The sequence below is a fragment of the Ixodes scapularis genome, unplaced genomic scaffold (assembly GCF_016920785.2).
Source record: "Ixodes scapularis isolate PalLabHiFi unplaced genomic scaffold, ASM1692078v2 PGA_scaffold5__190_contigs__length_132052651, whole genome shotgun sequence".
NCBI classification, from domain to species: Eukaryota; Metazoa; Arthropoda; class Arachnida; order Ixodida; family Ixodidae; genus Ixodes; species Ixodes scapularis.
This window is the reverse complement of record NW_024609880.1, coordinates 97,091,398-97,163,486: the sequence shown is the minus strand read 5'-3', so window position 1 is coordinate 97,163,486 and position 72,089 is coordinate 97,091,398.

Genomic DNA, 72,089 nt, shown 5'->3' with positions numbered 1-72,089 from the left:
GTTGTTGCCTTCTGGACGCAGCGCGAGACGCGACGCGTGGACGCAAAATATCTGGCTCCTCCAGATACGCCGGAATGCGCCAAAAAACGCTGCATTTCGTCCCGCCGCCGGAAGTGACGTCAAAGCGCAAGCGCAGACGCGACGCAGACGTGGAGAAAAGCGCACCATGTGGGCTAGCCTTATCACTACTGAGTGGTGCACGTTAAAGACCCCAGGCTAGCGGGTGTACCGCACCGGCTAAATTGCTCATCTACAGCTGAGACACCAGACACCCACTGAGGCGGACTAACTTCCCGCTGTAGAAACATCCACACGGCACGTTTTTCTAAGAAGCTGAACACAACGCCACCTATGGTTCGATCTCCACGGGAATACAAGCGCCGCCAAGGAGCCGCATAATGGGGTGTTCCTGAGCCAAAAATGATGACGCGTTGTCGCAAATGAGCCACGGCCCTCACGGCAGACCAATCGAAGAGCGCGCGGTACGCTCACATGGTGACAGCAACTCAGTAAGTTGGAGCCAAACCCCTAGAAAGCTTTACACAAAACGGAAGTTGTGCCGTTCTGCAATCATTCATCAACTTCACGATGTACATTCAAAAAGCCTAAAATAAGATAAAGGTGTGCTATCTAAAGGTCTTATGTACAGCTCGAACCAGTATCGCCATTCCTCAAAGGCAGGCGGACATCATGGTGTGGCTTGCCTCTGCTTTCTTCGAGCTTCTCTTCTTCAACGCGCGTTATGCGGGAAAGCACAGGCACCGGAATTATGTAGAGTGAAGAGCTCGCATAGCTCCTAGCGCAGGCTCATAGCACTAGAAGCAACAGCGTTATCCAAAGCTTTAGGCTGCGGAGGCAAGTACAGATTTCTAAGTGTCAGGAATTTGCGCAGGCGGTTCACGGTGAGATTGGGACATCCTAGACGCGCCGGTCAATACAGGGATGAAGACGCGTCGCCTGAGAGGGACTGCAATGCAGGCAACCGCCGACGTCGCAGTCTACAACTTATCGAATTTCTGGCTCCTCAAGACTCGGTTGTGTTCCGTTCGCGGGCAGCGGGTGGATGCAGTGCGGACGTCCTTCTCCTCCTAAGACTGCCTACCCGCAGTGGCTTTCCCGGCGTGAGGGGGGCGTATTTGGTCCCCGCATTCTCGGCGGCGAGCTCCGTTGGGTTATGTTCTCAGAGATGGAAATTGAATGAGGCCGAAGAGCCTTCGTGTCGTGCGGAAATTCCGGAAATTGTCGCTTGCACTGGAGATATCTCCTTTCAGCTGGCGACTAGAGCTCGGTGGTAACACGGGTAAATATAAAAAAAAGCGATGATAGGTTTTTTTTGTTTTTGTTTTTGTTTTAAGAACATTTTTCAATTACTGCGGAAACGTTGACGTCCGCAACTTGCAAACTTTTTGACGAGAGAAAGGGGAGCGAGGTTCTGGTTAGCTCGTCGCAAAATGTTTACGCGCTGCGCTACATTAAAGGGGTACTCCGCCGATTTCTTCATGCTCCCCGATTTGCTTTAAATTTTGCTAAACTCGCCAAACAACATCGCCAAAATAGTATCCCAAATATTAGGTCAAAATAATTTTTTTTTCAGGAAGTTATTGAATTTACAATTTTGGTCCTCACCGTGTTTTTCAAACCGAAAGTCTCTACTGGCAACAATGAAAAAGTGACGTCATTGGAAGTGCAGGGGTTCACTCTTTGGACTGTAGAATTTGTTCCCAACTGATTTGAAGCAGTTTCATGGTGTCAAATGAATGCCTTGGAAGCTCGCTCCAGTCCCCGCGCTCCAGCAGGGAACAAATAATTGGCATGTTCTATTTTTTAGACTGCTCGCCCAACTGGCAAGCTGAACTTCCACTGACGTCACGGCCCTGAAAAGGGCGGGTATATTTGAATGTCTGTTTTTGCATCATTTTCATTTGCCGATTTCGCAATAACTATTATGAATTTCACGATATTAAATAGCATTCCAGAAAGGGTAAAGGCCTGGGAGTCAGAAAATATAGTTAGTTGAGGTAGCTCAAAAATCGGCGGAGTACCCCTTTAAGCGTGAAAGCTCGTGCTAAACCCAGGTCATTCCGGATTCGATCCCTGCACCTTCCCCTTTCAATCTGGATGAGCATCTTACCAGCGCGTTACCATGTACGTCCCTTACAAAAAATTTATATCTGGCCAGATCTGAAGATTTCAGATATAGCCATAGAAAAAAAAAATTGCCACATATAAGCTGATATGGTAAATCTGCCAGATATAGTTTATAATGACAGCTATAGTCTGATATCCCTGGGCAGGTATGGAAATCCCAGATCTGGCTAAGCATGGAAATTCCAGATCTGGCCGGGCACATCGAAAGGACACAAGCCTGAAATCAGCACTTTATATCTTTTTATTGTCTACAATTCTAGCCCAAGTGCCCCGGTCCATACTCGAGGAATTATGGGAACGGTGATCCTTCAGCTCCCTCGTGATCGCTAATTTTGATCAATTCCATCGTTACACAGTTTTGAGTGTAATTCGTAGTCACCCTGAACTAGCGTCCCATAGAGCTCAATGACCTGTCATATTACTTTTAAAATTTCTCGTCAATGGCAGTGTTTACGATCCTGTGCATGCGATCCACGTTTCAAACTGACTGAGTCACAGAAATCTCTTACAATATTATCATTCTCGTGATTGTTGTTTTAGCTGGAATTACTTAAAAGCCGAGAAATTAAACAACCAAAACCTGGATTTAGCTTGGATTCAGCGGAGCTGTTTATAGCATTTATAGCGTTTCTAAGTTAATATCGGCGTATTTGAAGCTGTACGAAAAGGATAATAGTGTAAGAGATATGTCTGCAGCTCATCCAGGCTGACGTTTGGACAGAATGCACAGTACTAACATTGGTGGGACATTTTAAAAGTGATATGAAAGGTACTTGGGTTCTCTACACGTGTTCAGGGTGACTCCGAATTACACTTAAAACTGTGTAACCATAAATTGGTCGAAATTTTCGATTACTAGGCAGCCGAAGAACCACAATCCCAATGATTCCTCGAGTACGGGCCGAGGCGCTTGGAAGATTTAGCAAATTGTCTATTCGGGCGTAATATCAAGACTTCGAAACAATTAAGCTACATTGAAGTCCTCGTGAAAATTAGCACAAATAATCCCAAACTTAAGCTTGCGAAAGCTGAAGTTTGGGATTATTTCTGCTAATATCTGGCTCGCGAACAATGAGTCATTCCCAGTTTGCTAACGCGCGCTAAAGACCCCGGACTCTCAATGGTTGCCCGCTGGATAGATTTAGCCTCTACGGCGTGAACCAGTGTCGCCATACAAGGGCGCATTGACTTCACACTGTCTAAGCATCTAACTTCCAATTTACTTGACTCGGTCAACTTTGAAGCGATCTTCGTATACGGAGAAAACATCCAGCTGTGGCGGCTAAAACAAAACGAAACAAGAATCGGGAGCTTAACCGGATATCGGAAATAATAAATTACACTCACGAAAGCGAGCTGTGAGCCAAGATCAAAGATCGACCGCAGCAGGAACTTTTGCACGATGGCACACGCCCTAAATAAGTGTCCGCGCGTCTACTTTTTGTTGGGTCACCTCGAGACCAAACAACCCCAATCAAGGAAGGGTAGGGAGCTACAAAAACGTCGACGTGGAAAACAAGTTTAGAAATAAAAATTAATGAAGTGTGCAACGTGACACTTATACCGAGAAGAGGGGGTACGTAAAATGTCGTGTTCAGTGTCTCATCGCACGATTTCACCTTTGGGTCTAACAACATGGCTTTCGGGCATGCCATTCAGCGAGTTTTCTTCGTTGATCGCAGTGATTTGATTTCTAGGTGCTTAGTCGTCTAGAGCGCATTTATAATGACCTCGTAACGACGACGGTACATTCGGCGGCAGCCAAAGAAATGCCGGGCGTGGCTTATAATGTTGACGCCCCCTTGCTTCGTGATTGGTTCATTGGTGTTCGCATCGGCCGGTCCTGTAGTCTCATTGCCTGCGGAGCGACCAATAAGATGTTTTTCTTTCTCGAACCGATCCCGAACCCTCGTGCCGATATTAGCATTTTCAGACCACCGCTTCCACCCTGACCGACGGTATCCGAGCCCAAAGTGAACGTAAGCCGCCACATTGCATTTTTCCAACTGGGTCATGGTCACGTTCCCTGAGCTCTTTCATCTGGTCGGTTCCTGGCATCATAATAAGGTGCACGGGAGAAGTTTTATTTGTTCACGAGCAGGGAACGAGAGGGCAAGATGCAGAATTAGATTCAGAGGAGAAGGTCAGAAGTTAGAGAGCCTAGATAAAAGAGAGGGTTCAGCTCATACCATGGGGGAAGGGGGGGGGGATGTAAATTTAATGGCGGACGCCTCTTGCGGAGATTGTTCGCAAGTTCGCACGAGCTGCATGGTCGCGTGTCGAGGAAGAAATCATACGGAAAGCCAGAAATGCTTGCAGATGATCGACCCTTTTGCCACCTTCACGCGGCTCGTCCTGCAAACGCAGCCCATAAATCACGTGACCCTGACTGAGCATTTGGAAACTCTAGCTCTGCAATCTATAGGCTCTTTATCGGATGTACAAGAAAGGTGGCGAAAGAGGGAGATGGAGAAATAGAGAGAGAGAGAGAGACATGTGGCATTCAATTGCGAAACCAAAAGGTAGATCTGTGTAGAAAGAAAAGTTGAAGTTAAACACCAACGTGGGCTGCGAGACAGAAGGTGGACGAGCGGGAGACGGGCCAGGCTCGGGGAAATGTGCCTTATCGAGGGGAAAAAGAAGAAAACCCAACGAGCTGCTAATTTTGAAAATGAAGAAGTTTGAATGCGGCTCTCGTACGGGCGCTGGAACGAAGAACTTGGCGAGGCGGGACCCTGGAGGCGGCATATCCATCTGGTCCGGCGATGGCTTCCAAGGGACGTTGGTTAGGAGTTGCGACGGTATTGGCGATTTTCATCACGTGTCCTGTAACCTACTTTACCGGCTTTGACTTTAGACCACTAGGCGTCGTGAATATTCGATTTTGCTCGAAGAAGGCTGGCAAGTGAACCTGCTGCCACAGCTCTTTGTTCTAGCTGCTAGGTGCCATCGATTGCGCTCAAGTCGCCAATACATTGCCGGGCGACGTCGCGCCTGGGGAGACAATGTCGAGCAGTCGTACACAATAAAGAAAAAGGTGTCTATTAGAAAAAACGTCGTTCGCGACAGCCATTAGCTTGGTCCAACACGTACTAGTCCCCCACTACATAAAAAAAAGAAGAAAGAAAGCCAATGGCGAACACCACGAGCGTGCAATAACGGGGAAATAGAGCAATCTCATAAACCACTCATAAGGGTACTTAACATGGCTTTGTAGGTGTACAAAGAGCGCGCGCGAGTCGTTTCTTTATTTCTTCTTTTCCGTCTTTGTTTAGAACTTATGCGGAAGAGCTCACGCAAGAGTATTCGTGTGCGCACCTAGCAGTTCGACTCTCATGATTTGACCTTAACGACGGGGTTCCGTTGTGTTTCAATGGCTAAACTGGAATTTACTCACTGACACGCTTGTATTTTTCGTGAAGTGGCTAAACTTTTGGCTTTTTACCTATCGGCTGTTAACTTTGAATAAAATAATGATAATATTGTGTGTATGTTCCTATAACCGGAAGTTAGTCAGCCTCACTGAGTGCCTGGTGTCTAAAGTGTAGATGAGAAATGTTGCTAGTGCAGTACAACCGCTAGCCTGGGATCTTTAACGCTCACCACGCAGTAGTGATACACGACCGCACGCTGGTACGATGTTCATCCAGATTGAAACAGGCAGGGGTGGGAATTCTTTGCATTGGTGGGGGCACCGAAGTTTACATGGTATGACTACATCCTTATGAGGTAGACATAAAACTACTTCCGCCCCTCAAGGCACGTCAGAACCAAAGTTGAAAGCTGGGCTAGTTAATGTAGGAACATAATGTAGGTAAAACTGCGCAGAACGACGAAGACTAGAAGGAAGGAACAAACAAGACCGGCCAGGCGCTGACTCGCAACTAAAGGTTTTATTACAGAAAACATAAAACCTTTAGTTGCGAGTCAGCGCCTGTCCCGTCTTGTTTCTTCCTTCATTCTAGTCTTTGTCGTTCTGCGCTGCTTTACCTACATTATGTTTAGCACGTCAGAAAGGTATTTCTGCCAGTTTAGTGTCACTATCAAACATGTTCGACAACAGGTGACCGATCCTGTTGAGAAACGCGTCAACCGATGTTTGCAGGACCATGTTCGCAAACTTCGTCAATATTCGAAACCCTTTTAGTAGCGCAATATGTGCCTCAGAAGTTTGGCGTCTGTGAGGAGAGACGCATACTTTTTGGCGTAAGGGAGAAAAGGCACATCAAGCAGTCTGCGTCCGCAACTTTCTCCTTTTTCCGAACCATTTCTCATGTACGCGGATGAAATACCGAATCGATTTAAAAAGAAAGAAACGAAAAAAGAAAACTTAGGGATGCGCTTTCTCCGCCGAACAGAATGAACGTTCTACGACCCGCCTCAGACCTCGTGTGGCAACGTCCGTTGAGAACCGTGCCTTACCGGGCGGCAGACGCACTCGCAAGTTAAGAGGCTCACGAAACACGCTCAGCGCACACGGCGAAACGGGATGGAGACCTCCATTTCGAGGAAAAAAAAGAGCTCGTGTTCTGAGAGTTCGGTCTCGCTGTACAAAACCATTTTTTTTCCTTCTTTCCTTTGATGCAGTTTTAGGGAGCAGAATGAGCACCGTGCTTAGAACCGCTAAAACTTTCTGCTCAAAGGATAGAGCGCCTCGTTGCTCAGTTAGCCGAGGTGAATGCGACCACGATCTCTCTTTCTTCCTCCCTGTTTCCCTCTCTCTTTATTTCGTTCTCTCTCTCTCTTTCTTTCTCTCAGTTTTTTTCCGCCGCATTTGAATTGCGTCCACTTGGCGTTTGGGGAGATTCGAAGAAACGACACACGCGGGAGCATGTTCTAAAGCGCCTTTTCTTGGTCAGCACTCATCCAAAAACTACGTTTCCTTCTTTTCCCATTTTGTATTTTTTCCAGGGCTGGCTGTGGGAGATTACAACTTGAGGCGTCATATACTGTAGCCTTGTGCTTCGCTGTGGCGCTCATTCTGAAAGGGGTGATGCGTTTGGTTACGATACGGTAGTCACAAGGTACACCTAAACCGTTGCGTGCAATCTTCCCTTTTATATATTTTTTATAATTATTATGGGGCATATGCCCGACATATGAGTCGCAGAAGACTGACATGCAGAGAGAAAGAGAGTTAGCTTGCTTATGACGTCTGCTTTTGCGTCTTTGTGAAAGCGAAAAAACCCAGAATGGGGATACTTCAACTTCCTCTGCTGGCGCAAGCACGTACAATGCCAAGCTTCTATGCACTACGAAAATTAAAGCATAACCTCGTGGGCAGCACGTGCACTGCCCAGAGTGAGGAAAAGAGAAGCGCCACTAGCGAGCTTCCCGCCGCGAATAACATCACGACGAAGACGTTCCACTAAGTCACCTCGAAGTTCAAGCCCACAATCTCGATACAAGCGTGCACGTAAAGCCTGATGATACATCATACAAAGGACAGTCTGCAAACACGAGTTACCGCAATATCCCTGGTTGCCAGCCCTCGGCGCACAGACGTAACTTCCTTTCTCGCCGGGCATCTCGCCTCGGAAGAACACGTAATGGCCGCTCGCGAAGTGTCGCCGGTGCCGCCCGCTTTTATGCTGCTGCTGCTTGATGACAGTTCGTCGGCAGGATGCTCGAGCGGCTTTTCCAGCAGCAGCGGCCCGAGTGGCAGTGACGACGAGGATTCGTTGTGTGTTCCGCATGAATTCGACTGCGTTTTAAGACCTCCGCAGAAGAGGCCGAAAATCGAGACACACTTGGACACCGTTTACGAGTATTCCGCTGAAGAGTCAAGGGGGTTACGCTGATACACATCGCTTATTCACACGCTTCTTTCACATCATGATTAACTTCGCTCGTGCGTTGTATACCTGTTGTTAGCGCCGCGACTGCGAAAACACGTTCATCGAGATCCGTGACCCCGGGAAAGGGTTCCCGGGAAGGTGAATGGCGGGAGGGCATTCGCCGATCCCGGAGGAGTGGTCAAGTTCCATTGGGAACCCGAGGCGGAGCGACTCCGTTCGGATTGCGCGCTCCATCTCGGATCTGGTCTACTGATCCCGTCGCGCTCCAAAACGACCAGGGGAATTCGCCATAAAACGTTTTCAGGTAAATAAAATATAATTAATTTATTCTGACATCGAAAAAGTGATATCATTTTACCCATTTTTTTTGCGTTAACTCTAATATAAATACGGCCCGGCAAAAAAGAAATGAAAAGAATGTTTTTGGCGTACCGCGTCTACATAAAGAATGACTCATATTCGCATACCGTGCCCCAGAAGAGCCGATCGCTGTGATCGATGGAAGGGATACCAAAGCTATAGTCACAAGGAAACGAGACGCTGTTGACTCGATATATGCAAACGCCTGCGGGACAGTGAGTGCACCCGGGTCCTACACCAGTCGACACTCAAAGAACGTCCGAGCGTCCCTTTGGCAGGCACTACACTCGTCGAGCCAACCACCGCGGTCTCTGGTAAAATATCAATAAATGACGATACTGAAAAAAAAAAAAGGTATTTCACAGTGCTTATATCCGTACGGATATATCTCCGGACACACCTCAGGCGTGCTCGAAGCATGCCTCTTCGTACACATGTATACCTCGAATATGTCTGCAGGTCGTTTTCGTATGGCCTGTGTGGCAGGACCGTCCCCCCCAATAAGGAAGAAACACGCCTCATATACTGCCTGCAGATTGTCTTTTCTACGTTGATATTAGCAGTACACAAATTTCAAAACACAGCTATAGGTGACTGACGCACCACCGAAAAATCCATTTGGTTTTGGGATCGAACCATTGACCTCTTCATTGTCCTGCTTTCCCACTTTTCTATTAATTGCATTATCACCATAACCTTAAAACGCAGGCCGTTCACTCTTGTTGGTGTTAGACACGTGGCAGATGATAAAACCCGTTTGCTGTACTGTCTTATAACTCCTGGTTAGCTCAGTTGGTAGAACGCTCTATGAGAAATGGAGAGATCCCTGGTTCGCTGCAAGGACCAGGCGGATTTTTTCGGTCGCGCACCAGTCCCATAGCTATGTTTGGAGATTTGTGCTTGTTCTTTGTCCTCCTTGTTCCCCTTCTCCAGGGATTATTTTCGACAATCAAGGCCTTGGCGGCCACTCGGCTTGGGGCTCGTGTTGAATCGCTGGAGGAACGGGAGTAGCCACTCAGCAATATCTGGGGGACCCGGTGTGCCCCGCGCATTGCCTACCCTACGTCGGGGTCATACGACTATAGACCATTTCCCAGGGAAACGTCACCAGGCGGTGCTCCAGCCTTTGCCGTCCCAGAAAACTTCCGGTTCATAAAAAACAATGGACCAATCTCACCTTAACAACGCTGCTTAAAAATGTCGACGAAACGTTTAACCACCAATTCTCCAGGTGAACGCCAAGAGAAGGAAGAAGCGCGAGATCTACTAAAGAAATGTTTCGTGAACCAACTTACCTCCTCTAAGACGTTAAATCGTACAACCGAAGGCCCTCGTTAAATCTCCAACTTTGTTGTCCGTGTAGCATTTATGCTTTCTAGCACTGGTGACATAAGCAAGCTCGACAGGCTTGCAAAGATGGTGCGACCGGAAGTCGCTTGGGACGCAAGCGGCAGTCCATGTTTGTCAACAGCAAAAGGGTCTAACGACGGCATCTTTCGAACTAGTTCACATGACTTCTTGTCGTGGCGGAAAGTGGAAGGGAGTGAACGCTGTCCGCTTTTTGACTTTTTCGTTAAATTTTTTCTACTGCAATTGCACGAAGGAAAAAAAAAAAGCGGAAACCTGCTTCGAAAGTTTTAAGTGTTAAAATTCATCCCGAGCAATATATGACAAGCTAAAACTGTTTCATGGCCTCTTCACAGACCATGTGTCGGCTAAGTCACGCGCTAGCGCCCCGTGCCTCTTACAACATTTCACACCTCATTAGTTGTAGAGGCGCTACTAATTCAGCGAGCGTGTACACGTAAGCTCTGGTGTCAAACGCGGCAGCGCGTTGCTGGCGTGAGTCGAAGAAGAACTGCCATGTCAGAGCTTCAAATGTGTTGACGGTTTCTCGCCCTTGAACCTCGCACGCCCGGCTCTCTCGCACCTCGAGGACGGGCGGCGAAGGCCGTTTCGCCAGAGAGGCCCTTCATTGGGAACTTCCTGTGGACATCCGACCCTCTTGCCTGCTGTTTTTGTCTCGGCCAAGAACGACGCAACTTGCATGGCATGGACGCCACACCGCGAAACCTGCTTGAAACATAAGCCTCCCAGGAAATAAGCAGTTAGGCAGGACACTACTTGGTATTGTGGGACTTAAGTGCTTTACTCTAGATGTATCTGTATATATTCATTCAAGTGCGATAAAGTAGCTGGTACTGCGCATACAGTGGCAACACCTCCACGTAAACTATGATTTATTCGAGAAGCGATAAGGTTGATGGGCAGGTCTTCAGATGCGCGGCTGTAGGCAATGCTTTTGTTGGCAAACTACAGCAAAGGGGGGGGGGGGGGGGGGGGGTAAGTGCCCTAACACAAACCTAAATATTTATTTAACCGTTTAAAAGATTCCGAGAAACAGAGTGCCTAGATGAAGCGGGGACACTCGATTCAGCGTGCACGACAGGCGCATGCATGGCAATCTGGCTGACTCATCCCACATGCTCCTCACAAACGGTGCTCTGTGATATGAAACGTGCACTAACTTGTCACTGGAAATGTTACTTTTGTCAAGAAAAAAAGAAAAGGAAAACCAACAACACAAAACGTAAGAGACAGGTCTAAGACTGAATGACTCCGGAGTTTAATTAATAAATAAATTAATTAATTATCCTACTTATTTATTTAGTTGCTCGTTTATTTAATTACATTCACTATTAGCAGCCAAAGGGCAGCCAAGGTAGGAGAAACACCTTTGGAAGTTTACGACGGAAATAAAATACGTAGTCGTTGTACCACTGCACCCATAATTGATGCGCAACACCACAGTGTCTTAAAATAAAGAATTTGAATGCTAAAATTAAACGATCGATTCAAAGCAAGCGTGCGCAGGTTTAGGTCTATAACCAGTACACATTCGGGGTTCCGGATAACTGTGTCCCGCACTGCATACGTCAGAAAAAAATTTTAGTACTATTTTCTATCAGACCCAAAACCGTACAATATTGGCGTTTTTTTTTTTTTTCTCAGCTCCACGGCGAAAAATCTGAGCATTGTACACTTCGCTTAATTCAACTCTCGCTGCTTAAAGACATCCCCGATAGTAAGAAGGTTAAAACACTACACACGCACTCAAGCAAGACATCCCCATGAATCTACACGGTAACCGGACAAAAGCTCACCGGACAGAGTTCACCCATTTTTTCACAAATCCGGACAAAAGCTCCCCTCATTTTTTTTTGTACCCCGGGCGAAACACGGGCTGGGAAAAAGTTCGGACCCGATGGACATTGCACCATTTTTAGGAGAACTGGCATCCCATCTTATGCAAAGGTGTGGACAGGTAAGCCATAAGAGACAGAAGCAACGATTTGGAACCAAAATTTATGTCACTGAAACTGATTAGAGCTGATAAGATCTTGCTTGACTCAAGGTATGCCGGAGCGCCCTTGTGCCATGACCAAGAAACTTCGTGAACGGAAGTTTTTGAACTTGAAGAGTGACCGAAGACGCGAAGTCACTCTTTGTCGACCTCGCTTTTTCATTGCGCTTATGTCACGCTAAACGCGCACATTAAGGTTAGGCACTCTTCATTACTAATGCATCGGTTTTCTTGAGATTCCGGTTAACATTTGAAGTGAATGGCTAGGAAAATTAAATTCATTTCGTAAGTGAGCGTCGTTAATGCATTTGAAATCAAGAATTATGTCAGGGTGTTGTGAAAAGGAATCTGAAGCAAAACTGTAATATACAAACCATTGAGTAGCGAAGTTTTAAAAATATTTTCGAGGAACGGGAGTGTGGCCTTTTGAACAGATGACCAATTTAGAAAGCTGCGTGGGATTTTGGATAGGCTCGCGTTCCTTCCACCACAGCTTGTGACCAATAGACTAACCTACACGAGAGAAAAGTCTACCGGTGACATCGGCGACCTGCTGGACTACTTTGATTGCACGTATGTCAACGGCCCCTTCTGTTATGCTTCTGCTCCTTCTGCGGCGGCACCCAGAGCGAATTCGTCCCTTTGCCTGACTGTGCATCGACGACGACCGGAGTTTCCCCCGGAACGGTGGAATATGTACGACACCACGCTTCAAGATAAAGACCGGACATACACCTGCGAAGGATGGAATACCGGGTTCCAGAAGTACGTCGGCCACGCCCATCCAAGCGTCTGGATGCTGATTGAATGCTCACAGGAAAATCCGGCGTTCGTTGCCACGGCATTGACAGAAGCCCGTAGAGGTGAACCCCCAGAGAAGTGGGTGCGAAAAACCACTTTCCGCCTGCAGAATTGCGTGAAAAATATTTTCGAGGAATTACAGGTACACCTACATCTACCAAGTCTGCTGGAGCTAGTGGGAGACTGCATTCGCTCCTGACCAATCGATAAATAAGCTTGTTTTTTCTCTAAACAACAAACCATGCGCCTGTCAGATTTATATTTATTGTTGCATTTTAGTGTCGCACGTATGCACCTAAGTTGTCCGCACACGTGTTAAAACCTACATGAAATTTTCTCCTGCTGAGCTTTTGTTCGGGGGTGTGGAAAAATGGGGGAGCTTTTTTCCGGTGAGCTTCTGTCCGGTGAGCTTTCGTCCGGGATTGAATATACCCTGCGCGACACTATTAACGCAAACAAAAACCTCGGCTTTTTTTTATTTTCTTCTTTTGCGCTTTGCTCGGTTATTTAGTTGGCAAACGTCAACTGTTACCACGTACGTTATTCTCCCGGTCGAGCTCATTCCACCAGACTAGAAAAAATATTGATGGGTTGACGTTCAGTTGTGAGGGGGACACAGAAATAACCGGCGATCGCTTCTCGTTCGTGCTACCATAGGTCGCTGTGTACCTATGGCATACCTCAAGCATGATCTCCCCGTAGCCAATAAAATTGCGGTATTACTAAAAAAAAAATATCCGTAAGAACAAATCACCAAACAAAAAACGTAACCGGGCCCTGCGTTTTATAAGCTGCTAGTGAATATAAAAAGAGTTATGAAGCGAAGAAAGTGTACACAATTACGCCAAACAAGAACTAAAAAAAAAAAAAAATAGGCACATTTTTTTCTTTACATTAGTGTTAGTTCAAGAATTTATTTGTGTATAGAACAAATAATTGGAGAGGAAAAAAAGAATAAGGGATTATATTTTCGAGCATGTATAAAGTATTCTGTAGAAAAGCTCCCAGACATTTCACTGCAAACGTACATATTTCTTGTTATTTTTGTTATGTTCTTGGGTTTCATTTGTATATACATACTGTTTGTTCCTTGTAAGAGCTGCGCGGCTCTGGAACCTGTATGGGGTACGGAACCTGGGTCAGGTGTTTTAATACACCGTTTGTGTCTGCCACCCCAAAATAAAATGGTAAATAAATACAAATAAATAAATAAACGATACACAAAAACGTGTTTAGACCATATACGCTACTATATTGAATCAAAATGTTTCTAAAGCATTCCAACTAGCCGTTTTCGCGCGCAGCTGTTGATTCCGAATTTGACAGGTATTACCGGAAGAGAGTACACCATTAATCAAACGTGTCCCATACAAACACAAATCTGTTGTTTCCATCGAGTTCCTTCAAAACGGTCGGTGAAAACGGTAACACTTAATCTTGACGTCGAATTTCGCGCAGTCGGAAGTTATAAGACTAATCGTTCGGAAACGTTTCTCGCACCCAGATCGGGACGCACAAATTTATAAACCGACTAAAGAAACAGAGGCCCCTCGGCTTTTTTTCTTAGAAAGCAATCCAGGAGGGCGACTAAGCGGCCCATTTCCCCAGCGATCTCCATTTAGCAGCGCCAATCATTACGGTAGCCATATCGTGGGAGGCGTTTGAGTTGCCCGGGATCAATAAATATTGATCTTAGTAAACAGAGAGAGAGCGCTCACATGACGAAGCACCGGACGGAAAAGTAAAAGGTTCTAATTTCAACACCGACTGTTTGGGTAGAAACCTTATTTGACAATCAATATTGCACATACAGTTGGGAATCACATAAGCTGCGCTCCGGTTGTTTATGCCTGAAAAGTGATATTGACAGTTTAGGTTGTCCGCTTCCAGCTTCGTTCTGCGGATGACGCTTTACCCGCTGGGCATATCTTGCTCGGGTGGACCAAAAATAGGGGGACATTACTTACTTCTTTTTGACTGAAAATATTTTTTGAATTGAGGCCAGGTCTAATAGCAAACTTAAAATGCAGAAACAAGAGATACTGGGTTCAATCCCCACCCCGACCCGTTTCGATCTGGATGAAGATCGTACCGTCGTGTGATCGTGTATCACTACTGTGTGTTGCACGTTAAAAAGCAACTCCGGTTCATTTTTGTTTTTGAAAAACAATGCAGTACTCTTCGGTATCACCACAGGTCAAATATTACTCCATCTCACAAACATCTGCTGTGCAGACAAATGCATGGGCACGAGCGCGTGCTTTGGAAAGTGCCTCCTATGCTAGTTCTCGTAGGAACAAAAGCATTTCGCTAATCTAAGCTCACGCTGTGACGGCCTGGAGCTTTTGGTTTGACATGCTTCCTTGAATACCAGCTGAGTGTAGAGGAAAAGCGAAGGAGAGGAGAAAACAAAGACACACCAGCAGTGCATGTCTTTGTTTTCTAGTCTCCTTCGCGTTTCCTCTCAACGTTCAGCTGGTATTCAACGAAGCTAAGCTCACGCGCCTGTGACTTTGTCTTTACTGCAGACATTTGTGAGATGGAGTATAGACATCATCAGCATTGCCCCATTTTGCTTGTTTTTACTTCTCTGGGTAAGCGTAAAAGGTGACGTCAGCAACGTTTCCTATGTACGAACAGCGGTGTCCACGTGATTGTCGTATAACGCGCCCGAAGCGCGTTTCTTGGGAGCCGTCTGACCGTTCCGCCGTGGTCCCTCCATTACCGCCGTCTCCCGCGTGACATCCGCCGTCGTCGTCACACCCTTTGTGATTATTTTCCCTCGGAGTTTCGTTTGCACTATGGGCACTATGTGCGCAGGTATATGCCGCAGTTGTGCAGACGTCGTCGAATGTCGTAGAGAAAAACGTGGTGAAGAGTGCTGCGCAGACTTCACTTGCGCCCGGCGCACGACCGCCCCGATCCCGCCCGTTGTTGCGTAGAGGATCACGTGATACCCATATTTTGGCGGCCCGAGCCCAATGTTGCAGGGCGGAGCCGAAGTTTCTGTTTTGATTTCTGCTCGTGTTTGAAATTAGATTTAACAATGTATATACAATTTCGCGCGAAGGAAATGACGTAGTGTCTTTTACTATTGCTTTTCAATGCGAAATCACTCATTATCCCGAAATCTTCGGAATTGAGCGAAGTTGTCTTTTAAAGGCCCCAGGCTAGCGGTTGTACTGCACTGGCTAAATATAGAATCTACAGCTGAGAGACAAGTCACCCATTGTTGCTGACTAACTTCCGGCATGCATAAACTTAAAGAAAACAAACTTACTTAAAAATATTTTAAAATTAATTTTTTCTAGGAACATGACTTCGCAGCTGCGCAACTTTAGTCGATGTGTTCACCCGTGGTGCCGCCGTGCAAGATAATCACGTACAATATCCGTTATTAGTTGGAAAAACAGAAAAATAAATTTAGTAACAGCGACACGTGAATACAAACATAACAAAAAAACTTAACCCTTTGCAAAAAAAAAAAAAAAAAAAAAATTACTTTTTCTTTTTTTTGCGTCTTTTACGTTTGGCGATCGAAGGACTTTACATGTCGTCCCTCTTTAACTGAAGTGACTACTCAGCCCTGAAAAGCCACTTGAGTCGCCCTGATGGGGCTTCCTTTCCCCCCTCTTAAGCGTCATCACTAGTGGCTCCACGCAACGCCACGTGGCTCGCGTCACCGTCGCCGTTGACGCGCCTTGCAGTGTCTCATGGCGAGTGAAACTACCAACAATGACGTCATCCTCAGGCCTTTGTCTTCTAGGTGGCATCGGTCTATGGGCCCCCAACCGCCGTCGTCAACTGCGGGGGCACTCCGTCTCCGACGCGTTGGTTTGAGACTAACCCCAACCTTGGCCAGAAACGGTAAACAACTGTCCGCAAAACTCGGCCGAGGTTAGAAGGAAAGGGAAAGGGGAGGTAGTCAGAACGACTCGTAGTAGTAGACGTCTGCGTCAGGGCAGTCAGGCAACGCTAAGCTTCCGCTACAGCGAGCACTAATCGCCGACGGTGCCCCCCCCCCCCCCCCTCCCCCCCCCCCCTTCGGAGAATCGGAGCGTGGTCTCTTCGTCCCTTCCCCCGCGATGCAATCAGGGCCTGCAGGACCCGTCACGGCAACGTCCCCTGCCGCTAAGGACGTCGGTCGGAGCTCGAGGTCTCGTTGCCATAAGCGGGGAGGAGGGGGGGGGGCTCGTCGTCGACAAATGAATCGGGTCCCGGTCGGGCTTAGGCAAATTACCCCGGCGGTGCAAGCGCAGCGTCGCGGTCGGCCTCGCTCGCTCCCGTCACGAGCATTGCGGTCCAGTTCGCGTAGGTGGGGAAGAGTGGCTTATTCGTCGGATCAGGCGATGAGCGGTGCGGGTGCCCGCGTGTGCGCCCTTCCGAAATGAAATTTAGCGAAGAAAAGTTGTCGAACGTGGTTCGATTTATTTGTGTTCTTGAGCTAAGGAAGCGCAATAAAATGGAGGACCTCTCTGTGAACCGTTTTATTTCAGTGAGGTCGCCATGTCCCCTAGAACTCACTTCGATTAATTCGGACGAAATCTTCCGAGTTTTTGTTTTAGATAATTATAATCGCCCCGCTAGCGTAACACCAATATATGGGGTGTACCAAGTTACCAGGCTCGATCTAAAATGGACCGTAAAAATCGACGCCTGCACGTAGAAATCTAAACTTTTTGTCAAAGGTGTATTTTACAGGTCGGTTTTTTCTTTTAAAATTTAAAAGCGAAGCTCCCTTTCTGTAAAAAAAAGAAAATAGGACCAAGAAATTTGCCAGTGTCAACGGCGGGCGGCGACGGCTCACGTTTATTAAGATGAACATAACATTTTTTGTAATGTAACTTTGGTTAAAAATTAAATGCTGACAATAAAAGCAAAACCTAAAAAAAAACGCGCCTGTATAACGACAGCGCTTTTGCAGCCAAGGGATTTCGTCTGCGTGTCGTCTGCTTTCTTGCGCTGGTCGGCTTCACCTTCCGACGCTGTTCCAGACGGCATCTGTCAGTACGCAAACCAAACGCACCCTGCAACTCGACTTGGTCGACCCTGGCAAGTTTCTTGGCGCTATTTTTTACAGAAAGGGAGCTACACTTTCTAATTTTACCGGGAAAAACCGACCTGTGAAATACAACTATGACGGAAAGTTTAGATTGTTACGTGCAGGCGTCAATTTTTACGGTCCATTTTAGATCGAGCCTGGTGACTTGGGACACCCTATATATATATATAGTTTTTTTGTATCTTTGATACGCTGAAGTTTTCTTTCACGCGTGCGGAGGGCCTTGCTACATATAACATTCGCACGAACAGTGTGCACCTATACAGGCCTCCGGGGACGCCCGGACACCAGGAAAGAACGGCACATTTAACGGCGCCTCTGTCACGTGACTTTATCTCGTTCCCGAAAAGACCGTGGGTTGCGCCATTCGCGGTTACACGGTTTCTCTACTCAACGATGGCACCTTTACGACTTTTATCATTTATACCCTTCGGGGCCCTTGTATTATTACTTTTTTCCTTGTTTGTTTGTTGGTGTTGTTGTTGTTTCTGCACTACGTTTCTTTCTTGCCGGGAGTCTGTGTCTGGTTTCTCTGAAGAAATTGATCACTATACGCATACTCCCTTGAACTGTTCGAGGGACAGCGGTGGAAGCGACGAGCTATCCCCATCTAATCCATCGTTGTGGACGTAACATCAACTGACTATGAGCCAGGCGCTTCGCCGCGCCCCTTCCCACGGTCATGTGACTCTCACACAGCATCGGATTGATTCCGATGGCTCGCATACCGTGCGCTGTGGTCTATTCTTAGCTGAAAGGGAGTATAAAGCGACAAGCGAACATTGTCTTCCCCGACGAAACAAAAACAGCTTCTTGGCTGACCGAGCAGTCTCTCACGGTACCACATATGTTGCCAAACACGTCCGTCTGTCGCCAAAATGTAATGCTGCAGCGTACAAAAAGAGGAAAAACGAAAGACTGCTTATGCCTGAGTTACATTGTGAGAACTTACTTGCGATTTCGCAGTCGTCATACAGCTATTGCGGGGTGAAAACAAAACAAAAAATCAGCGCGATGGAAGTTGCGGTGCTCAAAGTTGCAGTTGCGAAACCGTAAGAAACATCGGACCACGTTAACCAGGTTTAGCAAGGTGTATCTGCCGTGTGTACGAGCACCGTCTGTCGCCCGCGGTAATGGGAAGAAACTGTAGACAACACGGTAAACAAAACGAAAACTTCTAGACGACTTGAACGAAGCCCCTGTCTCAACGTGCGCACGAGCGGAAGGGAAGCCAATCTTTGCGAGACCATGCCCCAATTCGGCGATGTTTCCTACTAGACGTTGGAAAACCTGGGTTCATTTCGCACGTTCTCTCCAAGTCTATGCGCTGGACGGGTATTCATCCGTCTGGTTTCACGTGATAACGGCCGGCTGGCGACAGCGTCTCCCTCGGTTATTTGGAAGCTTACTCGTTGGCTCCGGTCTTTTTTTTTTCTTTTTTTTTTTCTGTTTGCCCTTGTATGTGCAGACAGAAAAGTGAGTCCTTCAGACGACCACACTAAGACGAGAATTTGTAGACAGGTCGCGACTAAAATTTCGCCATCGAATCGCCTTTTTTATATTTTTAATTTTTGCCGTTTTGGGAGTTGCGACGCCGAACGGAATAGGCCACGGAAAATCAATAAACTCAAACCCGAGTTCGGGGAATTCACTCCGGTGGGAGTCTGTTCCGGAGCGCCACGTACGGAACAAGAGTCAACATAGCTGGATTCCTTCGCTCCTGTTTGATTGCGATCGTTCACTTGTACAGTTTGGATAACAACAACGAACAATAATTAAATTATTTATATTTCGCGTGATGAATACAGGGAGTTGCTTTTCATTTGTGTACTTCTGGTCTTAAGATGCGTAGACAATGTACCACCGTTTTCAACTATCTCCTTTCTAGCTTTTTCTAACACTTGACGAATAGTTGCGAAGTACCCAAAAGCTGAAGAAACCGAGAAAATATTTTTGGTTCATGACGGCATTTTCTGCCTACTTCCTTGGGTTTGTGTAGAACAAAAGCAATCCTTTTTTAGATGCCCTTTCATACTCAGATTCAAAATTATATTATATTTTTTGGCACAACTAGCGGTTTGACTCCTCTCAGTTATATTACTTTTTATTATTTAAGTTCGCGCTGCCAAGATGGCCAGATGTAGGTACACAAACTAACTTTAGGGGGCACGGTGACTGAGTTTAGCCTATATTGGTATGGTTGATCTTGTAAAAAGCGCACGGGGCATAACACTACAAAAAAAAAAAAAAAAAAAACAGAAATATATAGTATATCGGCAACCGCACCTTAACTTCTCTTGCGGGAAAACGCAGAAAGTTCTCAAAGCATTCGCAAATCCAGACGAAACGGAATCAAACGTTCGAGAAATCAAAACTCGAGTTCTAAGCGCCACATCTTAAAAAAACACTACACGAATTTTTTTTTTTAACGTAACGTATTAAAAAAAAAAGATTTACAATAAAAACTAGTTTTTGTTACGCAATATTTACGCCGCTAGATGCAATTTAGGTGCAGAATGTGGATTTCGCAGCCCGCTAAGCCCCACCCCGTGCTTACAAGGAGCTTGCTTCTCTCATTGCCTGGAGATATGACAGATGTGTGAAAGGTTGCTTGCAAAATCGTATCTCCGTGCCGTAATAGTATTTTAATCGACTATTATTTATGTTTGAGAAACAAATAATCTAGATAGAGTCCTCATTGTTTTCAAAGATATCCCGAGATTCTCTCTCCGTTTCGGTTTCAACCGATAACAACATGGCCGTCGGCGTCTGCGGTGCGCTCAACCAGCGTAGCTCGTTGACCTCACTTATTGTTATGAGTGCGAGTCGTTTCGCGTTCACAGGGGTATTACAGTAAGATATCCTCAACCGACCTAGTTTGCAGTCAACAACTGTCGCAAGTACGCGCCTTTGGAAGTTTGTTTTCGTATCTGGACTGGCCTAAACCTAGCGTCCCCACGTCGACTATGTTGCTCTATCTCACTTGATTTGTTCCTTGGCGCGTATTGATTCTAAAATAAAGATGTTGGTTGCCGTAAAGGCGTCCTCGCTGCTCTGTGAATTGTGCAAACGTCATAAGTGCAACCATGGCTTCATTACGAAGAAGATGCCTACTCAGGTAACAATTTGCGCTCCATTTTGGTTGGAGGGAGTCGGGCGTTCGGCTCGCATCATGCCAGGTATGTTTCCGTCATTTCGCTTCGAAAGCCAAGTAGCTCTCACATTTAGCAGTGCGCGTGGCCTAGGAAAGCGAATATTTCTACGTCACGTTTTAATTCCGGAGACATGCGGTTTAGAAGAGCTCGATTTAACGAACTCCATTTTACCAACCACAGTTTATCGAATCCATTTATAGAGGAACCCAGTTTAGAGAAAATGGCAATGAGCCTCCTTTTAAAAATTTTGGCCGCCTCGAAGCGCCATGTACGGATGGTTCAGGTGAATTCACATTTTTGCAATGATCAGCCGAAGACTGCAGCCGCGGAGGGAGGGGGGGGGGGGGGGGGGGGGGAAGGGGTTTTAACACGCGCCCCAGTGATAGACGCGCGCAGGACGAAAGCCTTTTTTAAATAGCGTTTCTTTTCGATAAAGAGAGCTTTCCTAAACCGAGCTTCGATAAAACGTGACCGTACTCTAAAACGTGCTTCAAAGAAACGGCGTTCGATCAACCGTAGTAAACCCTTTTAATCCTGCGTCATGGCGCTCACTCACTTTGCTTGCGGATGCCATGGGAAAAATAAGAAGAGTAAAGCTAGAAGGACTACATATTACTTTTGTCGATCTTTTTAATTCTCTCGGTCGCTTATCACTGCACATCGATAGACGCTGATAGACGCTGGTATTGGACCGCAGCTCGTGCATGACGGAACGCTAGAACGCCGCTTTTATTGTCGCGTCATCTCGGCTTTGCAGAAGTGTTTAAACGGGGCCGGAATAGTAGACGAACGAAGGCGAAATTGACGCCGACGCGCATTTTGTGTCCGCGTCTCACGGGCATTGCAGACGAAAATAGACGGTGGTGAAATAGCAGACGATGCCGGTGGCTGCCGCGCGTCTGATCGCACGGCTAGCAGGCAGTGCCAGTCGCCAGATTGGACGCACCGGATGTCACGAAAGTGAAACCCTAGGCATGTAGGCGTGTTCGGTCGAGCACCCAAGCCAGTCCAGTAGTAATGGGCAAAGCCACTGATTTGAGGGCGGGACTTAGAGCGTGCCATGACATCCACCTAAATTGCGTCTAACAACGTAAATATTGGGCGTTTTTTTTCGTGGCCAAATTATTTAAAAAGATATGTCCCCAAAATAAGCTTTGAAAAGTTTTTGTTTGTTTCATGATGGTGTCCCTTTAAAAAAATGGTGAGTTGGGCCAGTTGGGTCATTATGGGAAAAGACAAGCGCCGAAAGACTAGGGCAAAGTAAGGAAACGACGACACAAGGCGCACTCGCAACTGAAGTTTTATTTCTGGAAAAACATAGTCTTATATACACTTTAAAACACCCCACGTCACTTTCCACGTGCCCACTTTTTATCTAAGAACAAACGATCTTTATCTGACAGAATCACAGAAGGTTCGCTTATGCTTTTATCTTCACCCTTCTCCTTTATTGCATACGCCTCATGAATTTCCCATGTAATCTTTTTGCTGTATCACCCCAGGATTGCCATGTCATTGAAAACTGGTGTGCACTCACATCGGTTGCAATGCACAGCCAGGTGCCCAGAAGGTCACTGTTTTAAGGAAGCAGCGTACTCTCTCGCGCGATCATTTACACAACGCCCAGTTTGGCCTACGTAAGACCAACCGCAGGAAAGCTAAATGTCATACACAACACCGGTCTGACATTCCACGAACTTATTCTGGTGGTTTTTTTTTTTTTCTTACACTCGTCACTCTTCCCTTCAGGATCATTGATTTTCCTTCACAACGCAGAGAGCTTTTTAGGGGCTGACAAGACGACAGGAACGTCGTAACGTTCCGCTACCTTTTTCAAGTTATGAGATACCGCGTGAATGTAAGGGATTACAGCGGTTTTTATTTTTTGGCGTTCATGAACGTTTCTTTCCGCACCCCTAAATTTCTTTTTAAAGCCCTCTGCAGCTTCAACAATCGATCCCAGCCGAAAACCCGCACTTTCGAGCCGTTATACCTGTAGAAGGAAGCTGCTTTCCATTTCCTCAGGACAGAATTTTTTCAGAGCGACTCCGAAGCACGAAGAGGCAATATTTCTTTTAACTATCTTGGAGTGAGCAGAATTAAAAGAGATTACACTTTTCTTGGAGCGAGGCTCATAAGCCCAGCACACATGGTCATCTAAGAATTTTAGTTTTAAATCCAAAAATTATAACCAGCCTTCCGTGGTCCTCTCATGAGTAAATTTTAACCCCTGAGAGCAGGACGTGAACGTGCCGATTACATCAACCACCTTCTTATCCTTAAGCGTGTTCCCTGGGAGGGCGATGACCAGGCAATTATCGACATACCTGTATATTTTAAAAAGGCTATCACCTCCGAGCCTTTCAAGAATAGCTTGGTCGCAGTGTGCTAAAAGAAAATGACGCACAGAATAGGCGCAACCCGCGAACCGATGCAGATATCCTGTTTCTGCAAAAACACCTCTCCACCAAAGGAGACATAGGTGTGGTCAAGATAGAAAGATAAAAGTTCAACGAAACCTTCTACACTCATCCCGCAAGCGCTACTGTATCCCCGCTGCTCTCAATGCAACTTCTAACAATGTTAAAAAGGACGGTATGCGGAATAGAATAAAATAGATCCTCAACGTCAATTGAAAAAGCGTCGCACTTCCCTCTGCACCCTTCTTTCAAAAACTCAATCACTTCTCCTGAATTCCGGACCAAAAATTTATCCTGCAGTTTCAGGCGTGATAGGTGGGTGCGGAGAAAGGAAGATACCTGGATCTGCTACGGTATCTCTTTCAGTAACAATTGCTCTAAAAGGTACATCTGTCTTGTGCGTTTTCGCTGTGAAAAACAGGTTCATGGAAAGTTTCTTGCTGGAATTCACCTTCCTCTCCAAAGCAGAGAGGGATAGTTCACCGGACAATTCTTTCGCCCTCACCTTCACCTTGTTCAGGGATCCTGGTTTTACCTGCTTGAAGTTCTTAAGGACAGCATTCTCGGCCCTTTCCCAGTATAGCTCCTGCGGAAGGACAACAAAGCCCCCCTCCTTGTCGGACGTGAGCAGCTTGAGATTGTTAATTCTGCAATGATCAACGATGGATGTCAACTTCGGGATTTTTTTACGCGTAGACCAGCCGTTTGGCAGAGCACATCCACTCCGGCAGCGATGCACCGATCCCTGTCTTGGGGCAGCGCCTTGTCAGCCAAACTTCTGACCAGGGATAGCTTTTCCGGTGGTGGCAGTCTAGGCTCCATGGCAAACTTGGACCCTTTGTCAAGCGTAGCCTTGAAGTTGCCCTAGAGACAGGCCTCCCTTCAAGGAAAGTAACCCCCCCCTGGCTTCTCTCTACTGGTCGGTCGCTTTCTGAGCAGCCAGGATAGTTCTCGTTTCCAAAGGAACTCAGTCACATTCTTGGCATTCTGAAGGTGGGAGGCTTAGCTTCTCTCAGCCGCTGCACGGTCTTGACACCCTCTGTAGCACAGCACCTTGAGGCAATCCCGGAACCTTTCAGCTTCTTTCCAAGTCTCGGACCTGATGAGCTTGCACATTCGCTTGGCATGACCAGGGGGAGGCAGAGAGCCATTGAAGAGCCCCAGCACTTCTGGTGGCGAGTATCCAGTGCGAATGGCATACGCGTACACTCTTGCACGGCAGCAGGAAGTGGTGATTAAGTAAACGAGAGTGAGAGCGGACTGGAAGAGTTAGGGGAACATAAAAAAGCGAAACCGTTTTGTTGCAATTAATTTCTTCTGCAACGGGCTTTTTTTTATGTGCCCCTAACTCTTTCAAGTCCGCTTTCACTCTCGTTAACTTAATCGCCCCTTCCTGCTGCCGTGCAAGAGTGTACGCGTATGCCATTTGCACTGGATACTCGCCAAAAGAAGTGATGGGGCTTTTCAACGGCTGTCCGCCTTCCCCTGACCATGCCAAGCGAATGTGCAAGCTCATCAGGTCCGAGACTTGGAAACAAGTTGAAAGGTTCGGGGATTGCCTCAAGCTGATGTGCTACAGAGGGTGTGAAGACCGTGCAGCGGCTGAGAGAAGCTACGCCTCCGACCTTCGGAATGCCAAGGATGTGACTGAGTTCCTGTGGAAACGAGAACGGTCCAGGCTGCCCAGAAAGCGACCGACCAGTAGGGAGAAGCAAGGGGGGGTTACCTTCCTCGGGGGGGGGGGGGGGGGGGGGGGGGACTCTCTCCCGGGCAACTTCAAGGCTACGCTTGACAAAGGGCCCAACTTCGCCGTGGAGCCTAGACTGCCAATACCGGAAAAGCTATCCCTGGCCAGAAGTTTGACTGACAAGGTGCTGCCCCAAGACAGGGATCGGTGCATCGCTGACAAAGTGGATGTGCTCTGCCAAACGGCTGGTCTACGCGCAAAAATCCCGAAGTTGACATCCATCGTTGATCACTTCAGAATTAACAATCTCAAGCTGCTCACGTCCGACAAGGAGGGGTGCTTTGTTGTCCTTCCGCAGGAGCTATACTGGGAAAGGGCCGAGAATGCTGTCCTTAAGAACTTCAAGCAGGAAAATTTAGGATCCCTGAACAAGGTGAAGGTGAGGGCGAAATAATTGTGCGGCGAACTATCCCTCTCTGCTTTGAAGAGGAAGTGGAATACCAGCAAGAAACTTTCCATGAACCTGTTTTTCACAGCGAAAACGCACAAGACCGATGTAGCTTTTAGAGCAGTTGTTACTGAAATAGATAGGTGCCAGATCCAGATATCTTCCTTTCTCCGCGCCCACCTATCAAGCATGAGACTGCAAAATGAATGTTTGGTCCGGTATTCAGAAGAAGTGATTGAGTTTTTGAAAGAAGGGTGTAGAGGGAAGTGCGACGCTTTTTCAATTGATGTTGAGGATCTCTTTTATTCTATTCCGCATACCGTCCTTTTTAACATTGTTAGAAGTTGCATTGAGAGCAGCGGGGATACAGTAGCACTTGCGGGATGAGTGTAGAAGGTTTCGTTGAACTTTTATTTTTCTATCTTGACCACACCTATGTCTCCTTTGGTGGAGAGGTGTTTTTGCAAAACCAGGGTATCTGCACTGGTTCGCGGGTTGCGCCTATTCTGTGCGACATTTTTTTAGCACACTGCGACCAAGCTATTCTTGAGAGGCTCAGAGGTGATAGCCTTTTTTAAAATATACAGGTATGTTGATGATTACCTGGTCATCGCCCTCCCAGGGAACAAGCTCACGGATAAGAAGGTGGCTGATGTAATCGGCACGTTCACGTCCTGCTCTCATGGATTAAAATTTACTCATGTGAGGACCACGGAGGGCTCGTTACAATTTTTGGATTTAAAACTAAAATTCTTAGATAACCATGTGTGCTGGGCTTATGAGCCTCGCTCCAAGAAAGGTGTAATCTCTTTTAATTCTGCTCACTCCAAGTTATTTAAAAGAGGTATTGCTTCTTTGTTCCTCGGAGCTGCTCTGAAAAAATTCTGTCCTGAGGAAATGGGAAGGAGCTTCCTTCTACAGGTAGATCGGCTCGCCAGTGCGGATTTTCGGCTGAGATCGATTGTTGGAGCTGCAGAGGGCCTTAAAAAGAAATTTAGGGGTGCGGAAAAAAACGTTCATGAGCACCAAAAAATAAGAACCGCTGTAATTCCTTACATTCACGCGGTATCTCATAACTGGAAAAAGGTAGCGGAACGTTACGACGTTCCTGACGTCTTTTCAGCCCCTAAAAAGCTCTCTGCGTTATGCAGGAAAATCAATGATTCTGAAGGGAAGAGTGACGAGTGTGAGAAAAAGAAACACCAGATTAAGGTTGTGGAATGTCAGGCTGATGTTGTGTATGACATTCCGCTTTCCTGCGGTGGGTCTTACGTAGGCCAAACTGGGCGTTGTGTAAATGATCGCGCGAGAGAGCACGCTGCTTCCTTAAAACAGTGACCTTCTGGGCACCTGGCTGTGCATTGCAACCGATGTGAGTGCACACCAGTTTTCAATGACATGGCAATCCTGGGGTGATACAGCAAAAAGATTACAATGGAAATTCATGAGGCGTATGCAATAAAGGAGAAGGGTGAAGATAAAAGCATAAGCGAACCTTCCGTGACTCTGTCAGATAAAGAGCGCTTATTTTCAGAAAAAGAGTGGGCACGTGGAAAGTGACGTGGGGTGTTTTAAAGTGTATATAAGACTATGTTTTTCCAGAAATAAAACTTCAGTTGCGAGTGCGCCTTGTGTCGTCGTTTCCTTACTTTGCCTTAGTCTTTCGGCGCTTGTCTTTTCCCTTTAAGAGCCCGCGGCAAGTCCGCGCTGTCAGTAGAACGGCGCTTTGAGGCTAAAACTCGAATCTGTAAAAGCAAATCATATGAAGCACGCTTCAATTTATAGGACCCAACTTGATAAAAATAAAACACACATCTTATGGATATAATGATTTTTGTAGTGATTACTTATATCATCGGTTTATGCATGCCTATTCTCGGAGTTAGGCTTCTGCTTCAGTTTTCAGCCAAACTCAAGTATGGAATGAATATCTCAATGTGAATCCTAACATGAAGGTAAAAAACTGTATATATAAACTTAAAGTTTGGAACGGTACGCATAAAACAAAGTTATTTAGTTGTACCCTCTGAAACGGAATCGCAATAACACGAGCGCGTCCACGTACCGGGTTGGCTTTTGCCGTTATAAAATATAAAAAAAAAAAATCTTAAAAAAATTCCTTAAAAAAAAAAAAAAAAAAAACGAGTTAAAGGGGAATTTTTGAGTATTTTTATCCCGTGAATTTGAGTATCACGTTCGTTTCCTCCGAAGGTGTAACTAAACGCGAGAAAACACGAAAGACCTCCGACCAGTCGTTACGTCATAAAAGGATATTTCGGCCGGCAAGCGCGTGTCACTCGTGTGGGCAGGGCGTGGAATTGCAAGCTTGCCAGGTATAGACGCTTTGCAGCAGCTGTGCATGGACGCCGCCATAACTGACCTTCAGTTTTTGTTTCCTCTTATTACGTTTATTCCACTCCATCATTACCATAGCAGCCCAGGTTATTGCCATATTAGATTCAACTGTGTCCTTTTCTAAAGCATCGGCCTTTGTACAGGATCGTCAACTACCGTTTCAGTTGCTCGGCATCTCAGTGAGACAAGAGAAGGTCAGCTATGGCGGCTGTAATTTGGCGCGTGTGCAAAGCGTCTATACTTCCCCGTATTGACGCCACTCGTGACGTCTTTTTCTGACCTTTATGAAAATAGCAAGAGTGCGCGTGCATCGCTTTGATGGACGCTGAAGATGCGTGAGAGCGGAAATTCCGAAGACTCTTCTTATGACGTAACGTGCCGGGTAGGAGCGGCTTCAGCGGTACTTTAAAAATGATTGTCCGCAGCCTCCGTGCACCACACTGAAAAAAGAAATCTCAATATTTATGAATTTGGAGGCCGAATGAAGGCGATTTAGTGTTTTTACTCAAACACTGAACCGCTTCGGCTTCCCTTTAAACCATAAATACTGTTGAATAACTGACAACGGCCAGAAGTAGAACAATCTACAGACCGTTCTACTTGTTCAGCAGGAAGCTAGGGAAATAATATACGGTAGTGCAGATTTAGACACGTTCATTTATAGGCTATCTGAGTACAGGATGCCATTACGCATTTTTTCTTGCAGTGATTGAAATCTTGACGGGGAGTTTCATAGTGACGAGGCGTGTGACGCCAGTGAAAACCCCCTAGTTATAATATTTCACATACAGTTACGGAGTTGTACGCATGAATGGAGCGAACGCATTATTGCATTCTCTCACTCTCCATGGAAACGAAAGCTCAGAAACTTAATAAGCGACACAACTGAGTGATAATTTGTATCTGACAAACACATAAAGCGAAATGAATGTAGCGCGGGGTCCTCAATGAAAGTGTAAACATCGCTCTCTCAATATATTTTTTTTTTTAGACAGGAGTTTTAAACTGTTCTCACGAGTCACGAAGACAGACGACAATACGATATTTCATTCAAGGGCTTCAATTGTGACGTCTTAAGTTTCAGCATGAATCGCACAAAATTACGGTTTTTGTAACAGGAGCTTATGATGTTATTTTAGACATGGAAGGACTGCCTGTTTAGTGAACTATAGGATTGTGTTAACACGCGAGTGTTTCTTGTCACATGGTGGCACGGAAGCTTCGTAAACAATGTGAACCTGTTTCCGTTCAACTTGGCATTTCATGTGTAATTGTGCTTCTTCACATACTGGTTTACATGTGTCCTTGAATACCAGTCTAGTCGGAGTTTCGGCCTTTCAAACGTGAAGCAGTAAACGAAGGCCAAACAAGCTTCTCTAAGCAGTCTGCTTGTTTTACATAAACCAGAAGCATCGCTTCCCTGTATAAAACAGGTTTCCAATCTAAGTCTCGTAACAAAATCCTCATAAAAAAACGCCGATTTTTTTTTTATAAGTTGAAAGTTTTAGCAGACTCTTACAAGCTTTCATGTAGTACTTAAGAAGTAAACCTACCTTTTTTATATGTTGATGGTATTTAGAGGGTCCCCAATAAAACCTCACGGCGCCTAGCCATAAAGTAGACCACAGCGCCCTTATGCGCTCTATCCGAAGTTCTATCACAAAGAGCGCATTTTAGGCGTTTTAGTGCTCCGCTCTTCTCTTGTAACCTAATTTCGAGAAGGTCGAGTTTGTAAACCAAGAACGAATGAAAAAAAGAAAAAAAGAAACGTAATACGCTTCACCTTCGTGTAAAAGCGCTTTGAAATCTTTTTTTTTTTTTTTCGTCGTTTAGCGCCTGGTTTTTTTTCCCTCCTTCGAAGGTCTTGGGTCACAAGGTGGGCAGGAGACGGGTGTCAAGCGCTGCCGCTTCGAACAGCGATCATTTACGCCTCAGTGCGTTTTCCTCCTCCCCTGCTTTCCCCTATCAAAATACCGATTTCGTTCCGGGAAATGCGGAATTAAACGTAAACGGAGCGGGTTACCTCGAAACTGAAGCCGCGCACGCGGTAAGGCGAGCTCCCGGTATCTCCTGAACCGATTTCGCTAACTTCACAGCGGGGCATGATTTATTATGCCAAAATCTCTCAAGGTCTTCCTCAAACCATATCCTGATCGATCTGGACGCCCGAGGCAACAATTAATGGTCGGTACGTTCTAACGAGAAGAACTCGATCTCGCGGTCGTTGAGGCATTAAAATAAAATCCCGAGTTCAAAGGAAACCGCACCTTGAAGCGTAACTGAAGCACCTATGTTTTACTGTCCGGCTGCGAGGCATACGATCAATTAAAAGGTAATAAAATTGTATTGTATGTGGGGAAACAAAACAAGAAAATGTGGCGTTCTTGTTGGAGGCGCGGTTGAAGGAAATCAGCGGAACGTACGAGATAAAAAAACGTTTCGACGACACGTGCCGTCCTCGAAGTCACTCCCGTTTCTTAACTTTGGTCGCCGTTGGTGAAGAATTCTCTGGACCTATATTTGCTTTGTTTGTTTTTTGTCTAGAAACATTGGGTTCAAAAAACAACAGACAGACAGACAGACAGGCAAGCAGACAAGCAGGCAAGCAGGCAGGCGGGCAGATAAACGTACACACAAACACACAAACGCACGCACCCAGACAGCACCATCGACAAAAATTTCATTGGGCTTGGCACGGACGTAACGATGCGGGTGTCTAATCCGTTCGTTTTTATCGTACATGTCAGTAATTCTTCTTTGTCTTCAAGCAACAATTACTTCTTGATGTCTGTGCCAAGCCCTCAAGTGTCGTTTGGTCTCTTCCATGATAAGTCTGCATGTGCTGCAAATGCTTCTGATCTTGAGGGGGACGCTGAAACAAACCCTGGGCCCACTAACGCTGAACTGTGTAAAATGATTGAAGATTTGCAATGCATCCTTTCCACCAACATGACCGAAATCAGGAGCAGCCATTCCCGTACGGATGCTACAATGGGTGAAATTCACACTAGACTAGCAACCATTGCAGGGGGTGTGGCTTAAATAAACGCCGTGGTTGAAAAGGTTGACGCTTGTGACCGCAAGGTCAAGGATGCGCAAAATCATGTTCAAAGGCTGGTACAAAGAATTGACAGCTTGGAAAATAGAGGCAAGACGAAAAACCTTGTCATTTTGGTGTACATGAAGAAGCAAATGGGAACGCTAAAGATCTGAATCAAAGTATTGTCGAAAAGATTTTTTTTTTGTAGCCTCGGCGGCATGCTGTTAACACAATCGAACGAATGCATCAGATTGGGCGAAAAAAAAAATAAGGAGAGAAATCGCCCTGTCATCGTAAGATTGTATGACTTCAACGAAAAAAAATTTGTTTTGAGCAATTGCAGTAAGCTGAAGGGTAGCAGCCTTTCAGTCTCGAAAAAGTTTCCCAACAGCACTTGCAAATCAGAACATGTTTGTGGGAGAGTGCTAAACACATTAGCATCAACAAAAATAAAGTGTCCCTCGTGTACAACAAACGGAAAATCAACGATGAGTGGTATGTTTGGGATGCAGAAGAGAATAAACGAGTTAAATGTGGTCGCGTTCACGTGAGCAAAATGTCGGTAAGAGCGCGTGACAGCTTGACAACAACACAACCGAAGAACAGGAGCTTATTAATCTTAACGTCTGAAGTATTGTAAATAAAATCCAAAGACTATAGAACATGCACTCTATTCTTATGACCCACATGTGTTGATAATAACCGAAACATGGCTTCATCAAGAAATAAATAGTCCCGAGATGGTACCACATTCATATTCAGCTATGGGACCGTTCGGCTGGGCCAGGGGGCGCGCTGGAGAGATACCAGTGGCGCCGCGCCGTGGCGCCCATTCGCCCTAATTAGGCGTTCGCTCGTCCCATCGCGCTGCCAGTTGCAATGGCGCGCGTACCGCGTTGAGGCTTTCTGTCTGATGAAAAACTGTGATAAATTTTTAGGGAAGCGATCCTCCGCAAAGAAAGGTTGCCTGTGTGTCAGGTCTCCGGGGTGGAGGAAATAATCCAGGCATTATTTTAATCATTCTTGTCCAGCTCCCTCGCACCTTTGCATTTAATTGCATTAAAATCAGAACATTTGTCGACTGCGCAGTGCCTCTCGCAAGTGCAAGACTGCGTCGACTGTAACGTTCGCCTCAAAATAAATGCTCTTTTTATTTATGGTTACGCTCGCTCTTCAAAGTTAGAGCTAGTCGGATTAAGATGTGGATACAATATTGTCTAAATTGTCTGTTAGCGCACAGTTGCGCTGTCAGATACACTTCTTGAACTCTGGTCAGTGCTCTTAGAAACTCGGAGTTACCGGCTGCTGGAAGCATGCCGCGCCTGTTCTAATTCATCCGAATGAAGTTAATGATGAGGCATGCGCAGTCTGATTGCAACACTGGGTCAAGTTCTAATAAAAAACCGAAACGGGACGTCAATAAGGCCCCCACTCATCTGGCCTTGTTGTGTTTCCGCGCATCTGCCGCTGCCACCAGAGTGGTAGAATCGCAATTCATGTACGTGAGTCAGTAACCCACTTATAATTTTATTAGTAAAGAAAGTAACTTGCATTTGCGTCGTAAAGCGTCGCCTTTTTTTACATATTTTTTATGTGACTGCAAAAGGATAATTTTGAACACTGTTGCGGTTTACTACTAATAAGGTTTTTAGCGTCACTTTTTGTGTTCTTTGCTGTTCAGGTAAAATTAAATTTAATATATCTTGAGTCTTTGTGCCGCGAAACGATCGTCACTATTACTTCACCCTCTCTGCAAGAAAAGATTATTGAATGTATAATTCAGTCCTGAATGTTTAGTTACATTGGCCCTTGTGGCGTGCCCTGTCCTTGTCCTCTTTATATTGCTTTCAATTTTATACATCTAACATTGCCAACACACTCTTATTGGTCGACCGAGGAATGTCCTAGGGCCATATTTTAAAGTTCATTGGAAAGTAATTGTGCCTGTTGTAGGTTAACTACATTTTTTTAATAATATATATTAAAAAAAATCTAGAGTACAGCTGTCAGTGTAAATCTCTTTTCAACTATGCGTTTAACTCAGTGCACAATACGGACTACAATTATCTGCCTTATTTTCACTCATATCTTTCGCTGCTTACTCGCTTTCTCTTGTAAGCATCGGGGAACAAAATTGGTAGAAATTACTGTGAGAGCGCAGGCGAGCAGGGGTGTATATCAACAATCTGGATGAATGGCCCGGAGACTGGGGCAAAAAAACTGAAAATATCCACCATGGAAGAGAGATGCCTCTTTATGTCTCTTCCACGGTTGATGTTTTTAGTTTTCTCGACCCAAGTTTTAATAATGCATCAAAACGGAAAATTGGTCGGTAAGCAAAGTGAGCTGGGTCCCCAAATTTAAAGTTATTAAAAAAATAGTAACCGCATAATCGCGTTTATTTTGTCGACAACCATTGGGAACCATGGTAGACAGCTATTACATTAGGAACATCTAACATGGTCAACACGCTCGAATTGGTCGACCCAGGGATGTTCTAGTGTCTAGTTTCGAGAGTCCCTTGGAAAGTAATTATACCTGTTGTGGGTTAACTACATCACTTTTATAATGTATAAAAAAAACTAGAATACAGCCGTAAATTTCTTTTCAATTATGCGTTCAAGTGAGTACGCAATAGGGGCTACGATTATTTGCCTAATTTTTCTTTAAGTATTTCGCCGCTTACTCGCTTTCTCTTGTTAACATCGAGGAACTAAATTGGCGGGTAAGCAAAGTGAGCTCGGTTCTGAACTTTAAAGTTGTTTAAAAAAAACACAAAAAAAACTGCATATCCGGGTTTGTTTTGTCGACAGCCACGAGTAACCATCGTAGCTATTACATTAGGGACTTATCGTAGAACGTCAGCGTCGGATTGCGGGCCCAACGCGACCTCAGTCCGTCCTCAAAGTGACGGCACCCCCAAGCAACGCAAAACTCTTGCATAATGTAGTGTGTGATATACGAAATGTCCCTATGAACGTGACAGGTAAGCGTAGCTGAAATATTGAATCATGCGGCAAGATAGAGAAACAATAATTAACTCCGTCCAACGCACAGTTGGCGATTCATGCTTCTGGCGATCTTTCTTGAATCACCTCCCAGGAACCGAATAAAACTTTCCGGGAGACACATATTTACCTTTCTATTAAATACGATGCGGTGGTATTTGAGTACATTTTGCATTCGGTACAATACTTTGCGAAGCGCGAGGCCAGCACGACAAGCGCACCAGCCTCCCGCGTCGTCTGCTAGATAGTGATTCTAACAAGTATGGGCGCGCCTCGCCAGGGGGAGGAGTGGCGCTGCGTATGCGCGGCGAAACTTCAGCCCCACAGCCCCATACGTAAGGACCAGGAATAAAGGGGAGGGGGCGTGGCAATACTAATTAAGAAATGAATTAAATACACTCTCTTCGATGAACTTCCAGATACAGAGTCCATTTGGTGCAAGCAAAGTTTCGGTTCGACTCAGTTTTTGATAGGCGCCGTTTACCGTAAACCAAACGCTGCTATCGATGTTCTAGAAGCAATGCAGGATTTCATATAAAAACACGCAAATAACTGTACCAAATTAATTATTGCAGGTGACTTTAACTTACCAAATATAAATTGGTGCGAAGAGACGTTAAGTAAGAGTCATGACTAACACGTCGAACTTCTTATGAGCACTGCGTTTAGCGCCGGCATGGAACAGATTGTGACAGAAGCCACTAGAATGAACGACAAGGGAGGATCAATACTCGACCTAATATTCCTTAACACCACTGATCCTAAATACAGTGTATTCATTCATGAAGGAATGTCGGATCATAACTTGGTCTTTCGGTCTTGTTCGGTACCTTGTCGTTTATTATTTGCATAGTGAGGATGAGTCACTAATAGATTATCTTATCTCAAGCGGTCACTGGATGGGTTCGCGAAACACAAAGAAATAAGAAAGTTGTGGAACCGTTTCAAGGCAATAATAACGTACTGCGAGGACAACTTTATATCAACGAGGACTAAATAAAAAAAACGCGAGACCCGGCCGTGGATAACTTGAGATATTATTCATATCAAACGTAAACTAAAGCGTAAACGTAAAATAACAAAAAATAGCATTGAAGTGGTGGAGCTAGTGGTTAAAAGAAGTTAAAAGAAGCAGGAGAAAAATTTTATTCTGAAACACTTCCCGGTTTCATGAAAAATGAACTGCAAAAGTTCTGGCGTCATTTGTCACTGGAAAAAAAGAAAATAATCCAGATTAATTGTGGGGACGCTACAGTTACAGATGAAGTTAACATAGAAAATGATTTTAATGTACATTTTCAGTCGAATTTCACCGTGAAAAAAACAAAAAAACGGTGCACTCTCAAGGAATAACCTTGAACGTCGAGTCACATATGCCAGAACTTAGCGTGAGTGAACAAGGCATTCTGTCACTACTAATAAATCTTGATACTAAAAAAGCACCAGGGCCGGATAAGATAAGTAACTTCTTTCTGACAAGCTATGCAGAATGGGTTGCAAAATATTTAGACATCATACATAGTGTATCTCTTCTGCAATGCCAAGTGCCAACAGACTGGCCAGTTGCCAAGGTTTATCCCAATACCCAAAACTGAATACAAGCCATATTTGAACAACTATCGACCTATTTCGGCTTACCTCGACATGCTGCAGACTATTGGAACATATATATTAAGTAAACAGATCAGGAGTTATATGAAAGAGAATAACTTTTTTTTTTCTTTTTTTTTTTTGTTGTCAACATGGGTTAGCTGGTGTTTCTACGGTCTCACAACTGAGTGAGGTAGTGCATGATTTCGCGGAAGTGATTAACAATAAAGGTTAAACGGATGCTATTTTTACTGATTTATCGAAGGCTTTCGATGATAGAGTGCCTCCACAGTAAGTTAATTCATAAACTTCACGCTACCGGCATTGATCACAAACCTGTCTCCTGGATAAGGGCCTATCTGAGTGCGCAGTTTGTGGAAATCGGTGGAAAGGGCTCAACCTTTCTCGATGTATATTCTGGTGTGCCACAGGGTCCAGTGCTCGGGCCTTTGTTGTTTCTCATCTATGCAAATGACATAGGCAACAATTTTCACCCATCCACAAAGGTCGGAATCTTCGTGGACGACTGTGTTTTGCATTCTAATAAAACCAACCAGAACGATCAGGAAATATTGAATTCGTCATGAAATACTTTATCACAATAGTGACTGGAATGGGGAATGAATAATGATTACCAGAAATCGGTAGCAATGACCATAACCCACGAAAAAGAAGTTCTTGAATTTCCTTGTGAGATTTGTTCCAGCCCCGCCCCCCCCTCCCCGCCCCCCTCCCCTCCCCTCCCCCCGCCCCCCGTAATAAAAACAGACCAAGTTAAACGCCTAGGAGTTCAAATAACGCAGGGCCTAAGATGAAATACAGGTGTTAATTATGTGTGTAATATTGCTCGCCAAAACTTGGGCTTCCTGAGGAGACAGTTAAGAAATGCAACATTAGGATGCAAGATAACCGCCTATAAGTCAATAATTCGGTCTACATTAGAATACGCGAACATTGTTTGGGACCCTCACCAATTATATCTATCATACGGTTTAGATAAAATTCAAAACTGGGGCTTATGATTTTTTTTTTTTTTTCAAATATAGGCGCGCAGAGAGAATTTCTAATTTGCTTAATCAATCAAAATTGCAAAGTCTTGGAGTTAGACGGATTATTGCACGTTTAAAGGTATACTGAACCGAAATTTGGATTTTGTAAAATAAAATGGCAGAAGCGTTGAAAGGGACGCTACAAACCCCAAGACATCGCTCGGACATCGATATCTCAAACGGATGGCCGTACTTTCGGAAAAGAAGAGCGCGATCAAGCGAGGCCTTTTACGTCATTGTCCTCCCAGAGAATTTGAGAATGAGGGGAAGCGGCCTCGCTTCTCTCCCCTCGCTTCGGTTCACCAGCTCGACGGGACGTAGTGAGGAGGAGAGGGAATGGGAATCGCGACGTCGCATGCCTCGTTGGCCGTATTCAATCGCGCACTTATTTCCCAAAATACGACGATCCGTTCGAGATATCGCTGTATGAGTGATGTTTTTGGGTTTTACAGCGTCCCGCTGGTCCGTCCAGCCTTGTTTTGTGAGCTCGAAATTTCAGTTAAGTATCCCTTTAAAGTTCATACATGGTCACCTTAAAATTAGCGCTGATTATTATTTGAAAAAAAAGACAGAGCCACTCAAATTGGACTAACCACACTAATATGATCAGACCGTACATCGGCAATAATGACACGTTCAAGTATTCATTCTTCGTTCATAGCATTGAAGATTGGAACATATTGCCGGAGGAATTAATCACAATTTGCGAAACGCAGTCGTTCGTGGATAGGTTGACTAAGCACTTTCAGGAAATTTTATAATCCACACTGTCATTGATTTTACATGTAGGATATCCTTAAAACCTTTCAATTTTTTTTTAATTTTTACTCTATTATTATTTGGTAAATGTAATCTGATGAAAGCGTGTGCTTTGTGTACAGTACCCTTGTCGAATTAGATGAAACTGTGTATAATTTCTGTGTCATTGCTTGGTTGAAATTTTATATAAATCCATAATAATATACTATGTATGTATTTATGTATTGTGTCAAATATAGTGTAACCTGCCAGGGCCTGAAAAAGGCCGGCAGTATTTCAAATAAATAAGTAAAATAAATAAATAAAATAGCAAAGTCACGGCGCACTCTCTGAGCTTGATTGGGTGAGCCGGTAATAGAAACACGCAAAAAAAAAAAAAAAAAAAGACGGCGAACACGTGTTTTATGCGCTGCTTGATTGAGCCCTTGGATCGAATCGTCAGCAGTTCTCTGTCTCAAAACAAAGTAGAGGTGGGTGGCCCAAAGTATGATATCGCCTTTCGGCCCACTCTTAAATAGTTTTACACCTAGAAACGAAGTCTGTCGTGTTACAGCAAGCGTGACGTAAACACGGGTCAGATAGCGCACGATATTACTAGGTCTAGAGGCTATTATTACCCGTACTCTCTTAAGTTTCGTTTGAGACGCCCTCTTCGGAGAGAGACTGTAAAGATCGGCTCTCCAAGCGTCGCGCGACAAAGTAGACGCACGATTTATAAAAGGGCAGCAGATACGAGTTTTCTCGTGCGTCCGCTACATTTTCTTCTTCCGGTATCCAGCGTATAAGTGTCCAGGTACGCACAAAACCATTCTACAAATGAGAGTTTTAGCATTGCGTATAGGAGCAAACGCAAGTGCTGCGCGTTCGAGTTAGCGTTGCGTATTCCACGCTGCGCATGTATGCGTCGACGTCACGCGCCAATCCGAGACAGGGTTTGGCTTCCGCGAACGCGCAGTGTGGGACACAGAACGCTAACGATAACGCGCGGTCCTGGGCGTACCAACCGGGGGGGGGGGGGGGGGGGGGGGCATGTGTTTTTGCTCCCCCCCCCCCCCCCTGAAACAGCCGCCACTGGGCAGGGCAAACACTGGCTGGCGGCGTCCAAGGGTTACCGAAGGCACCGCCCTCCGTCCCTGGGGGGGGGGGGGGGGGGGGGGGGAAGGAAAGGGGGGCGGGGTTCGGGTTTGCCCCCCCCACTCAAAAACAGGTTGGTACGCCACCGAGCGCGGTGCTTGCCTTTGGTCGTACACGCGATACTAAGGCTCACTAATGTTCTTGGCAGACGCTAAATGGGATCTTGTTCTGGGCAAGCACCGCGAACATCGACCTTAAACCTATCGAACGGAGCCCGCCGCGTCGATACCATGATCGGGCACACGTGAGCACCATACATTCGACGTTAGGATGCAACAAAAAAATGTATGGATGCCATAAAGAGACTTATCAAAAAAGTAATTCGCGTTCGCTTTTCAAAACGTTGCGGCTAAAAAAGAAAGGTACAGCAGCTGCGATTCATCGCAGAGAAGAAACGGCGATGCTTGACTAACATTTTCACGAAGGGCAAATATTTATCAGCGCAAAATGGGAGCGCAAGCTGCGTGCCGATAGCGGGCTTTAATGTTCGAATAGCCGTCGAAAGAATTCGTCCAGTTAGGACATAGCTTCAAAGAGGTGAACATTTCGCTGCAACGAGTCGGTTTTAACGACCGTAAATTTGACTGCGTGCGACGCTGTTTTTTTTTTTCCGTTTTTTTTTTTTGTGTGTGTATAAAGATATGAGCATGGACATACGCAAACCGATTTGAACGGACGATCTTCCAGCAACATTTATACATACGAAACACAGACATAAAGTTTACGGGGGACATCTTAAATTTGTCTAGACACGCGTTTTTTTTAATTATTTTTTTGCATAATTTGAATGGAGATATTGGTGAAATGTCATTGAGTTGATCTTGTAATAGCCATTGCAAACAACTTGCAAAAAAAAAAGAAGTATTGTTGCGATACGAGTGTAAATTACCAATGCATACAGAGCACAAAATCGCCCATTTTCTTTTTCATTATTTATTAGACTTCAGAAAAGGGGTTTCCTCTATGTAGTGCCCAAACCATTTCCATCGTAAACCCACCAACGCATTATGCGGTGCAGTTCTATGGTCGTTTCCAAGGTCGGGTTATAAAATGCTAACCCTAGCGCGATCCCTAGAAAAAGCGGGCCCCTATAGGCACCGTACCGGCATCTCGGGCCTCTCACACCGCCCACACAGACATCACACGAAAGACACGGAGTTTCTCCGCAGACTTGACGAGAGAATTGTCTGCGGACTCGACCCAAGGAATTGTCCGAAGCATGTTTGCTTCGTATATTTGTATGCTTAGAACACGTTCGCAGACAGTTTTTGTGTGGCCAATGTGACCGTCATGCAAGGGATACCTCAGAAAGTGTCTGCAGTCAGTGGCGTAGCGCCTTGTTCCTGAGGGGGGGGGGGGGGGGGCAAACCAGACCTCCGCCCCCCCCCCCCCCCCCTTTAGGGCCGGAGGGCGGTGCCCCTTGTCTGCCTTGGGCACCGCCGGCCAGTGTTTGCCCTGCCCAGTGGCGGCTGATTCAGGGGGGGGGGGGGGGGGGGGGGGAAACACATGCCTTGCCACCCCACTCCAAGAACTGGGAGGGGGCGACCGCCCCCTTGCCCCCCCCCCCCCCCCCCCCCCCCCGTTGGTACGCCCATGTCTGCAGTCTGACTTCAGTAGAATGTAAGAGCAGGGTCATTGCAGCTTAACACTCGATTTGAACGACGGAGCTCGAGAAGCAGGGACTTCAACCGGAACCGAAACCGAATCCAAAAAAACACAATTAAAAAAATAAAGCGTTAATAGAGAGGTATTTAAGAATCAAAGCAGCGCAAAGGACGACGGACCAGAACGAAGAAAGACACAGCGCTGTGTCTTTCTTCGTTCTGGACTTTCGTCCTTCGCGTCGTTTTGATTCTCAAATATGTCACACCAATTAGCTCAAGCTTCAACTTTAGAAACGCTAATAGAGAGCTTTAGCGTATCGTTCGTACGACTCCGGTAACAATAGCCGATGCTCCGCCGCCGCCGTTGCGCGCGCATTGTATCGTCATCGGGGATCGTTATCTCGTTATCGGGGGTATCGGAGCGTGGTATTGGAACGATGTGCGAAAATCCTTTATTATTTAGTGATGGGAACTGGAAACGATACCATTATCAGAATCTTATAATGACCAGAACCTGAGCCGACATCGAGAAGAATCAGCCGGGAAGCAACCAAATACCGAGGTTCGGAACTACCGTATTTACTCGAGTAATAGCCGCACTTTTTTAAGAAGAAAACCTGGAGGTTCGCTTTTCTTCATAAACAGTGGGGCTATTACTCGAGTAAATACGGTTATACCTTATATGGGCAAACGTTGATTCATTAATTTTAATGACAAAAAGCCCCCAAAAAAAAGACGCCAATGTGAAATCCCATAACCTAATTTCCAAACACAAAGTCTTTTTATTTTTTTTTATTGTCTATGTGCAATTTATTTCGGCAAATTATGGTTTCCGGCCGCAGACTTATTCTATACATTTCTCGTAGAAGTATATACCAATGGCGAAGAGGCCGCAATTTCACATTAATGGGCAATTTTGTTTTAAAATTGTTTTATCAATTAAGATGAAGCACCTTCGATTGTTTCGTTCAAACATATTGAGAGTCCCAGAGCCGGGATTTCCACTGGTACTTTATATAAAAAAAGATAATGTTTAATAGCGTTTTCAGGACCTCAAACAAATAAAAATCTCTAAAAGATTGAGTGTTAATTTTTTTGTGTGTGTGTGTTTTATTTTATAAGTTTTGTATATGTAAGCGCTACACAGTTAATATTAATATTGATGTCAGTCATGACAGTACTGCCTTTTTATGACAATGTGCTATCTTAAATTTTCAAGATACGAAAATAATAAAAATAAAAATTTTGCTGGCGGGTGGATTTTGAGTGTTCTTATGCACCGCCTTTTATGATTCCAGATGAATTTTCACGAGTTATATTATGGAAAGTGGCGGCGCCCATTCCAAATGCCGTATTTACCAATAAATACAAATTTAATCTTTCCAAAATAAACACTACTTTATGAATCAATATCTCATGCAGTAGTGCTGGACAACAAAAAGCGGGATTTCCTTTAATCATGAACAAGCGATAATGGCATAAGAATAATGTGGAAATGACCAATTACATTAGGACAGGTTTTAAAACACTTACTTGCAGTTGCACTTGGAGAAAGTGAAAAATATTGCTCCTGATGTTCGCACCGTTCATAAAGTAGCGCACAGTATGAGGTTTACAAGGATATAGTACAGTTATTTCATTTTAAGTGGTTCACAAGTGTAACCAATGAACACAGCGAGAGAGCCCGGTGGCACAATGATGCAAATCAACGTAGGCAAGGATAAAGTATTTTACATAACTGTAGAAACGTTGGATAGGTAAAGATAAACGATATTTATGAAGGTTGGTGGGGTAACTTACACGTTTAATATATATGTTTTAAACAAATGCACTAGTAGCATTCTCGTGAAAAATTAGTATCCTATACATTTGAGACCAACGCTTGCATCTGCATAAAAGGGAAGTTTTTGATTTGCTATTTCAGGAGGAACGCACTCTTAGACCTTCACTCCACAAAAACCTAACAAGACAACGTAGCGAAGAAACGCGTGACAGTTTAGACCATTCCTTCTTGGACGATATTATTCCTATTACTGGAGCAGCTTTTTAGCAGCCTCTTCAGCGTCCGACTCGAACCGGATTAAACCGGCTAAAAAAAAACGTTACACCGGTAACCAGAATCACGATAAACCGAATTCTCCCAATAAAAGGGACGGACCTCATTTCATGGTAAAGGACTTTAGTAGATCGTTTTTGCACTTCGTAAATAATACTAGCTAACGATACACATTTGCGCAAAAGCTTCGGTTGAGTATATGTATCGTATCGAAATGCAAAAAGAAAAAGATCGACTAAAACTCCCTCGTGTTACGGTACCGCAACCATAACCGTAAAAAAACAGTTATTTATTTATTTTTTCGGGAAAGGGGGGAGGGGGGTTGAATCAGCGTTAGAGAACACATCGTGAGAAGTGTGCCGCGCACAATTTCTGGGGAAACGAAGAAATCTCAAACGCGCAGTCGTCGTCCCCGTCGCCGAGCGAGGCCCCGAAATTGGAGCGTCGATTCAACGACAGTGTAGAATTCCGCCGAATGCAAATGCAATCTCGGACTCTGGCAGATGCGAGAGAGCTGATTAACGACCGCTCCCGTCAGCGACACCTAACGGCCCGAAGGGGAATGTGGAGGGGGGCCATCACATGACGCTCGTGATTTGCGGCTTTTCCTTCCTTCTCTGCGCTACGAGCGAGCGAGGGAGGAAGAGAGAGAAAGAGGGAAAGGAGAGAGTGCATAGAGAGAAATGAAATGTCGCAGAAAACAACGGCCGCATTAGCGCGGGCCTCCCGCCTGGGAACGGGAACCGCATGGCGCGAAAGCGTCGGCGATGAGCCGCCGTTATTCAGCCCGCTCAAGCGGGATTAGCGGTCGGGTTTCAACGCTCTCGCGGTGGACCGCCTGGCCGACGCCAACTGATTAATTCCGGCCCGGGAACCTCGCAGGCTTGAACCGGTGCCGAGACGGGTATACGCTCACACCGTTTATCATCATCAAAATTTAAAAAAAAATTCGGACTTAATTTTTTTTTTTTTTTTGAGGGAACGAGGAGCGAACAGGCGTTTGAGAAAATCTGGGAGCCGCTTAGGGCCTCTTGCAGCTACCTTTTCTAAATGTCGTTGCTTCTTGCGCGCGCGCTTCCCTTACTCGCGAATGTGGCAAACACGTATTGCGCGCAGGACCGTTCCTACCGCAAGCTAAACTGATACTTCTTTTTTTTTTTTTTTTTTTTGTAAAGATCAGAATTGTCTATAGACCATTCTACTTCTGACCGTTGTCATTTTGAGCGTTCGTGCGTCTGGAGCCTTTTTTTTGTCATACTTAGAAAGCCATGAACACGCGCGTAGTAAATGTGTTTGGTTACGCAGCTACAGGACTGCCCAATAAACAGAAGGATTACAAGATGTAGAAAATGAATAACAAATAAATTATTCGTACAGCCACTCACAGCTCCAGAAACCACTGCAGGACGGGATGAATCCGAAACATCTCATTATCGCCCCACAACCAATCAGCTTGCACCATTAGGCAATTAGAACACCGAAGAGCCAATCACGAAGCTAGAAGCGTGGAACATCATTACCCTGTCTGTAATAGAGCCTTTCCAAAATTCAGGGCCATCTGGTGGTTTGTAAAGCAGTGTAGGTTTTGCCATATCAATGGGGGATATGAACTTGTATCGGGCATTGACACTTTCGCAAGTCAACGGCACGCGAGGAATTGTTCAGTGTGCGTTCTTTCTCGATCACTTTCAGTTCGATGGTGATCAAGAATCTGCATTCAGAACAAAGCTCCAACCCACTCAGATGCCTCGAGAAAATTCTATACACCAAAGTGCTTTAAAGCCGATTAAGTGCCGCCCACAGATTGACTGAATCTGAGTTATTAGAAATAAACGCTTACGCAGCTCTTGTGTTCCATTCCTACGTCGCGTCGTACTGACCCCCCGAATGTGCAGGCCTCGCCAGATTCGCTTAGGAGCATCTTCAACATCTTCCTTTATCAGTCACTAGAAGGCCGCCATTGGTATGGCACAGATGCCGTTCCACGGATGATGATAGTGATCAAAGTGGCCAGACTGAATTTCGGAAAGGGTCTATTGTATTAGCTCTGCGTTCAGTAATCTGTCAATAGCTGCAGTAGCGAACACGAAAGTGTGTTTACAGCACTGACTCCTCTATGAATCGTCATAGGGATCATTTGATTCCTGCAGTGCCTATCACCCAGGTAAAAGCGCCGGGTCATCTTGCTTCGGACGGATGCGCAGCGACTGATGTTCCGCAGAAGGAAGCAACTACGCCTTTTGTTCCGCAGTCCGTAGTCTACGGCGCAGTAGAGAAAGTGCGCTCAAAATTATAGATCACTGGAATGTTCAATACACTCGTACTCTCGATACCTTTTGTAAGTGATTTGCATGAGTGTGAAGCCCCAGTGCTTTTTGTAAACGTAGCCGAACCCAGCGATAGCCAACAGTCGATTTTCTTCTCCTATTTTAAAGAAACATAAATCCCCAAAACAAAAAACAAAAAAAATTACGGCATCTCCACGTGGTGAATGATGTTGATTGGGGCGAACCTCTGGTGGTACTTGTCTGCGTAGACGCTAAGCCGCAGCATGCCGAGCCTTTCGTTCGTTTTCGTCCATGTCAGAAAAAGAATGTGTGGCATGGAACGTGGTTATATATGCATTTGAGCATTTGACCGCTGCGCCCCCTCGTCTATAAAAGTTGAGCCAATGCATGCAAAGTTTAACGCGATTTTATACGCATTTGACCGCAGCGTCCTCTCCTGTATAGAAGTTGAGCGGCTACATGCAACGTTTCATCCATGACATCCCCAGCTCTTGAGTTACTACCACATCTCAGAGCCCCCTACTCTTCCCGCAGTCGTGGCCGAGGGGTTAAAGGGTAACTGCAGAGAAAAAAAAAGTGTATTTTTAGACAGCTTAATTGGAATAAACATGTCACAAAAATTTTTTTCCGCCAAAAACAAAACTTTTTACAGCAATATTAATTGCGCGAGACTGATTTTAATTTGCGGCTGTTTCGTCCGTTTTAAATCGTGCGCCACAAAGTTGGTATTAGACGTCACGGAGTGGCTGCTATACGTCACAGAGTGACGTATAACAGCCACTCCGCGCGCGTCGAAAGAGCGGGAGTTTGAAATGTGGAGAAGCTGTGACCTCGTCTAAATTACGTCCTGCGGCGTAAATATTGCTAGAAAAAATGTGTTTTTTCGCCGAAGATTTGTTTTGTGACATGCTTGTCCGATACAGGCTGTTTAAAAACACTTTTTTTCTTTGCAGAAATCCATTGGGGTCTCTGGCACAGGTTCGAATCCTGTCGACTGCGCAAACATTTTTTTCCCCTTCAAGAGCACGTGAGCACGTGAGCTCACAAGCACGAGCACGAGCACCAGCAAGATCGATGTGAGCACGGACGCCGGACGGACAACGCTAGACCCTAAGGAGCTTCGCCCCTAATATAAAGAAAGCCAACACGGTGAGACGCCTTTTATTTTCACGTTGATAATCGTAGGTCTATACTCTGTTTCATACTTAGTGTGCAACCCCTATTGAAAATTCCATCAAGCTACGTAATTTGGGACACTGACTGCCAGTCAGCAGCGTTGGTGGAACGTGATGGACCACCAGACGTCATCTGATGGTCCATCAGATGACGTCTGACTGCCACTGCCAAGGGAATTTCATCAACAAGGGCAGCATTTATATAAGAGTAAAGCTATACGCACTCATAAATATCGCCAAATTCCTCGATAAAACAAAATGTTCGAGAAAACAAAAAAAAGCAGCATTACCGCGCATCGAACCCGCGACCACATGCGTACAAATCGGACAGCTTACGCCACCATGCTACGCCACCGTTTTTTTTTTTTGTTTTTTTTTTCCAAAAGGTCTATTTACGTGATTATATAGACTTTTACACTATCGTACAATATATACTTAAATTGTTCACAGAACTGGTTACACATGTCACACACTCTACACTCAAGATGTTAGGCGCATTATTTTCCAAATTAGTTATTTTTCATTGACACCGATTCCAGTTCGCCTCAACTAAAACTTAACTTTTCTTATAAAAATGTTTTGCTATTATATAAGCTAGGTGTTTTGAATATAACCTAAATGATGTTAGGTGAATGACTGAGGCTTTGTACAACTTCTTTCCATTCATCATGTCCTTCATAATTTTCGAGCATGCTTTGGCCTACGAATATGGCTATGTTTTTGAAGTTTACCCAAGAAAGTTTGGCCACACCCCCATCCGTATCCACTTTTCGAGTTTTCCATAGGCTATATAAACCTAACACGACGAGTGTGTCAAGAACTGAATCCAGTTGGCTTCCAAAATGCAAGTAACGAAGAATGCACTCTTCCACTTCAAAGTCATTTTTCAGTGTCCGGTTGAAGACGTCCCAGAAAAATACAGCATCAACGCACAGTACAAAAGCATGAGTGAATGTCTCAGTTGTCTTGCACAGTCTACAGTCCGTGCTCCAAAATACGTCAAACCCACGGGATTCGCGCCATTCCTTCACAGGTATCGTTCGAAAATGAAAGCGGAAAAAGAATGTCTTGCACTTAGGTGGTATTGGCATACGTTTAACCCGTTTCAGGACATCCTGCTTACAATTGTGAGGAGCCGCAAACGCACTTAAGCGATACAATGGTTCGGGAAACAAAGAGTTGATGAGAGATGTAACTAAGTTCTCTTTGGAGCATGACTCTAAATAGGCACTAGAGAACCGTGCATTCAAGAAATCGATAGTGTTGGCAACTTCTTTATAGAAACCACGTAAAGTGATTGTATCGCCCGAAAGCTTTTTGTCTACTCTGGATCCTATGTACCTCGCCAAGAAAAACTCTTTGCATCTTTCTAGAAACGGGTGCTGTAAGGTTCTAAAAAATTTCCATCTCGCGATAAGTTGCCTCAAAAAGATATGGCCAAGGCCGAGGCCGCCGTCTTCAGTTCGTCGAAAAAGGTTAGATCTCCTCATTGGCTCATACGACGAATTCCAAATAAATGTCGCAAAAATTCTGTTGAATTCATTAACGGTAACTCTGGAACAATGCATGACTTGGAGCAGGTATGTGAGCCTAGACAAAAGGAAAATATTACAGACAGCGGCTTTCCCAAATATAGAAATGTACCTTAGATTCCACATGTGAGCAGCTGACTTAACGTTAGTTCTTACAGTGTCCCACATGGACCTGGGATTGTCCATAGCGCTCAGTGGAACGCCTAGGAGTTTCGGTTTGTTCGTTGACCATCGGATGTCCTCGTATATGGTTGGCGTTGTTCCGCAGGACCCGCACCAAGATCCACTGCTTTTTTCCTTGTTCACGGAGGCACAGGACACAGAGCAGTAGTCTGCAACACGTGACATTGCTGTAGCGATGCTTAGCTTGTCGGAGCAAATGAGGACCAAGTCGTCTGCATACGCCAGGAGCTTTACTTCACAGGCATGAAGACGAAAGCCTTGTACGTTAGTATCGTTGATGATGTTTCTGCAAAGAGGTTCTAGGTGAACATTGAATAGTAGCGGTGACATTGGGCAGCCTTGGCGTACCGATCGTTTCACCATGATGGATGTAGAAAGAGATCCGTTGATGAGTAGCTTCGTTGATATGTCCTTGTAACATAACTTAATGTCATTTTCAAGGATGTCGCCGATGTTTACGTGCTTCAAAAGGGCAAATAGGAAAGAATGGTCCACCTTATCGAAAGCTTTCGCCAGGTCCAATTGTAATATAGCAGCTGATTCATGCGTACGCTGGCCAATCTCTAATATTGATCGAACGATATGGAGATTGGTCTGTATATTTCTGCCTTTGATAGAACACGTTTGGTGATCTCCAACGATTTGACTTATCACAGTCTGGAGTCTAGCCGCTATCATTCGAGCTAGTATCTTATAATCGCTGTTGAGGAGGCTGATTGGTCTATAGCCTTCAACCTGTTGTAACTTCTCAGGGTCTTTTGACTTCGGAATGAGTATGGTGTGAGCCTTACGAAACGATAGTGGCAGTGTACAGAGCGCGACACTGTTAGCGCGAACAAGCGATCGCCGGTTTTTCCAGTTTTTCTCTTTGAAACTAAGAGATGTCATCCAAGTCATTATTGCTACTGAAAGAGCTCAATTAGCTCTATAATGTAAGCGATAAAATTTCGTGCTCGCTAATACTATTTAGAAGAAAAAGGCGAAAATGCGCGGACGTCGTGTTCGCGCTAACAGTGTCGCGATGTGTACCTTCTGTATAAGAGTCTTTGATCACGTGACATAGAATAGGGGCTAGTTTTTCTTTCCATTTCTTGTAAAAACTTGCAGGTAGACCATCCGGTCCGGGAGCTTTACGGCTTTTCATTTCGGTGATATTTTGTGTAATTTCGAGTGCATCGAAAGGGGCGTTCAATTTTTCCGTTGTTTCTTTTTGTAATGATGGTAATCTTATTATTTCACGCAGTCGGGGAGCAGGGGCATTGGTACTCGATGCAAAGATGTCAGCGTAGTGAGACACAAATGCCTGCTCAATTTCGTTGTCCGCTGTCAACTCTTGGCCATTTTTCCGTATTAGTGGCACCAGCTTTTTCTTCACGTATTCACGTTCAGCATAAAGATATCTCTTTGTAGGCTTTTCACCCTCAATTAGTTGCAGGGTGCATGTCCTCACAGCAGCTCCCTCATATAGTTTCTTGTCGTGTTCTTCGATTTGTGCCTTTATATTTTTTATTTCTTTCTTATACAGCCTCGGTTGTTGGCTTTCGAGATTGTATAGGTATAAAAGGTCTTTGTTAAGGCGTTTATCTTCTATTTTTTCGTAATACCTTTTTATTGAAGATATCTCGATCGCGAGTTCTCGTATTTTTATCTTAAACAGTTCCCACTTCTGGCACCACCCAGTTTTACCTTTTCCGAGGTCATCAATTAAACGTTCTACTCCAGTCTTAAAGTCATCGTTTTCGAGCAGGCTCTCGTTCATTTTCCAGCATTCCCATGACTGTAACTTTTTTTTCGTTTGCTTGCGACTAGGCCCTACGCTGACAGTGACCATACAATGGTCTGTAAAGAATGCAGGGATCACGTTGTAGTCGCAAAGCCTACTGCCAGAAGAGCCAGATACGTATATACGGTCCAAACGAGCATGAGACGATCCTTGAAAATGCGTGTATTGAAGAACGTTCGTTGCAGTAGATGCATCGACCAGGTCACAATCTTGGACGAGGGCCCGAAGGATGTCTACACTGGAATCAGCGAATTTCTTGCTTGGAACTTTGTCCTTTGCATGCAATACACAATTGAAATCACCAAGGACAATAACGTCGAATCTAGTGTCTGCATGTATCCTCACTTGGTTGAACAAGCTCTCCCTTTGTATGGTGTTGTTGTACGCATAAACAACGACTATGCGCCAGGGGTTGCCTTGTATAAGGACATTAGCCACGAGGAGCCTACCTGCGTCCATTCCTTCAAGCAAACTGCACATGCGGTACTGTAAACTTTTTTTGAACAACAGGGCGCATCCAGCAGAATATTCTCTTGCTGGGCAGTGGTATATGTCGTACAAGTTAGTCCAGGCCGTGTTAGCTGAAAGCAAAGCCATGTCTCCTGACACTTTGGTTTCTTGTAATGCGACTATATCACAATTGTGAGGTTCCAGAAAACGAAGGAGTTGGTATTGTGTTTTTCGTGAATTAATACCTCGGACGTTAAGGGTACATATAGTGAAATCGCTACTCTGAGTGGTGCCAAAGCTGACTGTGGTCATTTAATCGTTAGGGCCGGATCGGGCTTGGCTTGTTTTCTGTCTATCCTTGAACTTTGACCTTCCTCGTTGTTCTTGGAGGTCGGGACTTCGCTGCTGTTCATCTCTCACAGCGATGTCGTCTTTGGAACAGCAGGGTTACGCTGTGGGGTAGGTTTCAGTTTTCTCCACCTTTGCTTTCTTGCGCAGCCTCTCTTCTTTATCCTCAGCCGTTGTAGGTGAAGTCGTCTGGGCGGGAGACTTTCTTGGTTCTTTAACGTTTGTAGGTGGAGTGTCCCCTTGGGAACCTTGCATTTCTGCGTCGTCCAAACTGGGCGTCTGTCCACTCTCCTGATGTTCCGGAGACTTCAAAATTGTTTGGTCGACAGAGCCCCTGGGATCCTGGGAATCTTCTGGTTGTTCTTGATCTTTGGGGAACATTTCCTCGACGTCCATGATGTGCTCGCTTACATCAACGCTAGGTGAAGCATTACCCTGAAGCTTTGAGGCGTAGGTCACGACACATTCCTCAACGGAATGGCCGAACCGCCAGCACTGAGTGCAACGTGGGGTAGAGCAGTGCATAGGGATGTGGCCTACTGCTTTGCAGCGTAGGCAGACGGGAGGTCGACCGGGAATGACCACCAGAGTATTCACTCCATATATGTTGAGCATGTGGGGTACCCTGTCAACAGAGAGGTGGTCCTTAAGGACAAGAGTCACAACCCGTGTCAAGGTGGCTGTTTCCTCAAAATCAGAAAATCTCCACTTCTCTCTTGTGATTTACTTTACCGTTCCAAACGGCTCTAGGACCTTCTTAACCTCACTGTCCGGTAGTTGGGGTGGTAACCATAGAAGTTTAAGTTTGATCTCGTCCTTGGTGGGATCGATCACGACACACCTTTTTTGCTTGATTACGAGCTCTTCACACGCTTTGATTTTGCACTTGGCTGCTCCGTTGGCGAAGACTGCCATCCATACATGGCTCATCTGGTAGGGGCCTAGTGCGATCAGATCTTCACGCTCAATTATCGAAAAAAGAGCTTCTTTGAAGTCTGTCGGCTTGTATGGTCTTCCGGTGATATCCGCGTGCAAAAAGAGCGAGTTGGAAACCAGCATACCTGTCGGTAGACGTGGCAGAATGATCCTGTAGTCCTTGTACACCTTGGAGTTTTCATCTTCATGAACATAAACCCGGTCACCAATGACCGTCATACTACTCTCCTTCGAGCTCATCTTACTTGAAAAATCGCTGCCTTCTCCGCAGCGGTTTCCAGGGCCACAAGGGCCCTAGCAAGAAGTTAAAATTTTCAGACAGTCAGAATAGAGCGTCCACTTATGGTCCATGCTACTCCACCGTTAGAGAAACTCGATTTGACTATTCGTTTTATAGGAAATGCTTTGGCTGCAAATGCAGTTAAGCCGTCAGCATGTTATGCAAAGCACTCGTACATCACTCGCCGTACTTCAGTTCTACTCACATGCCATGTAGAGTTCTTTCGCGTCGTAGAACGATCCTTTTGTTCGCGCATCACCGGCCCAGTAGACCTGGTACACCCTGTCGTCTTCAACTACAACGCTAAAGTCCCTTACATCGTCGGAACTCACAACAGGCTGGGTCTTGTCGAGTAGAAATTCTACTAAAACATAAGACATTGTAGAGCCCGGGCAGGATCGACAGGTTGGAGCGAGCGGGCAAACAAAACGAGTCGGGAGCGATCGTTCATGAAAGCTCGGCGAAGCCTATATATGGGCGAAGCGAAGTGCGAAGTGTCGTGTTCGGCGCTTCGGCGGGCTTCTGATCAAGGTTGTCGGTCGGTTGCGTGTCATATCTCTAACGTCAGCGGTTTTATGGGCTCACGTCCCAAAATTGTTTTCTCGTGCATAGATTACTTTTCGTATTCATAGATTTGGCGAAATAGTGGTATCCGAACGAACTTTACGTCCTTTGACCGTACGTCTGTCTGTCTGCACGTCAAAGCTTTCTGACGTACAGTCAGAGACAATCGATGTACAGTCAGAATCACCACCAAGACATCCTGATGGCATTTCGCGGCGGCCGACTGCCACCAGGAAACCATCAGAAAGCCGACAAGCGGGGTCTGACTGGAGTGTGACTGTCGGTCAGAGTAACTTGTTGGCCAATCAGACATGCTTGACGTACAGTCAGGCACAGTCAGCGGTCCACTAGAAAACATTGACTGCCAAACAGGGTTACATTGATAGATTTTTCCTTCGGGACGCTGTCAAATCTAATGGCGCGAGCGCGTGGCTTCATCTATGGTTTGGTTTGCGCGAGAACGCGTGGGGAAATGATCAACGAGATCAAGCCCCACGCTCGCGCCAGTAGCTTTGACAGCGTTGCACACTAAGTACGAAACAGAGTATAGTTAATTGCGATATCACCCAGCATTAACCGTTCAGCTTGGCTAGTTGATAATACATTTGCAACAAATACAAAACGCGAAAGGCAAATGTTTATACAGCCGGAAGTCAGTCTGTCGGGGAAAAGAATTGAGGACCGGCGCCGGCTTTTAAACGCAGGTTCTTCTAGAAGAGAAGAAAGTTCTTTTCTTAAAAAAATATAATTGAAGGCATCGGGCTTCGCGAGGAATCCGCAGTAAAGCTTAGAGAGACACTTTTACTAAGTATTTAATAAGACGACCCCCCCCCCCCCCTCTCCTCTCTTAAAAAAAAAAAAAAAAAAAAGTTGTAAATACGAAGACGACGACGCAAGAGCAGAAAGAAAGAATGTCTGCTTTGCTCCGCTCGTCGCCGATGGAAGCGGAAATGGTTTCCGAAAGAGTCGCGGTTTTGCCGTGCCTCAAAACTCCCGCAAAAATCCTAAAGCTATCGCCGGGAAGTTCGACCGAGGAGTTCGCGAGACGACTCGTGCCCCATAATTTCCCGCGGAGGAAACATTCCGAAATGGCGTGTACGCCCAAAATACGATACGTTTATTCGAACGGGGGGCACGTTACAAACAGGGCCGTGCATTAGTCGTCGCGATCGATGCCGAGTCACGGACTTGCAGGGCGGGTGGCAGTCCCGGAAGACGGCTGGCTGCTCGTCGATTTGAGGCTTCATCTGTCATCCTTTGACCGGTCGGGATTCGGAAGGTTTCCGATTTCGAAACGATGAGCCCCGCACGACGGCACCGGCTTAAGCATCGCGTAGCACGGAACATGGCTGAACCGTTAGAGGTTTGTCACTCAATCATCGAACATGTAGAGGCTTTTAGTAAACCGTCCGCTAGAGCTCTGCGGAACAAACGCGCCGCGGACAATGTCCGCGGGATGTTTTTTTGTACGATGTGTCAGCCGTTTGATCGCGGCGTTTTCGGTGTTTGTGCGGAAAAGCGCGCGATTTGCTCGCTTTTCCGAAAGCGACGAACATACGCGCGCTGGGCGGAGGAGATCGCACGCTGCAGGCTGTGGAGGACTCGTAAATATTGGAATGGTGTATACCGTCGCGTGCACGCTGCGCGTGTTTGAGGCTTGTCCACGTCGTTTGTTTTTGTTTGTCGCTCTAGTGGGACTCTGGCGTTAAGAGAGTTTAAGTAGACCGTACGCTGCAGAATGCGGGACCTAGCGGGTGCTTGCTCAATCTATGCTTTCAAATGACGGCACGGGCGCATTCCCGCTAGCAACGCAAAGCAACGGCGATCTGGGTCGATCCTCACGGAAGCGTTGACCGGCCGGCCGGTCGTCTTATTATCACCGAGTCCCGCGACGAAATCAGCGAGAATGAGCGCATGCGCACAAAGCACTTTCATGCGCGAGCGTCGTCTGCTGAGCTCTTCTGCTAACTAGAGAGCTATCCGCCGAAGGCGGATAGCTCTCTACCGAGAAATGTGAATGTTATGTGGACACAATGAATGCAATTTCATAACGTCCGCTTTCGAATTGTAGGCCATCCGCCTACGTTCCATGGTATGCTATATCGCACAAGTCGTCGGTAATGCACGTGTTTCGCACTATTTCTAGCACCGCTCTCGTGGGTGTGTTTGGATGTTTGTTGCTGTTGTTTATCTGTACAGGGAAACGTAATTCGACTAATGATCTTCGTACCCGCTTTCTGCCGCTGGGAATTTGTTGTTCTTAATCGTGAGGTTGGAGTCGTGTGTGCACAAAAAGATCCCTTCACCTTACGGGTAAACGCCGCCGCGTGCGCTTCGATTATCGCCGTGTCTTGGCCCAGAACGGAGTAACCGAGCCTCACTATGCAGACATCGAACACAGTGCCTCTCCCGGGGCTCTGTAAGAGTTCGGCGTGAGCTCGGCACACCTCGTATCGAAAAACGAGTGTGACGTCAGCGTTCGGCGTGAGCTCGGCACACCTCGTATCGAAAAACGAGTGTGACGTCAGCGTTTGGCGAGGACTCGGATCCAATCGCGCGCTTTTGTGCCCAAGCAATGGCGGCCGCCAACGTTGCCCGATGAAGCTTTGAAAAGGGTCCATTCGCAAAAGAATGAGATGATCGTCGTGCTCCGTGTACACGCGAAGACTTTATCAGCGTTATTTAAGGAACATACATTTCAGTTTAACTGGGGGAAAATGTTTCCGTTACGATCCGTTACGAGTTTTGAGACAAAATGAGAAGAAAATAGTCCGAAGTTTAAAGTGGAGTGTCCTAAGAGGTCGTTTCTTCCGGGGAAAAGAAAGTTTCTCCGTCGAAAGTGATCCATAACTGTTAACTCGGCCTAATGGTGAGCACCAGTTACCTTTTTTTAAACTTTTTGTTTTATGTTATGTGTCTCAACCAGTTCTCTTGAACCATTTATATCCTTCCTATCTTTGAAAAGAAGTTTTCCGCCGATTTCCCGAAAACGTAGGGCGGCGAAGCTGGGAACAAAACGATATTGTTCCTGGCATTCGCAGCGTCTCAATGAAGTTTAGGAGCCCTGGAACAATACCATTTCCCTTCCACTCATTTAACAAATAAAAAAAAAACAAATCGACCTAGAAGAGCAAGATTTGCTCCTCCATGTCCGGCGGACTTCAAGAGAACTTGCGTGCATTCGCTCTGCCCGGCACTCCAAGGAAAGATTAAACGTTTTGTCTTTTTCTTTTCTTTTTCATCGGATAGACAAAGGCTGAAAAAGCACATTCTCGCGGAAACTGCTTTCGATTCCTTTGAACCAATTTCATAAAACAATTTTATAAAGCGTAAAATAGAATCACGCGAACCCCCTCAAGAACCCCGCCCTTCGGCACGCTCGCGCGCCGCGGGAAGGCGCGAGATGGGGAGAGGAGGGTACCCTAAAAATCACTAGATTCGACGCACAAAAACGCGTATATGGAATATATATATACACCGAAAGCCCCTCAAGACCTACCACGATTGATTCGCTCATACTTCAGTGCCTCGCTTTCCCCCCACTCCACCGCGGCCCGAGGAGAAAGCGCAGCGGATCTGACGCTTCCAGCAAGAAAAAGGGTAGCGGCATTGGGCTGGCCTTGGAATATTGGCCGACCGATTCGGTCCCGGGCCTGCAAAGGAGGGGTGCTGTACCCGGCGGTTCCGATCGTACACGTCGAGGCATCGGCCGCATCGGCGCTTCAGAGACCCAAATATGAGCTCCCTCGTTAACGCGGCACTGCGTATCATGCCGTTCTGGGCTCGTTAATGGCGGAAAAAAGCGGCCATTAACGAGCGCGGTAGTCCGTTTATGCAGCGCCTGCGGTGCCGGCTTACGCTTGTTCGTACGAGAAGCCGGGACGCCGCGATGCGCCAGCGGGTAAATAATCAAGTGCGTATAAAATGCCTTCCATGTTTCTTTTTTGTTTTTTTGTTTTTCTTGCGTGAACGATGGCGTGGATGTATCTTGTTGTTGGTGTGTCGTTGCCGCCGTCAATAACCCGATTTTGTGTTTTGATCACTCTCGTTCGTTAAAACGTTCGGTCTGTAACGCCCGACTCCCGTTATGCTCCGGGGCAATTTTTTCTGGCATTTGCAAAGAAGGATCGCGCGAACACAGCTGTGATATGAGCCAACGTTGATCGGCGCTCCGCGCTCAATGTGTGCGAGCGCACGAGTACCCATAGCTCGAATTTCACTGCCAAAAACTTAAAAAAAAAAAATTATCCTGGCCAGTTTTATTTTTATTGTTCGTGCACATGGCGCGTGATTTGCCCGCTTTCCGAAGCGACGAATATGCGCGTGCTGGGTTGAGAAAATCGCACGCTGGGGCTGGGGACTTGTGGTGGTGGTGGTGGTGCTTGCCTGACGCGAGGTTTTTCTCACTGGCTGTGGAAAAGGTTTACGGGCTTGGATTATTGCAGTTTTGATGAGAATGAATGGAGGGGAAAAGAGGGGGAACAGATGGCGATGAGAAATATAGGATGATGAAACACAAGCTAACAAATTAAAGTAAAATAAAGACTGGGCAAGAAATCAGTCAAAAGTGAGAAAATGGGCACCATCTAGAACGCGAGTATCCCAATATGTTCACAAAATTACCGCAGGAAACTTCACGAGAAAAACTATCACTGGCACAGAAGCACGGAAAAAGAAGTGGGCGGTCGTATTTTCTCACTCATCACAGCCTTGCCAGAAGCCCACAGGCATCCAAGAAGCTGAACACAGTCTTTCGGAGACGTGTGCGCGTGGATAGTGGACCCTTGGGGAATAGCATATCCACGAGGGTGGGTGAAACACCGAGGCTCTTCAGTGAAGTTAGAAGGACAGTCCTTTCTGTGTTGTAGTGTCCACATTAAAAAAATTTATGCGTCAGCGTTTATGGCTGATCGCAGTGCTCGCAGAAGGGGCTGTTTTTTTTTTTATGTGGTGCACGTTTACTTGCGTGTACGCGCAGTCTGCTTTTAAGCGGTGGAGAAGGGAAGCGAACGTCCATGTTAGGTCACGCGTTTAAGCTGGAGGAGGAGGTTCATCAGACGCCACACTGGAAATGGGATGCTTGTGTTGTATCCAAGTCTTAATAGCCGATCTCGGGTCAGAGTGGCTGGGGAGATTCAACGTCGCAGTGGGCAGTTTTAGAGCGGTTGAGGCCAGATGGTCAGCCATCTCATTTCCGGCTAAGCCAATGTGCGAAGGGACCCACTGTACTCCCAGGTTAGAGCCATGGGAGACAAGTAGATGGCCCAGACTAATTATTTTACGAACTAATTCGGGATTGGCGCCTTTGCTGCTGAGGACATTGTGCACCGCACACCGAGAGTCTCTTGCCAAAAACCAGTTATTTGGGGGTTTGGTCGTGATGTGAAGAAGAGCTGCGTGGATTCCACTCAGTTCAGCTCTAGCCGACGACACGGCATGGTCGAACCGTCCTGACCATGAGCAGGGTTCTGAGGGGATGTGGCAAGCTGCAGGCGCGACATCATGAATGAAGTCGACAGAGCCATCAGTATAAATGGCCGTAAACGAGGAATGTCGAGACGTCATCACCTCTGTCAGGGCTCGACTAACCACACAGGGGTGTCGTGATTTTCCGTGGAAGCCCGGGACGTCCTCGTAGATAGTGAACGGGTGCATACCCCACGGGAAGTCAACTGGAGGAGAATGGACGGAGGGTATGAAGCCGAGAGCCTCAACTAGAGAGGTGCAGCGACTACCATATTGTGAAAGATGACGCTGTTGCATGTCAGTGAACAGCGAGACACCCCTGCTCGACTCAGCAAGCCGAACCAGATGTTTAAGAGCACGGTTCACAGCGTGTAAAGCTACCTTCATCTCTCGGCCCTCAATCAACGACGTTGCATCGATTCGAGAGTACGAGGGAGAGCCGAGAGCCATTCTTATTCCGGCTCGGTGGCATCGTTCCAGCTGATCCCATAAAGATCGCGTTGGCGGCAAATATGAAACCGCATAAAGAATGCGGGAACGGTTAAGCGCCCTGTGCACGCATAGTAGCGCTTTAGGGGCCGATCCCCACTCAAGTCCACGAAGTCGACGAATAAGAAATATCGTCATCGCCGTCTGACGTACAAGATTTGTAACGTGCCGACGCCAACATAATCGGGAATCAAGATCGAACCCCAAGTATCGATAGTTCCGCACGCGCAGTACTCGAGTCCTACATAAAGTAAGCCGCGGGAATCCATGACGAAAGGGGCGGCGGGAGCAAGCGAGAACCGCTGTTTTTTGCGCTGAGACGGCAAGTCCGAGGTCTTCCAGCATGTTTGCAACACGCGCGAGGCATGTTTGCATAGAGGGACGTAGAATGCGTCGATCAGAATGGGCAGCCCGCAAACAGATGTCATCTGCATAGATGATAATACCACTAGGGTGTGGTGACTTACGCATGGTTGAAGGTATTGTCGTCATTACGATATTAAATAGCACTGGACTAAGGCAACTAACTACCTTGAGGTAACCCACGCAACAGTGGATGCACGGCTCCCTCAGTCTTTCCCAAGCGAACACTAATTGTCCTGTTGCTCAGGAACTCTTGGAAATATTTTAGCATTCCTCCTGTTATTCCAATGTGATCCAAGCAGGCAAGAACTACATCATTTGGAACCGAGTCAAAGGCTCGTTCAACATCAAGAAACACTGCGAAAGCAGTGTCTCCTCGTGAACAAGCGTCTTCCAACGCTGATGTAAGGCTTGCAATGCAGTCAGCAGTGCAGCGTCTACTTCTGAATCCTGCTATTTCAGGTGGCAGTGCTTCAATGTCGTCAAGGTACAACTGGAGACGCGTAAGCACCAAGCGTTCTAGAAGTTTTCCAGCACACGAGGTCGAAGGTATTGGGCGGTACGATGACATTTCCGACGAAGGCTTGCCTCGTTTTAAAAGGGGGGTTACTACAGCATGCTTCCACTCTTGCGGAAGAATACCAGTAGTCCACGCCAAATTTAAGCGTTCGGGCAAGACGACGCGTGACTTGTCACTCAGGTTACGCAATGCTTGGTAAGTAATGCCATCAGACCCAGGAGCACTGTGGCGTTTGCATTTCCTAGGGCCGCATCTAATTCTGACATAGTGAAAGGACGATCCATACTCTCCGGACTTCGTGCAGGACCAGTCAGTGATCGAGGATATGAAGATCCAGAAGGGCGTTGGGGTAATTTGAAGCGCACCGCAAAATCATCTGCAAGTCGTGATAATTCAAGGCCAGTTTTAAGACTGAGGGCGATGAACACATCTCGAGATGTTGGAGAGCAGCAAATAAATACCTCGCAGTACTTTGTATATCTTCGGCTTAGGTGTACATGGAGTTAATGACGAGGCAAATTGACGAAATTGTCGGCGACGAAGTGCGCGAGTATGACGGAGTAAAGCTGACATAACACGACGACAGTCGATCCAATAGGAGACTTACCAGATCGGCGCGCACGACGCAGAGTGCGGCGGCGAACATCACGTGAGCGTACCAACTTCAAATCCGGGGACGGCTGAGATAACCTTAAAGATATTTTAAATGTGGATTGAACAAGACAGCAGGAATAGCTTTTAGTATATCCTCTGACGACTCAAGAAAGCGAAACTTTTCGCGAAACACGTCCCAATTTGTTACACTGTATTGACGACGTGGGAGGCGGGTCACTTCGGGGATATTCATCAAAACTGGAGGATGATTGCTTCCACGTGTGTTTGCATCCAATGACCAGTACACGTCTAGATTTGGGGAAGCGAGAGTAAGGTCCAGCACGCTAGGTTCTCCGCGATGACCAACAAATGTAGGAGAGCCGTCATTCAGAATATTCAAATTTGTTGATTCAATCTCATCTGCGAGAGCCGTACCTTGAGGCGTCGTACGTTTACTACCAGAGAGAGGACGGTGTGCGTTAAAATCTCCGCGTATAAGGAGGCGATCAGGAAATTGAAGACGTAGGCTATGAATGCACTTCGCATCAAAGCAACCAGTAGGAGATATGCATACAGACACAATGGCCATCTTAAAGGAGTGAAATATGACCGTGCATGCTGCAAATTCAGCTGTTTCTGTACAAAGATGGGACACATTCTCTGCAGCTTGCTGCACACTAGAGTGAACAAAGAATCATGCCCGTGACGAGCTGTTAGGCGTGGCCGCGCGCTAGGGTAATGAACATAGGGCTGAATTCGAGAGCCATGTCTGAGGCGGCATTCCGAAATTGCAAGTATAGGTACCGGCTGAGATGAAAGGTAATACTGCAACTCTGCTAATTTAGAAGTGATGCTGCGGGCGTTCCATTGTAAAATAGATGGTCAGGAAGCCATAAGAATAAAACTGAGCAGAGTGAAAACTTTCATCACAAAAAACTTTCTGCCAGAGGATCTATAAGTGTGGAAAAATGCAGGAGCTGGTTTGCCCATGAATACTGTAGAAGCGGGAGAAATTTTCGCGCTATGACGAGTATTTGGCGTACGAAGCCACCTAACAAGGAAGTGAGAGTGCTTGGATTTCGGAGGGACGGTATCGCCTCCTGTCCAACACTTAGAGGATCTTGTGTGGCCGGGAGTACAGGTCCGGCCTGAGCGGGTGGTGACGACGAGGGGGTTTGTTTTGCAGCGCTGCTTTGTACCTTTGTCGCCCGTTCTTCTCGCCACAGGAGACAAGGACAGGTGCTTCCTTAGGCGGAGGCTCTGTGGCCATTGGCTTCGGGGCTTCGGCGACAAGCGACGATGACGGGTCTTGTTTGTCTGCAATAGGTTGTTCCGCCTGGCGTCGTCGAGTGTGACGTCGTCTTCGTTGGGTTTTTTTCCGTTGAGACAACCATCTGTTGTAGCTTCGGCTCATGGAGCCGCGCGTTCGGCCTTACGTTTGTCAACTTGGGCTCGTGCTTCTGCGAAGGACACATTGTTCTCGCAGCAATAGCGACACACGTAGCGCTCAGCTTGCGAGAAAGGGCACTGTTGTGGTGTTGTTTCATGTGGTTTCTTGCAGTTGACGCAAAGAGTGTTCGAGCCTTTGCATTCCGTAGTTGCGTGAGGCTGTGCGCATCGGAGGCAAGTTAGCGGCCGCTTACAAACAACCGCTACATGGCCAAACAAACCGCATCGGCGGCATTGGATGGGGTTGTTGACATACAAATCGACGCCATGTCGAACCAGGCCGACGTAGACGTGCTCAGGAAGTGTTGAAGAAGCAAAACTCAACACGAGTAGTAGTGGACTTGCCGATGCAACGGACGTTGCGGATGCCTACTGTTGAGCGCAGAACTCCGAGTATTGCGGAGTCAGAAAGGGTGCAGTCAGTGTTGCGGACAATGACAACGCTGGAGGACTTCCCACGAGGCTCGAAAGCACGCACTTTCATACCGCAAAGCGTAGTCTGGCCAAGAAGAGTACGTGTCGTCTGTCCCTTCCGCGCGTCAATCGCTAGGAGATTCTTCCGCCTGTTATAGCACACCTCAATAACACACGAAGGCACGAGCGTCTCCAGAGTGGACGTGAGGCGAACCGAGATGATGGAGTCAATTCTTACATCTACATCCACAGGAATGAAAAGAACCACGAGACCGACAGTGGGCTCTGTTTGGGTGATGATAGTCTTCTCGCTAGAACAAGAGCCTTGACTTGGGCAGCGTCTCTTTGTTCCGCGGACGACATCCTGGAACGCACCTTGATTGTCGTCGGCAATTGAGCCCGACACGCTGGCGAGTTCTTCGTCGTCAGGCGGGAGCGGTTCCGCCATGGCGGCGACTAAGGAAGTTGATATTTGCATGCCGTGCCGGCTGGAGTGCCGGGCAACGGGCCAGCCAGAACCTCGCAAGCCAGCAAGAACTGCTTATGATGAAGTCAGAGAAAACAAAATACTCACTGGCGATGGGCAACGTAGTAGCAGTAACCAGAGAAAATAGGAGCGAATGGAATACACGTCTTCTATGTGACTTTCTCTTCTTTCATCCGCGGACTTGTAAATATCGGAATGGTGTATATGGAGCAACAAACTGAAATATTTGACACTGACAAGCCTTAGGCACGAGCAGCTCGCGGACGAAGGTACGATTTGACAGGCTCGTAGTCGCTCGCTGCAACGTTGGCTCGCTGCTTGTCAAGTAAGTTCGAGTGATTGAAAGCCAGTTAAAGATGCCATCTCGTGCACGATGCACGTGCTTAAGGCTTGCCGGTGTCGTTTGCTTCGGGTTGTCGCTGTGGTAAAGGCCCTGTCACACTGAGGCAACAGTTGGACAACTCTATCCGGCAACACGGGGAAGTCGTGTTGCCGGCGACCCTGTCACATCGAGGCAACAACAACAGTCGGGCAACATGTTGCTGCCGCCCGGCAACAGTGTTGCCCGATTTGTTGTCCGACAACCCTGTCACACCGCGCTGACGGCGAGGACAACACGGGGAATACTCCGCCATCTTGATTGTTTACCTTCGTGTGCGGCGGGGAATCGCTGGAAATGTGACTCTACAAAGTGCTAGTGCGTTCGAAGGGCCGGGAATTACCACGGTACGACATCAACTAGTGGCTGTAATTAGAAAACTTGACACAGGGAGTATTTTTCGCTCTTTATTTTATCGAAATGTTCTTCATTCGCTGACAAAGCAGATAGCCCTAACCGAGGAAAGTGACATCGCTCATATATGTTCGGGATTTACGCCACCGTATGAAGTGATTCTGTCCGGTTCTTTCATGCAATTCCTATTTCTACTGTAAAATTGCGTTAGCACCGGAAGTACCCCAAAGCGTCTTTTGTAGCGTGGTGTTGAGCTGAACTGACAGTGCTTCAAAACTGCGACACCGACACCATCGGCCTTCATAACAATCGGTGAAATAAATATTTTTCAACGCTGTCTACTTGTCTACCGCCTGCTATGTGATCGCTTCATTCCCCCAAAACGTCCTGGGTATTTTTTAAACAAATCAGGTGTCTGGTAGCGGCTGTTTCCAAGTTCCAAGCATCAACAATCATGATCAGAGTGGTCGTTTTATGCTTCGATTTTTTAATCTTAGGTTTTCTGAGTTATTTTTATTATACTTTATTAGTGGGTGGGTAGGCATGCCATTTTATTTCACTATCCGTAATGTGCGCTGGTCTCTCGGGAGTTCTAATTTCAAAACCAGTCTGAACGTTCAGGACCGTAGCTGTGACCATTTCGAAAATCGCTTTCCGTAACTACGCAACCAAAACATTAATCGAAAATATTTTAGCTGCACGCCAGCCCTAATTATTGTTAAATAACGTTTTCCAAGCCTTTATTTGAGTAAGACTTTATTGATAGGGGACTAACTCTACCATCGAATCTATCTATGTTGTCGTGTTGCCGGCCCGAAATTCGCTCAGCCAGCGATCAGGGCAACACTCGTTGTCCAACACAAGTTGCTGCTGTTTTTGTTGCCAAAAGCTGTCATACCGAGGCAACATTTTAGTTGTCGTCCATGTTGTCGTGCTGTTGCCGCGGTGTGACAGCTTTGTCGGACAACACGGGGAGCGAGCAACAAGTTGCCCGACTGTTGGACAACGTGTTGTGTTGCTGTTGCCGTCGTGTTGCCTCAGTGTGACAGGGCCTTAAGGCTCGAGAGTGCTTCTCTGTTTGGAAATGTTCGTCGTTTGGTCTTTTCTGCGTTCTTCGAACCGCGCTGATTGATGGAAGGGTCCCAGAGGCTGTTTGGCCGGGGCTCTTTTGTGCGCGTCTCTGGATTTGCGTGCAGACAAATTTGAGACTTACACGGTACTTCTAAAGAGATTTTTTTAAATACTTTACAAAGACGACTGACGCAGTTGCGAGGCTAAAGTCAATAGACTTCTTGCACTTGACGGCACTTCAGGTTAGACTAGAAATCAAAACCGATCGAAACCAATATTGTCGTCTGTTATGAGTGCCTTGGCGCCATGTTGGAGGCATCCGGCGTCTTATTGCGGCAGCAGTATAGTGCCGTAGAGTCACACAACAGTCTTTGTACAACTGCATTTTAGAATATTTTCTTTTCCTAGTCAATCGCAAGGAGGTTTCTCACCTGATACGAAGTGCAGTTCACAAACCCTTAGTTGTGGTACGAAGGTTTTTGGTTGAGATCATGAAGTTAATATAATAATCGACAGCGAAAGGTCCGAATACCATGCACTTGGCCGCTTCGGAACGGCGAGGCATATACGCCGACATCGGCGGTCCAAGTTGGCGGTCCCGATGAGCCCATGTCGCTGGCGACGCCTTAATATGCAGAACGAAGCAGCAAAACGTCACCAAAGTCTGTACCTTGGTATTTTCTCTCTTACGTTGTAGAAAAGCACCGGAATCGAGCAATGACAAAATTAAATAAAGTTGACAAGAACTCGAGCAACTTCAACTTGTCGCGGCAAAACGAACACACCCAACCCTTCCTCTGGTTTCTTTCTCTGCTCTTCCTTACTTTCTCGTTTTCTTTTTTTTTTTCGAAGTCGGATATGTTAGTGCCTGGAATTTACCGCGTTCTGCTCCCGCCTTTACCCACCCGGTCGAGGTTGTTCTGACGTATCCGTCCCAGCCATTCATGACGCCGGCAAACCGATTGCTCAGTCGCCTTGTCCTGGTTCCTATGATTGCCAGAATTGTAGAAAAAACAATTGGGCCCAGCTCCGTTTTGTCTCCAACATTTACCGCCGGAACAATGAATTACGGCGCAACTGACAATTTTAAACCTCGAGTGATCGAACAAACTACAGTGCAAACACGGCCCCAAAGCACATAAAACATGGGATAACAGCGACGAATGCCTTTAACATGGATTCCGACGGGTTCCGGTGAGATTTGTGAAGCGTTGCATCATGGTCTAGTGCAAGAAATCTATATAGGGTATTCACTGGAGGACGTCATATTTGAGGGCGTAATTTAGAGCGCATGCTCAGAACGAACTCACATTAATAGGCTGCCGAAACCGCCGGTCTTGATGGTGTGGAATGCACGTTGCAAAAAAAACCGCGGAAGCTTGCCACCGGCACGCGCTCAGCAGTCGCGCACACAGCTATGGCCACCAGTGAATACTCCCTATAAGGACCTTAGTAGATCGTACGCTAAAGCGGCGATTTGCTAGCGGGAGCTCGTACCCGTCACTTCAAAGCATGAATTGAGCACGCGCCCGCAGGGCTCGCTTTCCACAGCGTACTCTACGATCTATGTAAACTCTACTAAAACTCTAATGATGCACGCTAGTGCCACTAAATAAGCTACGCTTCAGAGTAAAGACACTTGTCCATAGTGTGTACTAATATCATGGTTGCCAGGCATCTCAAGCTTTATCTGAAATCCCAGGAAACGCTTTTCCGCCCTCCACAAATGTTTAAACAATTCGCGACAGAGCAAAGCAATATTACGTGAGCTTCCTAGCACCGAATCTAATGCTGAGGAAGTCGTACTTTTGAATCATGACGATTGGCAGTTGCGTTTGCTCTGCATCCGAGTCAAAATGGCGGCGCCCACAACAATGTTGGGGAACGGAATGCAGATACTCTAAGCGCAGCTCATTTAGTGGCTCTAATGCGCGCAATCTCTTGAGATTGAGTCTAGAAAACATTTCGTGCCCGCACTCCCTAAATATATGAACGTGCTCTTTGAATTATATCTAGTGTTTTTGTTTAGTAGTAGGTTTGTGTATTGTTTTCCTTTTCATTGATATTTGTTTTATTCCATGTACAGTGCCATTACTAACCTGTTAAATGTTGGTTAGTAGTTATTTTGTGGAGTTTTTGCCTTTTCATTGTTATTTGCTTTGTTTTATTTACTGTGCCCTACTCCTCCTTGTACTGCCTTCGGGCCATGAGAGACACAATATATGAAACGAAATGAAAGTGATAAATTGGTAAATATATCTATTAGAATATTAGTGGCCACCGAAGAGGGTTTCAAAGTAAAATAGACAAGTACACGACAGCTAAACCAAACTAGAAATAAAAAAATCTAGAGTAACGGATTCTTCTTAGTGTGTATATATATACATACATATATATATATATATATATAGAGAGAGAGAGAGAGAGATACATAAGTGAATTCCGTTTTGTCTGCAGTTCAATGTTGCGACGGAAAGGCACGTTGTGCACCATCAGGATCATCCTCTAGATTTTGAAATTATGGCCTTGACATTCCGGCCTTTCATTTCCTCGATGGCGAACCCTCGGGATGTTTTCTACAACAAAGCAAGGTTTAATTCGCTTTGTTGACCAACCATTGCCTTTGGTAACGGCCGGTCTATACCAAAGTGCTCTGCTTGACGGAACTAGAGAGGGGCTTCGAGATATTCGCGGCCTAGCCGGAAACCTCCTTGCTCATGGGACTTGTGGAGCTCCGGAGCTCACCATTCGCGTCTCCAGCTCGTTGCTCGCCCTCCCGCGGCGGAAACGGGAAGCGCTCTAGTGAGAGTCCCCCCGTTCTCCTGCTCAGCGGGCACGGCGAAACTGCTCGCGATCATGGCTCGCGAATTGTCATTTCCGGATGCAAACAGCACTCTTCAGTGTTCTAATGTAGTTCTGCAGCCGGTATGGGATCGTAACTTATTAGAGAGTTCTACTATTGCGTATAAGAGCAAACGCAAGCGCTGTGTGTTTGCTTTAGAGTTACGTGCTCCCCGCTGCGCATGCACGTCGTCGCCATGCTCCAATCCAAGACCGTAATTTTGGTCTCCGCGCGCGCGCAGTGTGAAACACACAACGCTAACGCAGACACACAGTGCTTGCGTTCGGTCGTATATGCATACTAAAACTCACTACTGTTTTACCTCTTTCCGACGCCGACGAAACGTGCTGCAGTGAGCAGACGTGCAAGTGAGTATAGCCGTTCCTTCGAACTGGAAAGGCTGAAATTGGCAAAACGACGGCGCGCGAAAATTACGGGGGATTAAATGTTCCAAAACAAATCATAATATTAAAAAATCTGTTTTTATTACTTAAATTTGGAGCATTTTGCCTGGAAGGAGTGACGGCGACTTTGCAAGTTTTGCCGATTGTCAAAAGTTGCGAATTTGATAGCACCAGATGTTTTGCCCAGAATAATGCAATTTGACATAGATTTCTCAGATTGGCTAGAATGATTAAATTGATTTTAGACTATTTTATTTTATAACTTGTTAATTAAAAATGCGTCAATTGGCAACAGTGACGATGATTGGCAGACTAATAGCAATACTTGTTCGCGCGTTGGAAATTCGACCAGAAGCAACAAATTATATTAGAGCTTGATAAACTACGCATTAAAATATCTTAATTGCATTGTCATTATTAATACTCATTGCGGCAATCTGGGTTCCCAATAAACACCACGATTACAAAAGTACATCATTTAACCATATTAGACTTTCAGAAAATTCTCATTTTTGTTTCCTTTTCAGCATGTGAAAAACACTGGCATCGTTATCAAGATAGACAAACAATCAAACACTGGATATAATATGAAGTACTATGCGCTACGCGTTGCATTAAAAAGAAATCACCCACACCCACACGTTTGCTGTCTGACTCGGTTTCCGTCTGTTTTTTTTTTTTTTTTTTTTTTTTTTTTTTTTGTAAGACCAGTGTTTTTTTAATATATACGGTTTGTGAACAAATTGTAAACTCACCACCCGTGGCGATATTTTGTAAAACTTAGGATTGATTCCGTTATTCTTGCGCTGGGAATAATGCTAAAGGAATAATGATTTTTTTATCAATTTTTTTATTTATGCAGATGATGCAGCTTATTGTTTGATGGTGATGATGCGTCGGAGCTTATTGATAACGCCAACGAAACACTAGAAAGGCTTAATAGATGGAGTAGACATAATGCACTAAAAATAAACGCCGTTAAGACAAAGGCAATTGTATTCCGACCTCAAAATAAACATATTAGTATTACCAAAGATATTTTAATAAGTTCTTCTCAGATAGAAATTGTTGCCGCGTTTAAAGCTTTGGGCGTTATTTTTCAAAAACACTTGTCCATGGGACGACCATATTAATCATATCATATCAAAATTATCTAGCATCATCGGTATTCTATATCGTCATAAACACATTCTACCACTTAGAACAAAGTTAATAATATATAATTCATTAGTTTTTTTACATTTAAATTGTGGTCAACTCATATGGGGCACTACTACCTATACCAGCCTCCACAAAATCTTTATGTCACAAAAAAAAAAGATATTAAGAAGTGTTTCTAATGCAGTCTTGAACACGTTACTAAAGGAAAGTAATTGATTACAATTACTATTACTCCTGGCAAAAAGTATTCGATTAGATTACTTGATTACTCGACGGCAAACGTAATTGGACATTACTTAAAGAAGTAAGCGTTACTTTTCCGATTACTTTATTGTGTGAAGACACATCTTTAGTGCTCATAACAATGAACTACTTCCAACCTATATTTCACTTTGCACAAGTATTGAAGAAGAAAAACTGACTCCCTCTTCGTGGTCGTTGCACCTTCACAATGCGGACTAAAGCATAGAATTCGTTTGAAGACATTTAATGATTTGGGCGTTCGCCAGTGTGTGTGGAAGGGGGGGGGGGGAGGGGGGGGGAAGCGGAGGGGGTTCTAGATCTTGTTAAGTTTGAGCAAGGGTTGTCGCTCAAAGTTTGCGTCGCTTATTTTATTATTCACATGTGGATGAGCTCGCATGTTATACAAAAGAGCAGCAGCTCCAGGATTTGAAACGGATCATGTGTAGTATCCAACAGCGGAAGAGGTCGCCCCGACCACTTCTCAACTCGAAACATTGCTTGTCACAAAGACCATAGTAGGGGAAATGGGGAAATATTTCAACTGCCTTTGTTATATTTTGCATCCGCTTTAGGCATTCTTCCGTTCTGGTTCTCCTACAGGCTGCGAGTAGGTACCCTAAGCAGGATTTTTTATTTTTTTTTATTTCTGTGTGTGTGCGTGAGGGGGCTAGTTTGAACGAAGGACTCCCAAAGCTACATTCTGCTTCCTCAAACTTTGCCCTGAATGGCCTTTATCACGCACTGTGGCTTCTCTGGGGCTTCCCAATCCCAGTCCCCCCCCCCCCCCCCCCCCCCAGCTCGAAAAAAAAAAAAACGGACATTCCACAGAAACTGTACATAGAAAGAGATTGACCTCGTTTCCTACAGCTCCGCAAAAATCTTCCTTTTTTCCGTTCGAAACAAAAGAAACAAATTTTATTTTTGTCATTTCATAAAAAAAAGGCGTGTGCCGGGAAGGGGGGGGGGGGGGGGGGGGTCCCGTGGACAAATTGTAACCGTTACAAGTAATTTTATTACTTCAAAAAGTTATTACATTACTCTTTTCCGATTACTGCCTAATTAAAGTAATCAACTGATTACGAAGTTACTCCAAAAAGTAACCGATTAGAAGTGATTTGCTTACTTGTAATGCGTACGGTACAAGTCTGCTCTAATGTACCACTAGAACATTCAACTGATGATCTTTTTAGTAAAATTGGTGCAATAAAAATGTTTGATTTATATGAATATCGTTTATGTGCAAGGTATAAAATAGAAACAAATTTATCCCAATATTACCTTAAAAACTTAGCGAAGCTAACAGATAAATTTAAAGATACCCAACAAGAATTAAAAAAACCTTGCGAAGTACCCTTTTTTGAACAAACTACGGCCACCAAAGTTTAAAATATACTTTGCCGACTACCCTTAACCAGCTTAGTAGGCAAGGCATTGAGCTTAGCAATACATCGTTGAGCATCTTACGGGAAATGTTTATTTCAAATGTTTATTTCGAGCCAAAATGTCCGCAGTAAGCGCTAAAATCTCTTGAATCGATGTTTCCTTTCGCGTTTATTTCAGTGATGCTCTTACGTTCTGTATATGTTTTCACTATTGTGAAAATTGTATCAATATGCTACTTATCTTGTATAGCGCTAATTCTTTTTTTGTAAAGTTTCTGAAACATGTTGTACACATGTCAAGTTTTATTTTTGTATAAATCTTTGGTGCCTGGGTGGCTTGGGGCTTGGGGCTCGTCAAGCTGTTTTTACAGCTTTTTTTCCGTGTCATATTTTTAACATTATTTTTGTTGTAAAAAAATATAAGTACTATTATTATTATCTAAATTCCCCAAAATTAATTTAAATACCCGCAGCTCATTATTTCGCATGACAATTATTTGCGCGAGAAAAGGCAGCAAGAACCTGGATCGGACACGTATGTCAAAAATAAAGTTTCCACGAACAACTTCTTTACCTCAATAGTTACAGTGTGAAACACATCTTGAGTTATGAAAGAATCCAAAATTAACACTTATACCGAGAAATCAAATCCAAAATACAGGTTAGTTTCGGTTTTGTCCCAGAATTAAAACGTGCCTCTTGGCGTAAATACTAGGCTATACACTGTTTTTGTTTTCAGAATAAAGAGTTGACCTCCGCTCATACCAGCCTAGCTTCCTCGTATAAGCAGGAATAATTTGTGCCGCTCAGTGGAACCAGCACACTAGACAGGCTCAGTGATTGGTATACCAGCACGCATCTCCGCCCCTTATTAAAACCGCCAGTTTGAAAAATGAGTGGTGCCACCTATAGTGAATTGGAGTCGCGAATAAGAGAGACAGATTAGTTGCTGCTTCTGTAAGGCTTCCTTATTTCCTTCCCCACTTTTTTCTTATTTTTGCTTTTTTACGATGACAGGGTGTTGAAAGCTTGAGAATTCGTTTAAGGTCACGACTATCAAAATTTTTTATTACCTGGAGAGCAATAAAATTACCCGTTTAATTACCTCCAGAGAAATGTGCTTGAAAAAATTGGCAGCGACTTTTATCTTCCAAGTCTTATAACGCACGGAATGCATTATTTAGGAAAAAATTATTTGTTTGCTTAGAAAGAATTAAAAAGGCCACGATTATTGTTCCTTGCGTAAATACCACTCAAAATGAATCCTTGACGTTTATAACCTATAAAAGACGCATTAGTATTTTCTCCTCGTCCAATAAACAAAAACGAAAAGCCTTTTTTTTATTTTTTATTTGTCGCCAGAACAAACGGTTACGTGATCTGGAGCCGGTTATACGCCGCGGATGTTTATCACAGCCACGCCCTAGGGCTAACAAAGTACAAGCACGCGCTGAATTCCAAACATTGTTAAAATTAAAAAAAAAAATACTGCGCAGAAGCTTTGAACAAACTTTGGCGCCCTCACATTGGGTAGTACAAGCTCACCTGACTATGGATAGTACAAGCTCACCCAAACAGTTCTAGTCACTGGCAGAATAAGAACGGAAGGAAGAACGTTCGGTTGTTCTTCCTACCTTTTTCAGCGCTTCGGCGTCCCGCGAGCATCAAGCGTGCAGCCAAAGCACGACGGAAGGCGGAGCGAGTGCGTGATGGAGGCCGGGCGTCCGAACGAGACGCCCTGGCGTTCTGCGCCTAGCTGCGTGGTCGGTGGGGCTGCAGATTTGAAAAAACGACCGAGTCATGCAATGACTTGCGTAGAAGGGCGTTATTTCAAGCCCAAACGTGATTCGTGGCCAGCGAAGCAAGTTAGACGAAAATATCGGTCGGTCGTCGCGCGCGCTGCCGAAGCCGGTGAGCTAGAATTGTGACGTCATCGCTGTAAGGCCGAGCGAAGACGCGGATTGGACACGAGTGCTGCGTCAGAGTTCGGCAGGGCCTCGTAACCAATCAACGCGTCGAAGGACGCTCGGCATCGGGCTCGGGTCCAATTGGCGAGTTTGCGCCATCCGACTGTGATTTCTATGCGTGGAGAGGATGTTGTTCGCGGACGGGTGTTTCCAATCGCCTTCCGGACTTAAAGCACTTCGTATAAATAAACCAACGAACTGAGTACGATGAAACCTTTCACAACGCCATCTTTAAAGGGTGCATTTATCATAGTCAAAATTCACAGATGTAAAATTTACAAAAAATAAAATAAATAAACAGCGTAAAAAGATTTTTCTTTTTTTTTTATGCACAGGGAGGAAAACTGTAAAAGCCATCTGATTGACGCTGCTACTCAAAGATGGCATAACATGAAACAAACACGTAAAAGCTTATTTAAAATGCATCCGTGACTAGCAGCGTCAAGCAGATTGTCTTTTTTTTTTTTCCTTTTTTATCTTGGAAATATTTTTTTTTTTTTACATTTTTATCTCGAAGTTAAAATTCAGTACGATAAATACGTCACCTAAAGACACCTTTACGAAAAGTTTTAATGCTATCCATCCGTTGGTTTATTTATAGGAAATGTTTTAACGCCCGATCAGCGCTCGGAACGCAGTGTAGTTGGTGTTCGTTCAGCGGCTCCGGCGGACGCGAAGCGCTCGGGATCCCTGCTTGGATTCTCGAAGACCACTCGGTACCAGCATTTTCGGTGCTTAATTATACTCAAATTGAAAATTTACGTTCCGCTAAATGGTAAGATACATCACCCGTGGCGTGCGACTGTAATCGACACGCACAAGGCATTCTAATCTTGCGGTCCCCAACCGGGAAAGGCTGTGAATCCGTATACGGCTAATCATATATACTTATCTCACAGCATGAGGCAATCGATGCTTCCGATTACATATTATCCGACCATGCGTCATCGAGCTTCATCACAACTTGCACTTTCTGCGATTCCAAAGGTTTTCTTCCGACAGCCGATCGCGCATGTACTCGCGCATACCAGGGCATTCGGAGACGACTCCGTCTCACAGTAAACTCGCGACCGTGCAGCCGACGCCACGCTCCAATGGAGCCGATCGAGCGCCTGCAAAAGCGCTTC